Here is a 72,089-nt window from a genome sequence, read left to right on the forward strand (position 1 = left end):
AGTCCAGGTGAGCCCCTGTTCATCACCAGACCCTTGGACGACCTGGTTGATCCCTGGTCGGAACCTCGGGTATGGGAGGCAGCTGAACCTGAGGGAAGGGGAGGAGAACACCCGCGGTTCTCATGTGGCCCAGGTTGGCTGCCGTTGGGATGGGGGGCCATGCCCGGACTTAGCGCAATCTTCGCTGCAGAACGCGAGATGCGATCTCCGCAGGCATGGTACCTTCTACTAATCCTTCATTTTAGCGGTGGTGCGGCTGCACGGTTCCTTAGCATAAGCCGTACGGAAGCTTTTCTATGGTACAAAGTGTGCCGCCACCTATCTCCCTGCGCCCTTGTACGTGTCTAAAAGCAGCATATTTTCGAGCAGTTAACTTTTCATGCCCGCAAAAAATTTTAAATGAGGAATTTTTCGAACGTTTTGAGCTATGTAAAGTTAAATAGCCGCCGCTAAATGCACATTGTTACTTACTTATACACTTGCACACTTTCAACGTTGAATGCGAAGTTCAAGTTCCGGCCGTTCTCATCATGCCTCAGTGTTACCAGCAATTGCATACCACTCTACGCAATGCTTTCAACAATACATTCTGTAAGGCTTGCGGCTAGGCCCACTTACTGCTTGTCTCTTCGTCATCTTCGTCAGTTTTCTTTGGAAGTGTTGTTTCTCTTTTAACTTAGATATTATGCAGGTAGAAATGACAAAATTAGTCATTAGATTACCACGTGAAACTGAACAATAAAGTGACATACTGGAAGCGTATGCTCCCACTCACACTGACGAATTTTTTTTATATTTTGTTTTTGATGTTGTTGCGACTGAGGGAAAGAAAACATAATCTACAGCTGGTATGACGTCACAGCGGAGAACGCCGGAGACCGGCTGCTTGGCTTTAGGCCTAGCTAGGGCTCTCACTGGATGAAGACATAAATGGGCGTAAAAGGCCCAAAAATTGGCCCACCCGGTCGAGAACGATGTCTTCGGGTGCCGGGTAATGTTAACCGTCGAGTACAAGCAAAATTTTCGTGGTCGTACGGAATTTTTCGGTAATCCTGACGAAAATTGCCGGAGCCGAAATGAGGCGCGTCCGCTCGAGACGCGGCCGGCGATCGCTCTTCAGGACTGAAGGGGCCTCTTGCGCAGGGTTGAGGGCCTGATCATCCGGGGTCAGGGAGGAGAGTTCTCGGGCCAGCGCATGAATGCGCTCATTACCGGGGATCGAGGCATGCCCAGGGACCCACAACAGAGTAACCGTTCGGTCGAGAGAGGTGGCCGTGGCAAGAATACGATGGGTTGCAGGCGTCGCCACGCCCTTTAGGTAGTGGCGGTACGCGGCCTGGGAATCTGTGCAAATTTCGGTTACATTTTTGTCAATGGTCGAGTGGGCCAGAGCAAGTGCGATGGCGGCTCCTTCCGCCTGTGCAGGCGAATTACTTCGAATAGTGGCGGCGGCCCCCACTGTGCCGTCTTCATAGGCTGCGACTGCCGTGAAATATCCTGGTTTGGAATTTTCGGCCGCGTCGACATAAAGGATATCGGAGCGGTTGCTGTATGTTTTAGTGCCATAGCTCGCTCGTGCCTGCCGCCTACCCTGATGGAAACTAGCGCTCACATTCCGCGGTAGGGGCTTCTGATACATGTGATCCTGCGTGCGCAGAGAAATCATGTAAGGTGTAGGACTTGTTGGGGTGGGAATGGGTGGATTGAGACGTAGTTGTCGCAGTAGGCGTGTTCATGTTTCCGTGCCACTCAGGCGGACTAATTGGTTGGTGCGTTGAGCCTCTATTAATTCGATCGCTGTATTGTCGGTACCAGTGGCCAGGAGACGTTTCGTGCTAACCGTCTGTGGAAGACGTAGGGCGGAGGTGACAGCCGTGCGTATTAGGATGTCTGCCTGTTGTGTTTGCCGCTGAGTGAGTATGTGGTATGGGAGGTGGTATGTAATGCGGCTAATGATTAGTGCATTTGTCATATTGAGGGTGTCGCGTTCAGACAGCTCATGATTGCGTGCTGCCACCCGTCTGATAAGTGCAGCGACCTGTTTGGTCTGTCTTTGCAAGAGCTGAAGGGTGGCGGTTGCATCGAGTGTGTTGTTAATGAGAAGGCCGAGAATCTTCACCTGAGGCACAATGGGCACTGGATTCCCGTACATGTGCAGTTCAGTCTGGGGGTCACTGGGGAGGGTCTTCAGCTGCAGGAGTTCCGATTTATTTGGAGAGCAACGGAGGTCTGCGTTTGCTAAATGGGTGGTGGTGATGTCTATGGCAGATTGCAGGATATCCTGGGCTGTTCCAAGGGATCCTCCCGTTGTCCAGAGGGTTATATCATCTGTGTATATGGCTGTGTGGAGCCCTGGGATAGCAGAAAGGGCCTTTGCCAGTGGCGCCAGGCAATGTTAAAAATTAAAGGTGAGAAAACCGCCCTTTGTGGGGTACCCAGGTTAGGCAGGGGGAAAGGCTGGGAGGAAATATCCCATCCCCAAGGTGGAGTTCTGCCGTGCGTCCCTGAAGGAAGGCCCGAATATATTGCCATATGCGGGTGCCGCATCCCGTGGTGGCTAATTTCGTGAGGATATGGTCATGGCTTATTGTGTCGAAAGCCTTATGAATATTGAGGGCTAATATGGCTAGCGTAGCGGCTGTACGGCGCTTAGTGCAAAAGAGGGACTCTTTAAGGGCGAGAAGTACGTCTTGCGCCGAGATGTTTGGGCGAAAGCTGAATTGAACGTTGGAGAGAAAGCCTGTTGTTTCTAGGAACGGTTGCAGGTGATTGAGTATGATATGCTCGAAGAGCTTGCCGACACAGCTCGTTAAAGAGATGGGGGGCAAATTTCGAAGGGGAGAGGTTTGCCCGCTTTAGGTATAAATCGCATGCTGGCATGGGTCCAGGCTGATGGCAGCGTCCCAGCTTGCCAGTGGTTATTAAAGAGCTCCGTATGTTTTTGGGGGGAGACTTCGTCCAGATTGAGTAGTGCCTTGTACATTATGCCGTCCGGCCCTGGCGCCGTAGAGCGGCAAATACTGAAGAGTGATCGGTGGACTTCGTTTAAGGTGATGTCGGCATCAAGTTCTGGGTTAGATGGAGGTGGATTAGGTGGATCTGCTGACTGAAGGGATGTGGGTATATAAGTTTCCCGTAGTTGGCCAATTACGTCGGTGCCCTTTTGGAGCTCTAGTTGTATTAGACGTTGTGTGTTTACTTGTGTCTGAGATTTAGTTGTTGGATCCAAGAGAGCGCGTAGGAGGTACCACGTGCGTTTAGTGCTTAGTGTACACTTGAGGTCGTTACAAAAGGTTGCCCAGTTTGCGCGGGCTAGCGTGTTCGCGTATTCTTCTGCCTCGCGAGTGAGAGAAGCTATGCGGAGTCTCAATTTCCGATTGTGTCGCTGGTGACTCCAGCGCTTGAGAAGTCCCTGTCGGGCCTCCCATAGATGAGCCAGATGCGGATCAACCTGCGGTGCCTTAGGGGTATTTTTAATGCTTTTGCTGTTCGCCTGGATGGCCTTCACCAGACGGTCTGTCCAGTCTGTGACAGTACGGGGTTCGGTAGAATTAGCTGCCAAGTATGAGCGCAATTTATCCCAGTCAGTGAGAAGCTGCGAACGAGGGTTGAAAATCTTGGAATCCTAAGCAATAATAGTGGATACTGGAACGTGGTCACTCCCAAGGCTGTCTTGGAGCACCGTGTGAGATTTAATGATTATGCTCGGTGTGGCCCATGTGAGATCGGGTGTGGTGTCGCGGGTGACACTTGTGCCAGTGCGAATGGGTACGGTGGGGTTTGTGATCAGGCAAAGGTTGTAATCAGCCATTGCGGTAGAAATGTCGTTGTTTTCATGGGCGTTGGTGGTGGTGGTGGTGGTGAAAACATTTATTTCGAATGAACTGGAGGTATGTTTGGATCAGCCCGTAAGGGACCGATCCTTACAAACACTAGGTGGAGGTCCCTAGTATGGGACCCCAGTGGCGGTTGCCGCCGCCCGGGCGCGCCCGACTAAGGCTTGTTGGGCCTGTAAGTCGTGGCAGCCGAGCAGGGTCGCCTCCCAGTCCTCCCGGGTTGGGTTGGGGATGGGGGGAATAGCGGGGTTGGAGGGGCAGGCCCACACCATGTGATAAGTGTCAGAAGACACTGCACTACAGTGTGGGCAGCTGCCGCTAAAGGAGGGGTCAAAATGTTTTAGCGCTGCCGGGCACAGCAAAGTATTGGTGAGAAGGCGGAGAAGGAGCCGCTCATCCGCCTTCTTCAGGCCTTTACATGGGCTAGGGTAAAGGCGATGACAATTTTGATAATATGTTGTAATATCTTTGAATGTATAGACCGGATTAAAATCGGGTTCCTGATCGGATGGGGAGGAGAAAACAGCCCGGTGAGAGAGCGCGCGGGCGGCTGCGTCTGCTGCCTCGTTTCCTGCCAACCCCTGATGAGCAGGGGCCCATATGAGGTAACGGTGTGCGGGGTCCGTATCCCGTATGCAATTTTGATATATTCGATAGGCTAGGAAAGGAGTGCAGCCTTGTTCGACGTTCCGACAGGCCCCTCGCGAGTCGGTGATTATGTATTTTGAATTGGAATGTGAGGCCGCGAGAGCAATCGCGACCTCTTCTGCTTGTGTTGCACTGCGAGCTCTAAAAGTTAGGCCGTTAACTGTGTTGCTGTTGTGAACTACCGCTGACAACGTTTTACACTCCGATCATTTTAAGGAAAGGAAGTGCGCATAATGGCTCCCTGGGCCATTGGACGCCTGAATCGTGCTTATAGGTACGTGGGGTGATGAGAGAGAGATGTGGGAGGGAGGCATTGACAAGGTTGTGCCAGAAACGCGGCGCTGAAGCCATAGGCCATCGGCGTTCATTCTGTTCATTGGCGTTGGCGTTGTCAACGTTTTGCACTCCGATCATTTCAAGGAAAGGAAGGCGAGCAAGCGCGGCGAGGCACGCCAGCTGTGTGCCGTGTGACGTCACTGCTCCTCGCGCATGCGGAGCATGGCTCTCCAGGAGCCACGCGAAACTGCTCAACCTCGGCCAAGGTAGCTCACACTATAAAAAAAAATCTCTGCCTCTCCCGTAACCGAGAGTAGAGTAAGCATGAAATGTTTACGGGCCTAATGTCATCTCGGTGGACACCCGAACCGCACCGTACAGGAAGGGAGGAACGCCACCACCCGTTCAGCGCGATGCCTTGCCATTTGGTTTTTTGAGGAAAGGAAATGGCGCAGTAATTCTCTGCCATCTCGGTGGACACCCGAACCGCACCGTAAAGCAAGGGAGGAACGCCACCACCCGTTCGGCGCGATGCCTTGCCCTTTGAACGCAGCGCTTCTCCCCCGGGCCCCTGTGCACCTGCGCAGCTTTGCTTCGATGCGCGAAGCCCCTAAGAGATCACGTACGACAACGAAGTGTACGTGGCATTTATGTGCTTTTTGCAGGCGTTATTAGAAATCGGAAATTATAATTCCGTGCATTATCAAACGCACAGCGCGACTGATATCTTGATAAACATTGAGAAGGCACTGGCAGCAGTTATTTTTTGTGACTCGTTTGGAGACCAACCGTTGCTTGCATGCCGGTCGCGTAGGAGGGATTAGAGAGTCTCGTTAAATCTCGTTAAGTCTCGTACGGTGCCCGGATGTTCTCGTTTCAGAGCCCGGATGACTGGAATTCAGTGCCCGGTTGACTCGATTTCAGTGCCCGGATGACTCCATTTCAGTGCACTGAAATGTTTGAGCATGTCATCCAAAAATGAAATGTTTGAGCATGTCAAAACTGTTTGAGCATGTCATCCTCACCCGTCTCACGCAACACATGGAATCCCATGGACTATATCCACATACTATGGTAGGATTTCGATCCCACCTCTCGGCACAGGACGCCCTACTGCAGATTTCACACGCTATCCTCAATGACATGTTACATCACACCAGAGCAATCCTGGCAGTCGACCTCACCAAAGCATTCGACAAAGTTACGCACAGCGCCATCCTGCAGGGCATCCAAGAGCTGCAGTTGGGGCCTAAGACCTACAACTATATCCGGGCCTTCTTAAACGGTCGCACAGCCTCACTGCATATAGATGATATACAGACCCCCCCCCTTCACGCTTGGTAACATTGGTACCCCGCAAGGGGCGGTGTTATCTCCCTTCCTCTTCAACCTCACCCTCATCCCCCTGGCCAAGGCTCTCAGCCGCATCCCGCACTTAGGACACACACTTTACGCGGATGATATAACGGTTTGGACCACATACGGCTCGGATGGCGACATAGAATCGACCCTTCAGGAAGCCGCTACAACTATCGCTACTCACGCGGCAAACATTGGGCTTGAATGCTCCCCCACAAAGTCAGCACTCCTCATAATCCGCCCGCGGCGCGTCCCTACCTCCCCCATCACTATCTACCTGCATGACACTCCCATACCGCAAACACCTACCCTCCGCATTCTTGGCCTGCATTTACAGGACACGGGGAAAAACAACCTTACACTGAAAGCACTAAAACAGTCCACCTACTCCGTCATCCATCTTCTTAGAAGGGTTTCACATTCACGAGCCGGTCTAGATGAAGCAGATAATCTCAAGGTGCTGCATGCGTTTGTGCTTAGCCGCATTCTTTACGCCACTCCTTACCTAAACCTCTCCTGTTCGGATAAAGACAAGATCAATGCTCTTATCCGCATGGCTACCAAAGCAGCGCTAAACCTACCAAAGAGCACTAGCACGGACAGACTCTTAAAGTTAGGAATGCACAACACTATACAAGAACTTATAGATGCACATCGCTACACACAGTACCTTCGTCTGGCTGGCACGGAAACTGGACGATATATACTGGATTCTCTGGGAATTCGCATACCAGCACATACGACAGACTTCATCTCTCTCCCTCGCGCCATACACTCCGCGCTTATCCTGAAACCCCTTCCTAAGAATGTCCACCCTGAATACCATCAATCCCGCCGAGTCGCGCGAGCCAAAGCTCTCCATAAAGAATATGGCACTTTAGAGGATGTGCGCTGGGTGGACGCCGCGTGTGGTACAGACCGTTCAGTAGCTGTGGCTTATCATCCAGCAGCCCCCCCATTTACCCATTTCATAGACCCACCTTGTACCCCGGAAGAAGCAGAGGAAGCAGCTATAGCAATAGCCATTGCCCAAACCAATGCGGCTTATATACTAAGCGATTCCAAAACAGCCATTCTTAACTTCGCCCGCGGACGCGTCCATCCCCCTGCGTGGCAGATATTGAGAATGTGCACCCTAAATCCCGATAGGCGTATTGAGCTCGTGTGGGTGCCGGCTCACTCTGGCAATCCCGGAAATGAGGCCGCCGATAACATAGCCCGAGGACTTATTTGCCGGGCAAATGGCGACCCCAGCCGGGATTTCTCGAGGGAGCGGGCACACACGTTCTCAGAACTAACTCAACAAGCACGCCTTGCCCGTCGACTCTATCCCCCTCCCCACCCCCGCCTATCCCACTCCCAACAAATCCTCTGGAGGCGACTCCAGACCCGAACTCTTCCTACCCCTCAGCTTCTATCCCACTTCCGCCATGTTTCCCCCGAGTGCACTCTCTGCGGAGAACCGCACGCCACCCTAGACCACATCCTCTTCGGCTGCCCTGCCGATCCTCCCCCGCAGGGACAGCCCGCCATCGGTACATGGGAGGAATGGGAGGCCCTCCTTGCGTCGCAGGACCCGGACGCGCAACTTCGCTGTGTGAACCGGGGTGCCAGTGCCATGGCCCTACGTGGCCTGGACACATGCGCGTAATGTGAGGGCTGTGCGGTGGCCCTGAGACCTTGTACGGTCCAAACTCACTTGCTCAATAAAGTTTTCCATCCATGCCACAACGTTGTCAGTGAGTGAGTGAAGAAACTTTATTTCCGCCAGAAGAAGACCGGTGCCCCTCCGGGTCCGCACGCAGGCGTCCGGGGAGGGGCAGCGTCGCAGCTGGAAGACTAGCAACGGTATAGTCGCGCAGCTTCTGCTGCCAGGCGGGTAGCGTATCGTTGTATGCTAAGGTCGGCACTTCTGAGTATGGTCTCCCATTCCTCTGCATTATTGATTCTGCCATATCCTGGGGCACTGGGGAATCTCCATAGTATGTGTTCGAGTGTAGCGGTATGCCCGCAGAACTCGCACACCTCCGCATCCTCCCTCGTGTCACCTCCTGTCCAGCTCCTCCAGAGCGGGGATGCGAAGTTTCTAGCTTGGAGTCTTCTCCAATCATAGGCCTCAGCCGAGCTAAGCGATCTATCCGGAGGAGGATAGATCCTTTTGTTCTTTTTCTGAATGTCTGTGATGCTATTAAAGGTATTTGTTTCTTCTTTAGTGCTGATTTCGTGTGAGGTGTCCACGGCTCCCCGGGGTAAAGAGGAGCGGGCGAGCCTGTGGGCGGCCTCGTTTCCAACCAGACCCGAGTGGGCTGGGGTCCAGATAATTAGAATATTGTGGGCTGGGATAAAATCTTTTAGATATTTAGCCGCCATTTCGTGGATGCGTCCCTTGCTGTAATTTCTAATTGCGGCTTTGCAATCGCTTACTACGTATTTGGTACCTGGCTGAGTTAGAGCGATCGCTATTGCAACCTCCTCCGCCACAAGGGGTTTTAACTCAAGGTGTCTTACAAAGCGTAACGTTCTGCCTGAGTCCCCGACGGCTACGGAGACGGTGTCTCCTAGCGTGCCTACCGCGGCATCAGTGTAGGCCACGGTTCCCTGTGGCGTCTTGCCTAGCTTAGCAGTCAGCTGTGCGACCCTGCTTTTCCTTCTGCCTTTGTCGTGGATGGGATGCATGTTTCTAGGTATGGGAGCGATAATAAGATGCTCTCTTATTTCTCTTCCCAGATCTGTTCTGGTGTTCACTGTGCTATCTACGGTTGCCCATTTCGCTAGCTCTAGGTATTTCCTTCCTGCGGGTGTGGATGTTAGCCTTTCGATTTGCGATGTTCTAACCGCTTCAGTCAGTTCTCTCCAATTGTTATGCAGGCCCATTATGTGTCGAACGAGCGCTAGGGCTGCCCATTTCCACGTCCAATGATATACTGGAGAAACGTTGTCAGCGCTAACGCATGCAGCCCAAATCTCTCTCTCATCACCCCACGTACCTATAAGCGCGATTCAGCCATCCACTGACCCAGGGAGAGAGAGAAAAAACTTTATTGTACAAGGAATTCGGGGCACGCCCCAGGGTCCCCGCACGACCCCACTACACTCAAGTGTTTATGTTCCTAAGGTCCATAACACTGGCAGCCCGGCCGGTGGCGATGGTCTGCACGGCCGTGTCCTCCGAGCGCAGCAGGGTCTCTCAGTCCTCCCAGGTCTTGAGGTTCTCTAGGTCCCGCGGGGGAGGGTCCGTCGGGCAGAGGGAAGGGATGTGGAGGGAAGAGGCGATCGGTTCTGGGCATAGGGCGCATGCCGGAGTGGGGAAGGAGGGATGATAGTGGGCTAGGGTAAGGGGTGAGGGAAGAGAGTGTGTCTGTAGTCTGCGCCAGAGCGTTGCTTGTTTGTTATCTAGGGAGGGGTGGGGCCGGGGGTAGAGCTGGCGTGAGGCTCTGTAGGCCTGCGTCAGCTCGCTGAATGAGTGCATGCGCTCCTTCGTGAATCCCCGATCCGAGGTCACCTGAGCCCGGTTTAAAGAACCTCGGGCTAAAAGGTTGGCGGCCTCGTTTCCGGGATTCCCGGAGTGCGCGGGCATCCATATCAGCTCCACTTGGCGGGGCGGGGGTGCATCGGGCGAGTCCAGTATGCCAGGCAGTTATGCTTTATGCGCGCTTCCTTTCTTTAAAATCATCCGAGTATAAAACGTTGTCAACGCCAACGCCAATGGTCTGGAGCGCGGCTTCGGCCGCTTATTTGTTTTTTCAGCCAGCGTCCGCTTCGGCGGACGCGGTTGTAGCTGCGATGAGCGTCTTTTCTTTCCTTTCTTCTCTTTCCTCTGACCTTTGAACTCTCCTCTATATGCACGTGGCAGCGGTGGCGGCTCAGCTCGAGCCAGTAGGCAGACCCGTGCAATTTCCTTTTCATCCGTCTCTCAGTCGCAACAACAACAAAAATGCCAATGAACACAATGAACGTCGACGGCCTAAGGCTTCAGTGCCGCGTTTATGCAACAACGTTAATACAAACGCATGCAGCGCGCACGTCACTACCGCCACGCTGCTTAAGACCCGACTGAGGTGTCCAGTGTTCTAAGAAGGCAGTTATGCGCTTTTTTTTTTATTTGCAAGCTCTCGCTCCATTGGTTTCGTAGCCTAAAGCGCGACTAAGGTGCCCACTGCCCACGGGGCCAGCTTTGCGCCTTCGCTTTCGAAGCTCAAGGTCATTGGAAGGTGAAAACTAGGCACCCGGCGATCGGAGGACGAGGTGCCCTATTGAAGCTTTAGCTTCAAAAACGTGACTGTTACTGTGTCATATATTTTCCCCAAAATATCAATTTTTGATTTGTCCAACGGTCAAGGCGTCAGTTCCGTGGACTCCCTGGCAACGCTACAAACGCTGTCAGGTTCGACACTCGAAGGCGGAGCTTAAGCGTCCTCCAAATTTTTTGAAGCAAGAAGCTTCACTACGAGGGTCGGAGCCGAGCTTCGCGTATGCCGTATGCCGCGACGTGCAGTCACGCGCAGCGCAGCTGGCGACGCAGCCGCGCGCTACTGCGCATGTGCGCCGCCTTACCGCCGCTGCTACTGCAGGCGTTCCTCTCCTCCCTGCCGTTTGACCTTTCGTTGCAGCCGCGTGTTGACCGCGTTGCAGCCGGCACACTCCTCTCCGCATTCCTGCGAGCAGTTTCAACCGCGCCTATATTCCCTCTCCTCCCCCGCCTCCGTCAGCTCTGCGTGCCTTCCATGAAAGAGCCCTCCCTTTCCCTACTCGATCGGCCTTAGATGCCGCCCTCTTAGCATTAAGCCCACGACCGGTGACCCTTCGGTGGATCCCTGGTCACATGGGCATACCCGGCAATGAGCTGGCTCACCAGCTTGCCTGCGAAACTATACACCGGGCGCCGGGGATCCCATGGACGAGCCCACCGACGGAGCAGGCGGTCAGGGCTTACAAACGTACTGTCGACGAATACTACGCGCAGCAAAAATTGGATTTAGCTGATTTACCACAACCGCACCCATCCTTATCGATCCCTGAAGCTTGCATTATTCGCCGAATACAGTTTAATCTCCTACATACACCAGCCAAACTTTACCTATACCGGTACACTTCCACACCTCAGTGCCCAAACTGTCCACACACATATGCAGACATAGAACACTGCCTTACACAGTGTCACGCAGCCTTCCAGTCCCCCGCCTACCCTTTCCCCCCCCCCCCCACCGTAGTCCATCTGGCTCGCCTCCCTGGAACTGAGACTTCAACGTGCCCTCGTCGCCTTGGCCCAGGATGTACTGAACGCCTAGCAGAAAGGATGTTCGAATAAAAATGTCACACCACCACCACTACCCCCGCCTCCGTAGTGTGTGGACGGCCGAACACCTCCACCGTTATCGTGGCGCTCCCAGTGCATTGTGCGCGAACTGCGACAGCCATGACGTCAAACCAAGCATAACTGAAGCTTTTCGCTTGCATTTCCAGGCTTAACCAGAGCTAAGCCACTGCGTAATTTTTTTTTACTACTGCGTCTCTCATAGCCTCAGTTGCTTTGGGACGTTAAACCCCATAAACCATAAACCATACAAGCGCCGGTAGCTTCGCGCCGAACGGGTGGTGGCGTTCCTCCCTTCCTTTACGGTGCGGTTCGGGTGTCCACCGAGATGTCAGAGAATTACTGCGCTATTTCCTTTCCTCAAAAAGCCTTGCGTTCAAAGGGCAAGACATGGCGCCGAAGGGGTGGTGGCGTTCCTCCCTTCCTTTACGGTGCGGTTCGGGTGTCCACCGAGATGACAGAGAATTACTGCGCTATTTCCTTTCCTCAAAAAGCCTTGCGTTCAAAGGGCAAGGCATGGCGCCGAAGGGGTGGTGGCGTTCCTCCCTTCCTTTACAGTGCGGTTCGGGTGTCCACCGAGATGACAGAGAATTACTGCGCTATTTCCTTTCCTCAAAAAGCGTTGCGTTCAAAGGGCAAGGCATGGCGCCGAAGGGGTGGTGGCGTTCCTCCCTTCCTTTACGGTGCGGTTCGGGTGTCCACCGAGATGACAGAGAATTACTGCTAATTCCTTTCCTCTAAAAGCCTTGCGTTCAAAGGGCAAGACATGGCGCCGAAGGGGTGGTGGCGTTCCTCCCTTTACGGTGCGGTTCGGGTGTCCACCGAGATGACAGAATTACTGCGCTATTTCCTTTCCTCAAAAAGCGTTGCGTTCAAAGGGCAAGGCATGGCGCCGAAGGGGTGGTGGCGTTCCTCCCTTCCTTTACGGTGCGGTACAGAGAATTACGGTGCGGTTCGGGTGTCGACCGAGATGATAGTAGGATAGGATAGGAAAACTTTTATGCGAAGCATACTAAAATAGCCCTGCCCAGCTCCTCGAGCGCGGCGGTGTCGTTACCATTGACCTTTCGTGACCTCCATGTCATACCACGTGATGCGTGACGTCACAGTAGATGAAAAACAGGGGCCCAACTCGCGCCGTCGCGCGAGGCGTCGATTTGGTTCTAGTAACGTTGGTCGTGACCAAGGATGACCACGTGGTGCGTGACGTCACAGCAGATGAGAAACGGGGGCCCAGCTCGCGCCGTCGCGCGAGGCGTCGCGACCAAGCAGGACCACGTGATGCGTGACGTAACGACATAGGAGAAACGGGGCCCCAGCTCGCGCCGTCGCGCGAGGCGTCGCGACCAATGTGTTTCCTGCTTCTGCCGCTAGGTGCGCTGTAGTGAACACGTGATGCTAGTGAGCACGTGGTGGCGTTCCGTGGACTGCCTGGCAGCGCTACAACACGCTGTCTGTCGCGTTCCACTCCTAAAGGCGAAGCTTAAGCATAATTAATTAACAGATAATTAGTGTTTAGTCACTCATTAGATATTAATCACTAATTAGCAATTTGTCATTACTTCGTCATCAATTATGTGTGATGTAATCCAGTGGTGACGTCACCAGTGTCACAGGCAAAGTGGTACGAATAACCCAGGAATGAAAACAAGGATTACAAAGATGACAGGCAAACAGAAATCGGATACAGCTGACGAGGCAGGGCGGAACAGATTCGACACTCACAGGAAACGATTGCGTCAACATGGACCAGTGCAAAGTATGTGTGGTGTGGTGTGTTGAACACTCGACCCATCTCAAGATTTTGACTAGTACCATCTACAACCAATGTGTTATGCCCGTAAACATTTCATGCTTACTCTACTCTAGGTTACGGGATAGGGAGAGATTTTTTTTACTACAACTACTACATATCACCGTGCGCGTCTTTAGTCAGTACGGCACAATAATTTCAGTTTCAAATCGATATTTTCGAGATGCGACCAACGGAGCTGATGGCATCCACCTGTGTTTATGCCATACATTTGATGCATACTATTAGAACATTCAAGCAGCTCGCCAAAAGATCAATCGTTCCACAGACCACCCCGCTTATTAACGTAAAATCCGCTTAGTGAGAGGCGTTTGGATTCCGGAGCGGTATTCGAGTTGTCTGCCGTGCATTTGCTGAGCTGCTATGTGACTATAAGCCGCACTGCGTTTCGTCACGTTCGTACGGATGTCTGGTCATTTCGTTTCGCTCTTTATTAAGGCGAAAGAATTACCAGCCTGCAGGGTGTGTTGGTGTGTGCACTCGGATGGTATATTCTGCGCCTGCACTGCCTCAGTGTTCAACTTGAGCTTTAGCTGCGGGAGCTGCGGGAGTTTTGTTCTGAAAGTCTTCTTGACTTGCTTATCACAAACAAAACAACGGAGTGCGCCAAATCAAGTGTCGTTGCTACACAGCTAAGTGATCATTTGCGAATTGATCTGATCTGCAAACAAAATGGTGTTTTGAAAAACTGTGCCAATCCCCCAATGTCTTTTCTTGCACGAAATATTAACCTGAAAACTCTCAATCTTTTCCGAAGTCGGGTGGAATGCACAACCTGAACCTCTGTATATGAATGCACAGATGGAAATCTAGCATATGATACGTTTATGACTGTCCTTAAGAATGTTTACGATAGTTGTTTTTATGTGAAAAGAGTAAAGAGTTAAAAAAAAATTCTCAAGCCATGGCTCACACATGAGTGCCTCGAAATGATACGCGAAAAAGATTAAATGTGCTTTCATTTTGTGAAAACTAGAAACCCCGCAGACTTTTCTGCTTTAAAAAACTACAGAAATAAAGTAACGAAGTTCTTGCGGAAATCTAAGAAAGATTACTACGAACATGTTTTTAATGAGGCATCTGGTCGCAGTGACCTCATATGGCGTGAAATAAATCATTTATTGAAACCAGGTACAAAACAGAATGATAGTCTGCAAGTCACAATCAACGATCAGCAATTAACTGGTACGCAATTAGCATCTCATTTCAACGAATACTTCACCACACTTGCAAATAGCAACTATAATGAAAATGCAAAACGCTTTCTCGGTGCACCTAATGCAAACTCTGCTTTTTTTGAACCTATTACACCACAGGAAACTCACTCAGTTTTTATGTCCTGCAAAAACAGCAAAGCACGAGATATAAACGGGCTGGAAATCAGGCTTATTAAGTTTGTTGTCGACCTCCTGGAAGACGTTATTGCCCACATTTTCAATGTTTGTCTAGCCACTGGTGTCTTTCCCGTGAACATGCAGAGGGCTAAAGTGACGGTCCTGTACAAATATGGAAACAAATATGAGCTTTCGAACTACCGCCCAGTTTCGTTGCTGCCAGTTATCTCAAAGGGATTTGAAAAAGTCATCTGTAAAAGAATTATGTCATTTTGTAATGAGTATAATGTTTTGTCGGAGCGCCAGTTTGGTTTCCGCCAAAATGTCTACGGAACTGGCTCTTCTAACCCAAAGAGATATCATTATCAAAGGATTCGAAGAAAGAAAAATAACATTAGGTGTTTACGTTGACTTTTCAAAGGCTTTCGACAGAATTAATCATCAAACTCTTTTCGCTAATTTAGAGCACTACGGTTTTCGTGGCATTGTTCTAGCTCTCCTAAGATCTTATATAGAAAACAGAAAACATTGTGTTTCTATCGGAGAAGAGTAGTCCACGTTACGAAGCATAACATGTGGAGTACCACAGGGCAGTGTCCTCGGACCGGTACTCTTCAATATATACATTAATGATATAACACAGCTATCCCCAGAAGCCTCTTTGGTAATTTATGCAGATGACACGAGCTTTTTCATTCAATGTGACGATACGACGGAACTCGAGAAATTAGGAAATATTACCCTGAATAAATTGTCTGAATGGAGCAAAATTAATTCTTTAGCAACAAACAATAAGAAAACAAAGGCTGTCATTTTCTGGCCATCACAAAAATTTGTTGAACGTTATCTTAATCTCTATTTAGGATCTGAGAAGATAGAAATAACAAAAGAAGTGAAAACGCTCGGTGTCACCTTTCACGAGAACTTGATCTGGGATATCCATGTAGACTGTGTGATTAAATGCCTGGCCAGGGCTTGCGGGATACTTTGCCGATTTAGACAAGTTCTTCCACTCAAAATAAAGCTGCTACTTTATAATGGTATTTTAAATCCTCATCTAAACTATTGTAATCCTGTATGGGGAACTACATCACTAACGAACATCAACAAACTCCTTCTTTTACAAAAAAGAGCTCTCCGTCACATAGCAGATGTTCCATACAACGCTCACACAAGTGACCTGTTCCCCTTACTTGGTGTTGTTCCTGTGACACATATGTACGAGCTGAATGCCCTATTAAAATACAAATATTCCCTGAGATTTAATCGGACGCCTTTTCTACGATTATTACATTTAACAAAACCACCGGAGGTACCGTACAATATAAGAACAAGAGAAGTATGGTTGGTGCCGTTTTCCCGCACGAATCATGGCCAGAACAGACTACAATATATTATGCCTACTTTACTTAACTCTATTATAATTCCAACACGGACATCCACACACTATCGAAACAACACCTAAAGCGTTTTTTCACTTACAATTTAGGGAGGTAACGTCAATGATTTGAAATCTTGTTTTATTATTGCAGCCTTTTGTGCACGTATTTTCAATGATGGCTGCATTACAGCTGTGTGTGGTAAAACTGTGGTCTGTGCTTCTATGCCTGCAAATGTAGTAGAAAATGTTTTTAGTCCTGTATAGCCATATGTCAATTTCGCCGTTAGATGTTCTTCAGTGTGCAAAATATTGGTGATTAAGTATTAGTATTCGTCTTATTGAATCCATGTCTATCAGTTACATTGAACCTGTATTATTACTTTTTACTAATATGCGGCATTTTGTGTTTGCAATTACTATGTACACTATATGTATTTTGTGTTTACTATATATTTTGTGTTTACAATTACTATGTATACTGCAGGCTCTTATCTTCGTACAATTTTAATCGCAGCTATGTTTTCTTTCTGCTGTTATCCGTTGTCAAGAGAAAAAAAGGGTAAGAACCGTTGTCAAGCTGCTCGAGAAGCAGCTTTTTGTTCTTATCCTTGCATTTATTTCTGTATAGAAAGAAATGCTAAATAAATTGATTTGACTTGATCCTGTGCTCAAAATACAATGGGCGGAACTTCTGGCAGGTGCACTCGAGATTTTGTTCCCATCACTGCCCAGATTAAGGGGACAGACATAGGTCCCAATAGGGTCCATGCATTTTCACCCTGTCCATTGGCCGGGCAGCGAGTTTCCATATAAACTAGGCTTAAACAAATTGAACACGTTTGGTCCCCAGAAACACTGTACATAATTCGAGTCGATCCTATTAACGGGGGTCGTTTTAACGCGGCACGGCTGTATACATTTAAATTTTGTCGGGCGGCAAGAAGGGCCCTAAACGGCAATGTCTATCGTTGGAAACGGCAAACGTTTTACATGCGACGCCTGTTTTAAAGCAGAAAGCTGGGCTAGTTGGTGTTTGGATTGAGAGGACATAGTGGAGCGCTAAAAAACAGGGACGAAGGTAGACAAAGACAACACAGGCGCTAGTGTTGTCTTTTTTTAGTGCTTCCACTCATCATCTCATCTAATCATCAGCCTGACTACACCCACTGCAGGGCAAAGGCCTCTCCCATGTCTCTCCAATTAACCCTGTCCTTCGCCAGTTGCCGCCACTGTATCCCCGCAAACTTCTTCATCTCATCCGCCCACCTAATTTTCTGCCGCCCCCTGCTGCGTTTGCCTTCTCTTGGAATCCACTCCGTTACCCTTAAGGACCAGCGGTTATCTTGCCTTCGCATTACATGCCCTGCCCAAGCCCATTGCTTCCTGTTGATTTCAACTAAGATGTCATTAACCCGCATTTGTTCCCTCACCCACTCCGACCTCTTCCGATCTCTTAACGTTACACCTATCATTTTTCTTTCCATAGCTCGCTGCGTTGTCCTTAACTTAAGCTGAACCCTCTTTGTTAGCCTCCACGTTTCTGCCCCATAGGTGAGTACCGGTAGGATAGAGCTGTTGTATACTATGTCCCCTCAATCCAAACACCAATTAGCCCAGCTTACTGCTAGCGCCTGTGTTGTCTTAGTCTACCCTCGTCCCTGTATTTTAGCCCTCCAATATGTCCTCTCAAGCCTGTTTTACACCTATGCAGTAAATCGCCACAACGGTGCTTTTTGATTTTAGCTAGCCTTTCCCGAAACGCGGCTCCCGAGGTTTGGCGCACCCAACCCTTGAACGCCGCGTTAAGAAACCCCGAGAGCTGCCGCCGCTGACTTAAGGCGGTCGCTGATAACAATTCTCAGACAGTGCAACGCATTGTGCGGCTTTCAAAACACTGGGTTCTCATCGCCCTGAAAAAAGGCTTCAGCTGACAACACACGTACACTTCACGGATGTGGAGCCGACATGCAGTCGGCTGACCCTACTGCCATTGCTGGCAAGTAGGTTGCGGCGCCCTCTACGACGGTTAGCTCCAGAAGGAGCACTTGCGGGCGGGATTCATGCGCGCTCCGCGCCTGCACTGGAAGGCCACCGAGAATGCGTGCAAGTTCATGGCAGGCACATTGCAGCGCGCTCGCGCGCTCGCAAAGTTCCCCGTGGGTGTGCGGCTGTCCAGCCTGCAGGTCGTCATGCAGTGACCCACAAAGAAGAGCCGCAATGCGGTTAGGTTGAGGTCCGGCAAGGTCTGGGTCTGCTCGGCGCTGGGCAGCCTCTTGAAAGCTTCCAACGCTGTCGCTGTGCCCACCAGATCTCCCACGTTTTCAGCCAGGTCCTTGGGTTTGCCCTTGAAGTTTGTCAGCCACGTCTGTAGGCAAGGAATCGGGTTAGAAAACGTGGGCTTCAGTAAAACATTCTCCGGGGCATGTTGGTTCATAGAAAAGCGCAACAAGACGACACAGAGAAGGACAGGACAGCGCCTGTCCTGCCGTTTTTCCTTCTTCTTTGTGTCGTCTTGTTGCGCTTTTATTCTTGCCAAAACGTGGGCTATACGGCGTCTATTTCTTCATTTTGTTGGCTGTCCATACAGCATGTGTACACCCTTATGAAATGCTCTACAGACTGTCTATAGTTTTCTGGTAGACTCTATTGCCTGCATATAGATATTTCCTTTGGGGTTTTCGTAGTCTCTAGGCTGCCCATAGAGAAAAGTGTCCTAAAATGGTTGGGTTATGTTTGGTTTAATGGCGCATAAGAGTAGGTGGCTATCATGCGCCCAGCTCAAGGTATAGAAAATTTTTTTATATAGGATGTTGTACAAAAGTGAAAATCAACGGTGGAGTAATGAGACTAGAAAGTTATTTCGTACTAACTAGTAAACACAAAAGGCAAAAATTTAGAAATGGCTTATGGTAAAAGTTTAAACAAGGTTAGGTAGCCTCAGCAGCCATGCTTGAAAGGGCAAGGATCTCGAGGTTCCTATGCATGGCCATAAATAAATAGATTATCTATAGACTGTCCTATAGGATTTTTCTATAGAAAGTCCACAGATTTAGATCGGACCATTACCCATTTCCATGACAGGATCTTACAATTCTCCAATTTTCACAATTTCTCTCCGAGAATCTTGGACATGATTTTCAGCCCTGTTTGCCTGCTTGCATGGGTGGTAATGAATAGTAACTCCAGTATTTCTATCCGGCGGACTTAATTTTTAATGCCCGTAGAGTCTACCGGAACATAGCTGACATGCATGGCTGCTAGAATATACGTATCAGCGCTCATCGTCTGCACTAAATGCGCTTCCAGGTGAAGCAAGCAGAATCATCATCCTCATCATCAGCCTAAATACATCAACACAGGAGATCGGCTTCTCCGATATCCCTCCTATTAATCCTGTCCTACGTCAGCCGCTACCCCTTCTTCATGCGAACTTTCTAATCTTGTCCACTTGGCCCTTTGCCTCCACCTGTTACGCTTGCATTCTTCTGGAACCCAGAGGTACACCCTTAAGGTGGTCCCGGGTTCGAACCCCGGAGCAGGCAGAATTTTTCTTTAACTACGAAGTTTCTGAGAAAGCCGTATAGCTTTCCTTTGTAGCCGTATGGCTGCGCTCCGGTGGACGTCAATGAGTAATTACTCCCTTACTATACTTAAGGACTAACGGTTATCTTGCGTTCCAACTACACGGCCTGCCAACGTGCCCTTCTTTACTTTAGCTATCACTAAATGTCTCCTTTCTTCGATGTCCCGCTTTGGTCTCTTCCTTTTCCGTATTTTACACCCACTCAATGCCATCTGCATAGCTTGTTGCGCTGTACTCAACCTAATTTCAAACCTTGTCGTGAGCCTACAAGTTTCTGGCCCGCTTAGGCCCACTCAACTGTCAGAGTGGTCTTGTCTTTCCGGAGCTCAACTTCAACCCGCAGCATGCAGGGGGGGTTGATGTAAAAGGTAGCGAGCTAAGTTGCGGAGGACTACGGAATTAAGGCATCCGCTATACGGGACGAATGTGGCCCACAAGCTGGTTATCGAAACCGTGGCACCCACCACCTGACCAGACCCCTGCGCCACGTCTTGCCTCATAGCTTCATTTGTCGTGATTCTGTCGTGATTAGGCAAGATAACCGCTGGTCTTTAAGGGTAACGGAGTGGATTCCAAGAGAAGGCAAACCTAGCAGGGGGCGGCAGAAAGTTAGGTGGGCGGATGAGATTAAGAAGTTTGTGGGGATACAGTGGCCGCAACTGGCAAATGACAGGGTCAATTGGAGATACATGGGAGAGGCCTTTGCCCTGCAGTGGGTGTAGTCAGGCTGATGATGATGATGATGTCCTGAATCGCGGGCTTCGAGGTTTTCGCGAAAGCTTAATTTTATACACACAACGCCTTTCTTCAACAAGCGTCGGTGAATACAGTTGTCGTACAGAATGTTTTTCCAGCGTGAAATCCGGACAGATTTCTTGCTAGACTCTGAGCAATAACCTGGCGCGCCAGCTATACCTGTGCGTGCGAGGTGCGTAGACACTGCACCCTCTGGTTGAAGGCGGTCCTTGTAGTCTCGTGGAAACAGTAAATGGTTGGGCCATAGATGTCGTACCCGGTCATAATCTGGTGGGCCAAGGCCTGCAGTAAGACACACGCAGGCATTACGAGGACGGGTCAGTGCGGACTAGGTTTAAGTACAGACTGTTCGTCTTCACACACCTTCTTTGTGTCTCGCAATGCAAGTCGGGATAAGGTTACTACCAGTCCCCCGTTAACCAACATAAACGAGCGTATAAACGGCCTACCCTGAAATGGATGCTGCTTGTTCGCTTACTCATTTTTTTTTTTTTCAAAAGCAGTTCGCTGGACACGACTGCAGCCTAGAGTCCGCTGACGCACTTCGAATAATTTTTCACAATACATTTCACACGCTAGCAGATCATTTTAGCACAGAGTTAGAGAAGTGCATTGAGGAAAGCACACGACAACAGTGCCGCAAAGTTTACTCGAAGACAATTTAATTTTTATTTTCTGCACCATAGTTACGGCCCAGTCGTTTCAGCATTTGCCAGGTATGTGGAACATGCGGAGTTCGATCCTCTATGCCGCCGGCGACCTGTCGGCTGTCTAATAGGTACAAGCTTTCCCCTGCCTCGGGCCTCGCCTTTCGTTTGTTTCGTTTACCGTTCGTGTATCTTCTTTTTCATTATTTGAACAAGCCGACCACCTCGAATCGCTTCTACTTACAGTGGAAGTGTATCAGACCATCACAATGTCCTAACTGGGCCACCTCTTCGGTATTTAAGCAATGTATACTTCGTCCGCTATGATACAGTTGCATGCGCGTTCAGTGTATTCCCTTTTCTGACTTAGACCGCTAGGTTTCGTGCTTTGGCGAGTTTTTTTTTTTTTTTAATTACGGAAACTCAAGAAGTAGATACATGTGTAGAAAAAAAATATATAGGCAACGTACAGCGTGAAAAAAACAATTTCGTCACTGCTTTGCCTTAAAGGCTAAAATGATATCAACGGCCTCGAGCCTCTAAGCACCGGGACGAAAAATGTCTTTTTTTTTCGGCTTTTCTTATCCAAACCGCGAAGGAAATTTCTGAGGTACATCACATCGCAGATAAGTTATGGAGGGCACTTAAGGTCCTTACCTGCTGTTAATGCGAATGCATCTTTTGATCTAAATGCCTTTACATAAAGGCCTTAACCATAATGGCCTCTGATCTAAAGGCATTTGACCTAGAGGACTTTACCTTGAAGGCATTTAACCTGAACGCCTTCACCTAAACGCTGTTGACCTGAATGCTTTTAACCTAAAGGCCTTCAACCTAAAGGCTTTATCATTGTCATTTTCATTATTGGCCCTCATCATTATTTACTAATGCCACTTATCATTCCAAAACTACGAGTACCACTAACCACCCCCATCAATAACTACTGCTCTCTCATCTAATGTTTTTTTTCTCCATTGCCTATGATTGTCCATTACTATCTTGTGGTCTACCGCTGACGGCTTGCGAGACCATGGTGACGTCAGAGGTTTTGGTACCACTTTTCTTGATGAACGTCGCCGGGTTTCGTTGCTGATGAGCCACATATTATTGCTTTCGCATTAATATTTTCACGGTGCCAGCTGTTAAAGGCATGTGCGCATATAGAATCGTTCGCATGAAATGACGTCGTTATAACCTGATGAGCGCCACCCGGGGCGATTGTCGTGGTCGTGGCACCACCCAGGCGCGCGCACAGTCGTTCTTGACGAGACCAAACGGCCGCGGCAACGGCAAGGGAAGAAAGCCCCCCCCCCCCCCCCTCCCGTTTGTACAGCTGCAACAGATCTATTCGTCTCGAACAAAACAATACACGCAGGACTCCGGCGACACCCGACCGGCTCTTGCCAATAGTGTCATAACATCTGCATGAAGCACAGCTCCCAGCGCAGTGTTCACATCAGTTAGTCACTCAACCACATGATGTGCTGACGTCGCACAACCCATCATGTGATCGCGTGACGCAAGTACAAAGATTGCATAATCTGGCGCCAGGGAAAGCGCGCATCCCTCTTCACGTAATGCCTCTCTATAACTCTCTACTGAGAAGATAGCGACATTGCCCCTTTCAAGGGGCTTTTAGGCGCGAACCTCCTTGCCCATCCTTGCTTTCCAGCGTCCTCATCAGGCTTAAATCTGGAGGCCCGCTATAAATAACGCGAAACTCATTTCTCCTGCCTCGATTATCACCACTTTTATGCGAAGCATACTAAAATAGCCCAACCCAGCTCCTCGAGCGCGGCGGTGTCGTTACCATTGACCTTTCGTCACCTCCATGTCATACCACGTGATGCGTGACGTCACAGCAGATGAAAAACGGGGGCCCAACTCGCGCCGTCGCGCGAGGCGTCGTGACCAAGGATGACCACGTGGTGCGTGACGTCACAGCAGATGAGAAACGGGGGCCCAGCTCGCGCCGTCGCGCGAGGCGTCGTGACCAAGGATGACCACGTGGTGCGTGACGTCACAACAGATGAGAAACGGGGGCCCAGCTCGCGCCGTCGCGCGAGGCGTCGCGACCAAGGAGGACCACGTGATGCGTGACGTAACGACATAGGAGAAACGGGGCCCCAGCTAGCGCCGTCGCGCGAGGTGTCGCGACCAAGGAGGACGCCTCCTTGGTCGCTTCGCATCTGACTAGCTTCGCATCTGACTAGGCTTAACCTAAGCTAAGCCTCAGCCATTTTTTTGACGCAGAATACTATTCGTCCCTTTGGATAATTATTTACGCTCTAGATCGGGCCGTAGTCTACGATGCGGTAATCTGTTTCGCATGTGCTGAAACTCTGAGCATTTCGCGAAGCGAAATAATCACCACCACCAGCTACGAGGTGCGCCAGGGGGACGAACTTCCGCTATCGCAGACACCGGAAATAAAGACGGAGAGGAAGTGTAAAAGTGAGGAAGAACGCGGCAAGAACAAAGAGTGGCGCTACAATATACATGAAGCCTATCACCAGGCTTCAACTTTTTAAAACAACGGAGTTACAGTTGCTAAGCTAGGGGCAGACCAAAAGGCAGATGAATGCCTGCCGAACAGTATTCCCCTTCTTGCTCCAATTCAGGAGCACAAGATATTCAGCGTAGAAAGCACAAACGAAATAGAAATGCACACTGCGTGGCTTCATTGCCAAGCGTTGTTTTATATTGAACACCTATATGCCGTTTAACGAATTCACAAAAACGAGAGACAAAAATGGAAGGAATGGTTACACCTGGTGTGAAAACAGTTAAACTTTCAATGACTTGGTATCTTTAATAAGTTTCTGAGCAGAATGACGATCATTTAAAAAGCTGGAAAGTTTATAAGTTAGCGTTTGGGTGACGCAGTTTTCGCGTATGTTCGGTTTATATAATTTGTGTGCCCTGTCTTGTAGTTGTGTACTTTCTCAAGACACCTGTGGCAAAATGCGACAGGATCAGAATGCATTTGTAAGTAAATCGCTAACTCTATCTTTTTGCTTATAACATTCCATTCAGTAATCGGATCCTGTTTTCAAAGCAATCTAAACAATACGATTTCTAAACTGATCGCGCAGGCCGAGGCGCCTAGAGAGGATGAGTCGTCTAATATCCCCCTAAAGCGCGGTAAAATAAAGTTCAAAATAAAGTGCACTTACGAAGAGGGTCACTTTTTAAAAGTGCACTCTTGCACAGCTAAACGGCGCAACGTAATTGCACTCAAAGTGTACTCCCATAATTGCACTCACAGGAGTGCGTTCACAGAACACAACTTGAGGGTTGAGTGCGGAGCCTCGCCACCAGCGACTTCAAAGGCACAATATGTATAGTGCATAAAAAAGTACTTACAAGTTCATTTTACATGCTGTAACACTGTTTTTAGAAAAATTCGTTATAGCTACAAGCGAAGCAACAAAACAAAGGAACGAGACAGATGCAACATCGCTGCCCGCCGCCATCTTGTTTGTTGCCGCAAAAATGGACAGCCTTGGCTGGTCTTGCCTTTTCTTCTATTTCTATTTTTTATGGTTAAAAACTGTTTAACCTGGATTTATCTGCGCTATCACGTTAAGCAATCAATTAATAAAGTCCCTTTTGTTTTCCATCGACCTCTTCAGAAATTCCGCTCATTTCGTGCTGCCATTTCTTCTTACTACGAGTACACTTTGCTTTCCCGTTTAGCCCCGCGTAGCCCAAATTGTCACTCAGTATGCCGAAGCGCACTCCCCGTAAGTGCACTTAACTTGTGCGCTTGACAGGGATATAAAACTTGACGCGCTCGGCGGACTTGTCCGAATGGTTGTATCGCACTTGCGATGCGTTTTATGCGAAGCATATTAACGTAGGTTTCGGGCCTTCGCGCGACGCCCGGTGGTGGCCACCATTGACCCTGAAGTGGGGTCACGTGACATGACGTCACGTGATGACGTCACACCGGCTGCAGATGGGGCCTCATATCGCGCCGTCGGTCGCCTCCCGGCGGTGGCCACCATTGACCTTCAAGTGACCTTCAAGTAGGTCACGTGACATGACGTCACGTGATGACGTCACACCGGCTGCAGATGGGGCCTCATATCGCGCCGTCGGACGTCGCCCGGCGGAGGCCTCAACTATAGTGCCTAGAATATACTAGTATTCTAGTATACCAGTATTCTAGGCACTATACCTCAACGCTTCGGTTCGCGCCGTCGCGCGCGACGCGGCGGTGGCGCCACCATCGCTGCATCACGTGATATGTGACGTCACGCCAGGGATGAAGCAGCGCGCGCCCGCCGTCGCGTCAGTCTCTGTGCTTCGCATCCACTGGGCTTAACCTTGATAAGCCTCCAATTTTTTTTTGTTACTTCAGTTCAATATTCGCTTTTGCGTATAGACTCACGCTGCCTAGGCTCCCGTAGTTCAGAGCAGGGTTGCCTACAGGGTGGAAGAAAGCGGGCAGCATTGCGCCCGTCGGCGCGATCACGGCGTGGCTGCCTTCTACGTAGTAGGGGCTCGCTCGGCTCAGGTTGACGTGTATGCGCCTCTGGTCACCCCATTTCTCCTGTGCCCTCGCCGATCGGGCTTTGAGCCATTCGACGAGGAACACGCCGGTCGGTGCCATGTCCGGGTAAAAATCTGCGTGCGATGAGAGTGGCGGCCAGGCTGTGATTTAGCGGATGTTCCAAGTGACACAGGAAATGTGCTAATGAATAATCGGCGAAACATTCAATAAAACGGAGAGTTGAGCTAGTTGGTACATACTGCTGGAAAAAAACAGCGCTGAGACGAGGGACAAAAAGAGGAGGACAACAGGACCTGTTGTCCTCCTCTGTCCTCTGTCCTGTTGTCCTCCTCTTTCTTTGTCCCTCGTCTCAGCGCTGTTTTTTCCCAGAAACATATTCAGGAACCCAGTAGAAGCCGATGAAGGGCAGGTAGCAAAGGCTCAAATCGTTTCGTGCAATCACTCTTCGTCGCATGTTCACCACCGCCACCTGGTGTCGGATGGTTGTGGTGTCGCATGGTGGTGTCGCATTAGGGAGTGACTCCAATCAACACCTATGAGGGAGGACACTTAAAAAATTTTGCCCATTTAGGTGCAGCGGCTTTTTCTGTGCAACCTATCGACGCCATCCGTTATGTGCGCGAAACTCTGCAAACTCTCTTATGCAGCTACGTACTGGAAGATGACGTTTCATTGGCTTCCTTTCAAGTTCTGCCAAGATCTAAATGAGCGATTTGCAAAGGCAGGCAATTTTGTTTTCAGTCGCCAACTTTTTGACCAAGTTAGGGATCTCGAATCGTGCGTTACATGTCTGGAAGCTGGATGTAACCTGGGACTTCCAAGACTACCCGTTATGAAAGATAATCTTCGGGTTACGAACAAAATCAGCGATCCCCACTGTATGAAACTAGGCTTCTCCTCTAAAGCCCGAACGGTTAAGCTTCCGAACAGAATTCCCAGTGCTTTTGCGACGTCACCTTCCGTCGAAAATATAGATGCACGAGGGTGAATGCTGTGCCTCAGCAAGCCACTTTTTCAGTCAGCCCATATTTTACCTTTACATCCTACTCATAAGTTAAGAACAGCACAGGAAATTCATGAAATACTGCAATGCAATGACCCGTTTCACCATAGTATCGGTATAACTCTTATAAGGTACAACGCTAGAGCTGCAAGTGCGAACCATTTTAACTTGCCACTATGCCGCAATACTTACGGTACAAGGCTGATTGAGTTGAACGGTGCACTAATATGGAATGGAATTCCTAATTATGTTAAAATAAAAATTAACTTTTTAAAACCCTGAAAATGTTCTTGCTGAGTCTGTGAATTTCAGGACGGATGATTGCGTAAACTTCGCGCCCAAAGGATTTTGTAAAAATGTTATCACCTTTTGGTTATTATCTACAAAGAATGTCAGTATGTTCAACAAATGTATATACGGACATATTAATTAAAAGGGTGCGTAAACATTATGTTGTGATTTTATTATTTCGGACTTATTTATGTGAGAATTACATTTTCAACGCATGTTTGTGATGGACTCTACGCTAGCCTTGGCTCTGGGCCCAGTACCATTTTACATAGTTTCATTCTACTTATTCCAGTTTTGAAATAACAATAAAAAATGAAAGCCCCAAGTATCGGCTGGCAGCGTGAAAGGCCGCCTCAGCTGCCCCAGGGTTCTTTGAGAGTAGCAGCGCCCCTTGGAAGTATTAAGCGCCTCTTGTTTTTCAATCCCATATGCGTGCGACTTGTAGAGAATCGCGTTTCGGCTGTTGAGCATTTGAGCAGTTAGAGCGCACTCCACGCGGCAAAAGGTTTCGAGGTGCCGAACAGTCACGCTAGTGTCACAGTCCAGTTGCGTGGCTTTGACTGTGTCTGCACTCTCCGCCGAGCGTACAAGCATTTGAGCTGCCCATTTTCTGGTTCCCATTATCAAAGGCGATGCGTGCACGCTTATTGTAACTTTATAGTGCAGTATGCTTTACGCCATGCAATAACCACAGTGACAGCGCCATTCTGAAATCAGATTATGCTGTTTACTGCAGGAACTGATGTGACCAGTAAGTGTACACCGTGACCTCTGTTCTTCCCTGCAGGGCCTTCCGTTGATGATAGACGAAAGCAAACTGTCATTTACGGCCCCATAAAACAGCTACACGCTTGCTCGAGAGAACTCTATAGTCAGGAGGTGCCTGTGCTCCGTTAGGAGAGACATCAAAACACCCCATGCGGCTAGAGTTGCCTTTGCAGCAATCCTATAGGGGGCAGCTGCTTATGGCGAAATTCGTTCCGACCAGAAGACGGAGCACGGCCAAGTGTGAGGCACCCGCGCACAGCAGGTGGTTGTCGCGAATCTTCCGCTGCAATTGTATCTTGTGAAGTAGCAATGTTGCCGGCGATTTCATGAACGCGCGTTTGGATGCCAGCAATTACGGCGCGTGTCCCGTTGGAAAGCGCCAGTTTACTTAAGTTCAGCTACTCGACGAAGCTGAGCTGGCATGTTGAATTTTCTCTACCGGCCCAAACCCCTCTGAAGCAGCGGCAGTCGGTAAATTAAGGCTGATCGGCATCTGTTGTTGGTGTGGCAAAGACTCTCCAATAGCCCCCTCCCCCCCACCTCCACCTTCCCACCCAAATGCTCGGAAGTTGTGGAACCCACCTTTTATGACTAGGTTGACTAGGTTTTATGACTTTTTTCGTAGGTTTTGCGGTGTGGACCGGACACAAATGCTCAGGCAAACTGCGTTCTTATAGGCCTAATAAAACTACAGAACTTGTACTTTATAACGGAGCGCGCCTCTAACGCTAGAATGCAAGGCGCATGGACTTGCTCATTAGAGGGCAAACTGCCTAGCACTGTGCATGTTTGGCGGAACACTGCAAAGGGCTTCTTTCGTGCTCGTCAATAGCCATTTAGATATTTCATTAATAGGTTCAACACCCAGAGATCTTCAAACACTAAGGTTGCCAAAAGGCATTGGTAGTGAGTAAACGGAAAGCTTCATTCCTCTAAATATAGAATCCAACTTGGCTAAAGTGGCACAGAGCAGTACTCTTCACGCTTAGTGTAAAGAATTTCCGGTGAACCACTGACCATAATGCCGGTTCACGGCGGCTTCTTCGATAGTCTCGTCGAGACTACCAAAGTGGCTCTTCATCCTGTCCAAGGTTCTGTGGGCAAATTCGAGCACGGTGCCCTTCAGCCAGCTGGAGCTCTCCAAGGTTGCTTTGAAGGCTTTGTGGATATCGTAAAACATCCCGTCCGCTACCGCCACCGCAAACCAGCTCACGCCTGCAGGGTATGAAATTAGAATTACACCATGAATTACAAAACACAGTGGATGAAACATATTCGCGTCGCGTCGCGTCAAAACAAAGGAATTTTAGATGAAAGAGAGTTTTTGTTGCTGCAGTGCAGGTAGCAGTATTTTGTGAGGGTCTGGAACAATTTGGTTACAGGATTTCCTGCTAATAAATCTTACACTGTACTAGTAGTAGTAGTAAAATACCTTTATTCGACCATAATTTGTAGGCTGAGCCATGCCTGAGCATGTCGACCGCCTGGGCGACCAGAAGTCGCTGTTCATCCTCCCCTTCAGCGCCAAGCCAGTCGAGCCAGGTGGTAATGGATAGAGAACGTGGAGGGTAGGAACCCGACTGCTGAGCAGCCGGGCAATAGAAGAGGCAATGGGCCAGGTCCGCATAGATACAGGGGCAGTTGGGACAGGAAGGATCCGATCGATAGCGATAGAGAAAGAGGCGGGACGGGGTGATGACTAAAATCATATCCTTCAAAACATGTTTATAGCTTTTGGCGCTCCACGCTGAATGTTTGAAATGTAACACACCACGCAAAGGTATGCGTGCAAGAACACTACCCCCCCCCCCCCCCCCCACACACACACACGACGCAGGCAGACAGAAAGACAGGCAATTCTACATACCGACTGATGTAGGACAGACAAACTGACGGACACGATAAGACATGTTAGCAAGCCTACAGACCGGCACAAGCACGGGGAGGCAGACAGTTACAAAAGCAAGATGACAAAGGTGACCGAAGGATGAACAGACAGATGGGCGGTCGGACGAACAGGGAATACACACATATAGATAAATAGTTGTATAGATAGACTAGCATTTATCGCTAAAGATTAGGGTTGAGCTATTGTCACGTTGAAATAAAGTATTTCATACATTTTCTTTAAAAACTATATTGATGAAATTGTTCGATCCATGACAGATGCATCATCACGTTTACCTCTGGCAAATTGGTATCCCATTTAATCCTTACTTTAACTCTTGACCTATAAGCAGTGACTGCATGGGGAAGGTTCAGCTCTACGTCCACCTATACTCGGCCATTCCGAGAATTATCTTGGAATCGCAGCGGTGTCGAGAGTCATGCAATAATGCATTCGACAAAAATATCACTTAGCGATGTTATATATGACACGAAGTATTACGATTTCATACACGACTACCAGTTCTGTCTCTAATTCGGCACAACGCCGGTGTTGCTGTGAAGCTCACACTTCTCAAACGGTCTCCCAAAGCGTCCTCCTTGATAAAAGCGCCGCTCATTTGAAAACATACGTCACATCAAATTTTCCCTGTCTCCTTCCGTTTTCTAACGCCAGCGTCGTTTGTACAGCGTGTTTGCACTATGAGAATCAAAGGTTTAAGTTACCCCCAAACAAGTCCGTGTCTTCAAATACGTAGCGGAAAAAAAAAACAAATGTATGTGTCTCACCCTAGCCCGAAGATATTGCTCACGCCGTGGCCCACTAAGTATATTTCACCTGGGCGGACACTGATAGGGCGCATTGCCGACAGTGTTCAACAGCAAGCTCACCTTCCACCGAATTTCAGCTGGCTAGCGAGGGCACACAGTTGTTTCAGCCGCGAAATACCACGCCGATGGAGACGAGCGCTTTTTACGCGTTAGGAATATGCCTCGGAAAGCTATTGGGCTTCCACACGTTTGATGAGCACGCCATAAGAGCTGAACGATGACTGCGAATAGCCGACTGGAGAAAGGGATGGTCGCTTTATTGTTACTAGTTTATACGGTTAAAATTAACCGGTGAACTTTTGCACCTGCTAAAAACTTCTTGAGCCCTGAATTGAAAGACTCTGTAAAGTATTCATATACTCTAGCACCCCTGTATCCTTCGCCACGAGCATGCTCGCCTAACGCGTGCTAATTCGATTTTCTCCGTGCTGTTGAGTGCTCTTTCTGCAATAGAAAAACCGGTCACAATAAAGCTCTTGATAAGAAACTCAGCCCTGAATAAATTCTCTTCGCAGCGCTAACATTTCCCGCAGAAGCATATGAGGTATCTAGCAGTTCGAAAATTAGTACGTCATAAGTAATAATGCATTATATTCATATGAAGACAAATATTCTCGTGTATCATATCTTTGCCAAAAGTAAGAGGTCAGCATTATTTGCTTCTCGGTTGCATAGCGGACTACTTATATCACCCATCTCTAGATCTCCGTAACTTAAGAGAAACCCTAGGCCTCGTATTTCAAGCGCTTTTGGCCTCTATATACAAGCCGCTGTGGTCCACTGCACAGCGAGAAGAAAACCATGCTGCCTGGTTGCTTTTGGCAAAGACTGTACGCACTGGCCGACCAAGAAACTTCTTTTACACTCATTTCAGCACCACCCACTATGCTTTTAAGCTTTTCACTCAATAGTGTCGCCACCTCGTGCAGCGGAGACGACGTACTTCGCTGCCTATTCTATTAAAAAGTGCGGCAATAGAGCTTCCAGGAAACACCGCGGTGACTCACGAGCTCTCAGGTAGCGGCTGGCCATAGCGAACTGCATCAACTCTTGGACGTGGTTGAAGCACACCTCTTTCTTGTCCTTCCCGCCGACCAGCTTCGCAGGCTGCACGTAATCGCTGAGGACATCGAAGAGGCGCCAAGCTGTTACGGCAGTGAATGTCCGCTCCCCCCAGTCGGCGGCCTCCAGCAGTTCCTTGAGCGCATCGAGCAGCTCCTTCTGGTAGTGGATCATGGCGCCGCCTCCGTAGATGTCCCGGGTGTATTTGGCAACCGTGCGAGCCCATTTCTCTGCAAGCAGAAACGGGGGCGGTGGTTTATTTTTTTACACACACTGCAGGCCCTGTTTGAGCTAGTGCAGGAGCGACGCTAAAAATACATACAAAAACGGCAGGGTACAAGAAACAAACACACAAAAAAAGTTGGCAGTGGCTTAGCTCTGCTGTGCCAGAATATACGCAGCGTGAGCAGTGACGTCACGTGGCTCTGCGCCGGCGGCAGCAGCGGCAGCGGCGAGGCGACGGCGAACGCGCGCGCCGAAGCGCGCCATCTGTGCGCAGTGACGTCACTCGCTCCTCGCGCATGCGCAGTATGGTCGACGGAGGGAGCACGCGAAACGGCGAGACTGTGGCCAATGTAGCTCACGCTACAAAACTTAACCAAAATGTTTGCGCGAACAAGGTGATAGAGACGCTGTAACTAATAAATTGAAGCAATACACAATGAACAAAACAAAAACACAATGCGGCGTCGATAACTGTTAAGAATCAGGTTATTGGAAGAGACCACGTTATGTCAGAAATTAAGTTCCAATGTTGAATTGTCCTAGGAAAAAAAAACGTGTTTGAAATTATTACAACGAGCAAAGTATGCTTAACACTAGGGCTATGATGACTCCTGGTTAATAGAGGAGTATCGGGGGTAAGATAGACATTAGGTGTGACGTGATAAAGTGAATTGGAGGTACAGTGCAGAAATTTCAGTTCCAGCACCTCCGTGTCACGGCCACCAGAAGCTTTTAGACGGTAGGTGAGACGGAAGAACACCTTAGCGCTCTGCTCCCGCACAGTACTAAACTAATGCGCTCGTCGTCTTTTGGAACTATGCGCTGTTCTTGACAGGGACGAAAAAGTTATGCTGAATGGATCCAGTGCTGGCCTCTATTAGCAGCCTGAGATATTAAATTATAAAATTCAGAATGTATCAGGGGTTCATGAGCTGACTTTGTGCCGGTGGAGAAGTCTACTGGAAGCACAATTAGAGGATGTAGAATCGAGCAAGCTGAATGTGTGGATCTTTCTCAGCGTGCAAGATATGAAGCTCCCGCGGTGGAATCCCGCATATGCCGGAGTCGCATAAAGAACAACACTAACTAGCAATAAATGCGAGGAGTCCGTACAGCAGTGATATTGAGGGTGACATTTTATATACCCTATCTTCCCTATCGAAAAATTTCATATATATGTGTCATATGTGCCTGGTTCATACGAGATTATGGGATATGTGTCATATGTGTCGACGTATGCCGTATGTGCCCACGTATGTCATACGTGTCATATGTGTCTCGTTTACAATTAATGAGAAAGGAAAGGGAAGGGCTGGGCTGGAATTAAAAGGCCGTTAGCAATAAAATAGCTTCCAAAGAAGTTAGTGGACTAAAGGAAGCGAAAAAAAAATGTGAGGACCGGATTCGCACCACTGTGCTACAGATATACAGCTCGCTACACTAACCACTACACCACTGCTGAGACGGAAAATGTTTGCATTATTTTGGCATGACAAGACTTACGCTATCCTTCCCACTACTTTGGAAGTTGCCGGTTAGGTGTGAGGTGAAATGTTTATTTGCCTGGTTTAAGGAGCTGAACTATAGCTGACTGCACTTCCACTGATATTATGAATCTTGATGTGCTCTGTGGTAAGCACTAAAAGATCTGATATTTGCACATATTTTAATTTTCACAGCGCCTGCACCTTTCATGTTGGTACTCTCATTGCGCACCTATTGTTAACTACAGTCGAAGCTCAGCAACGAGAATACCTGGCGTTATTCGCTATGTAGCTTTACGACAGCTCAACTAAGCACAGAAGGCAATATTTGCCTTCTAGCTCAACTTTTGTTCAAGCACATTGGAAACGCCGAACATCAGACTGTTTGGGTAGCCGCTGTTTACAAGAAATAGGGCACAAGCAGAGAATCAAGGAGAAAATATGTGAAACAGGCAAAGGGTTTTTTTATGCGTTGGTTGTGCAGTTGTTAATCGCTTGTTCATCCCTTCTTTTCCGCGTGTTTCAAACAGCAGGGCCCGCTCTATAAGAGGCACTCATGAGGGGCTATCTGTTTCGCACGAGATTGATGTAAGCTGATACGATGCATATCGGAGCTCTTGTGTACGCAAGAGTGTCGCGCGTCACTTGACGTATGCCACGTACGTAATAAGTCCATACAACGCACATTTTCTTAGTGCGTGAACTACTATATATGCAGCACACGTGTTCATCCGAGACATTTGTAACGCGTATGACCTCGTATGCAGCCCATATGCGTTCATACGAGACACATTTGTGACATGTATGAGAGAGAAAGGAATTTTAATGAGGGAAAGGTGGAGAGGTCGGCCGGTGGTAACATGGCCCTGGCCTGCTACTCCACACAGGGGAAAGGGAAGAGGAGTAAAAGGAAAGTGCGAATGAAGGCTGATGATGGCATAATACAATGAGTGACATGTATGAACTCGTATGAAGCTTATGTGCTGATACGAGGCGCATTTGTCGACACATATGGCTCACATGCTGCCCATATGAATCCATACGTGACACATTTGCGACACATATGAACTCGCATGAAGCATATATGTGTTCATATGAGGCACATCAAGTTCATACGAGACATTTCTGACACATGTGGCTCGTATGTAACACATGAAATGATACGAGACACATATGAACTCATATGAGATTTTTCGATAAGGTTGCATAAAAGTAAAGTGCTGCAGAGCAGTAAAATTAACTTAATACAATCCTACTTTATATAAGTTGACTTAAAAACCTTCATTAGATACCCAAGGTCCTGTTTTTATGCAAACAAGCATCAATTTTCGGGCAGCACCACGTGTAAGCCCTCTCGCATTCAGCGCTGACTTACGTGACCGATGAAGGGGCTTCACATTCGGGCAGCGCTCATGGCTATAGATGCACGGTGCAACTAAGCCAAAAAACCCTTGCCGCAAAAGTGTATACTTAAGCACATGAATGCGCAGTTGCATTCACACCTCCCCTGACGCGAAAACCGACCCTAGCAAATGCCGAAACACATTTATAGTTCTACGCATAGGGAAATTTCGTGCTCCTTAAACGGCATAGATAAACGCATTCTTTGCAACGAGGAAGACAGCGGCGGCTTCAATTGCATATCTTATCTCCGTCAGGTGATCGTATACTCACCTGGCGTGACTTTTGGCGCCGTCTGTTTTCCCATATCTTCGATAATTCGAATGACGAACACAGAATTCGGCTTCACGTGCTTGTTTATAACGCTGACCACTGCACAAACCCAAGAGGCAAAATCAATGATGCATTTAACCATACACTGAAATCTTTAAAAATGCCTACCTGGATACTATAGTAAGATTTCTGGTTTTTTGCGCCGAATTTTGTTCCTGGGGATATGCAAGAAATTCCTACCTTCTCAAAATGCTGCGGTTTTGTGTCAGCTACGATCTCCTTGTCTTCCAGGAGGCCTTCCATATTAAAATAGATGGGAGAAATTTTAGTGAATTTATTACGACGCACGAGTTTGCTTGTTCTGGCAGCGCGTACCATTAGAAAACTGACAACTCCAGCAAACCTTTCGCTCCGGTGGTGATATGTGTTCTGTAGTTGTTGGAAGGCTCCGCAAGGCATATGCAGTTGCTTACTTGTGCACTTTTAATAACCCTGTCACCCGGGCGCAGCAAAGGATTTTGGGAATCAGGGCCTTATGTTCCAAGGAGCATGGTGCACAGATGCGTGGCACAAAGATCGCGCTTTTGATGCTAACGGCCTTGGAGGCCAAGGCGTCCGTGCGATACATTTGAAGCCCAAAGGAGCGGCTATGCGAGAACCTGTGATCGCGGCGTCATCCGAAATAGAAAACTGAAAGAAAAGAAGCGGAGATCCAGGCAGCTAACAGTGCTTGAAAATACCTTATGAATATAGAAACTATGCCTAGTTTTACTTTTTTGAGAGGGTTTATTTCTTATAACCCTCGTAAATTTCTTGATATTCTTTTTTTTTTTTTTGAAATGGTGGGTGACTGAAGCTTCTCCCTTGCGCTAATCCCTTCTGTAGGTAGGGCTTTGTCAATAGATCTCTCCCGGTCTACATCATTAGTGCACGTAAGTGTTTCTGGTCCAATGGCAAAGCATGCCACGTACCGAGGGGGCTATAAGTGGGAGAAGAAAGGCTGCGCGGCGTCTCTAATCGGGAGAATAAAGACGACGAGGGAGCGCTGGTCACAAGATAGCATAGCGGGTTCAAAAGCTACAGTGGACGACACGTAGTTTACACCAGGCACAAGTCTAAGGAGAGGTCTGCTTCGCCTGAAAAGGAGTCAACATGGACGCGTTTATTGTAGGTGCAGCTCTACCCGACGTGCAATAATGCCGTCCTGCACCGAGTGTATCTGCCGCCTCAAAGATTCGGAGGTTGGGCTGAGAATCTTGGAAGGCCACACGAGCGTTACTGAAAACCTCACGCCGTTCATACTTGAATTCGATTACAGGAAGCTAGACCCACGGCGCGTTTCCACGGTCTGAGACCTGAACGCATAAGATATGTGAATGAAAATATTTTAAAAGGAAGACAGCACGTACTTTTGATTATACGCTCTACAAATTGCTTAATCGATTGACAGATAAACTGCCTACCGGCAGTTTGCGTGGTGGGCGTATTGTCGACTGGGGTCCGGCAACCCGTCGTTCTGCCCAGCTGTGTGGTTGAAAAGGTTAGAAAAACTTTTCCGCCCCTGCAGTACGCGGGTTTAAAAGTGGTTCCAGATAAATAGAGTAATGAACGTAGCGCATAAGCCTTTGTTCATTTGTAACCGGTACGTATTTTGCATCTCGCAGTCGCTTGCCCGACCGAGGCGCGCAAAGATGAACCAGCCTATCATCAGCCCCGCATTAATGACGCGGTCCACGAAGAGCAAAATATAGCGGGTGTTTCAGCGAACACTTTCAAAAACTTTCAAAAATAGGCTTTTTAGGATAGAATTATGGCTTTTGCGGCATGGCATTGCCAGGCCTGGCGGGCACCAGAACACAGGTGGATCATCTTAGGTAGTAAGCTGGTTAACTAATTTCTATTAATTAACTTTTTAACTATTAGAGTTAGGCGCCTGGTTGCAATCAGAGATCTGTAGTTGGTCGTTAGTAATAGCCGTATCAGTTTTTATAATTTCAAAAAGGCGATTACCCTTGGCGCTGTGGCTCCACAAAATTTGGCTTTTTCGACTAGTTACGAGCACTGGAGGAGTTGCTTTCCTGCATGGAGCCAAACCTTGTCGAGTCACAGCAGTGAGGGTAATTGCGTCTTCGACATTCTAAAAACTGATATGGCTATTACTAACGACCGGCTACAAATCTCTAATTACAGATAGGCGCCTAACTGTACTAGTTAAAAAGTTATTTATTAAAATTAGTTAACCAGCTTACTACTTCAGACGATTCGCCGGTTTCCTGGTGTCCGCCTGTAATACTATGCCGCAAAAGCCACATTTTTAGGCCAAAAAGCTTATTTCTGAAAATTTTTGGAAGAGTTCGCTGAAACGCACTGCATATTTATTTTGTAACTCAAATTCTTTCATATTCGTTCCCTTTACACAGCGCTTAATTCTCTAAGCTCCCTTTTTTGACATCAGGCTGTTTTTATTGATGTACTTCGTGTTCACGGCACCTGTTCCAAATTCCTATGCGCAGCTAGGAATACCTTTCCACGGGGGAGAAAAATGATAAGGGGAAAGAGAAGGCACGCCATTTTTTTTTTTTCAAGACAACAACCATATTGCACGCTCAGCAGCGTGCACATGCGCTGTTGGCACGCCCGTACCCGCTCAAAAAAGGCGACTTGATAATACAAGTACTTTTCCTACTTGGCCTCCATTTGAATATGCCTCCTTCCTTCGAGATGGCCAACCTTGGACAAGCTGTAATAGAATACTGCCAGGCAAACTACGCTCACTGGTATTGTGGCGCGATCATCTTCGCTGATGTTGAGCGGGGAGTATTCTACTAAATAAAACACAGCTATAACTTTTTGTGGGACGTTCCGTCCGTTTTAAGATGTGTGTTATGGGGTTTAACATGTTTTTTTTTTCACATAAATCCAGTATTTATTGAGCAAAGTGCTTTACGCGGAATTCGTACGTGCGCTTTGCACGAGCCGTAACGAGCAGACGCTCCGAACCTGTCCGGACTGCTGTCTCAAACATGCGTCACTTCCGGCGGGTGGTTACAGAACCGCTTTTTTCAGTATCAGTATTTAAAACTGATTTTTGCGTGCCGTTGGCACCTTAACTGCTTCAAAAGTGGAAAGTAATCTTTAGTGGGTAAAATAATCGGGGGGTGTACTATAGAAAAACAACGTTTTTACGTTTTGCGACATTTCGGACAAGAACGTCTTTAAGCTCCTGGCTGTTTCGGCCATAGTTTCCCGTGGTACCATCTGAATACATACATTGTGTGGATTTATCCAATAAAAAATTATTTGTTATTTCAAGGCTGTATTCTGTTTTGGGTTTAGTTTGTGCTAGCGACTTACAGTGCAACTTAACGTAAAGCTGGGACCTGCTAACGTCCTTTCACGACACTCGGATGATGTCACAGCTAGCACTATGACATATCGGAAACTGGGACGTTCAGTGCAAAGGTAAGTGGGAATGTACGCTTACAAGTGTCTTCGGAAGTGCGTAAATCCGTAGCAAAGTGGTCAGGTGTCGACACTTTGTAGCCAGGATACAGGCGCAGTTGATCGGAGTAGTATTCAGTGAGTTTGTCGGGCGACTGCTTATTCAATTCTTCTCGTTTCTTGTGCCACGCTTCCTGGAAGTCGCTGATCTTGAACTACACACAGAATCAGAAACAGATTAGAAAAAAATTTGTGCCATGCACTCAGGTCTCTTTACGTGCGGAAATGTAAAAAACGGTGCACTGTCCGCCACCTGCGCCATCTGCTGGGCCAGCGCTGTACATTACGAGGGAGGTTTCAGTGGGTGCCGCATGATGGCGCTACAACTGCACGCCTGGCATGGAGAAAATTTAGCGGAAACGGAGGAAATTTGGTACTCGCTTGATTGCGGCTTCTGTAATTGACGTGCTCTTAATTACTCATGTAGGCCTCAGTACATATCTAGGATACCTTTTTAAGAACTGTGCATTTACTATACGCCCCTTCAATCAGCTCGAAGTGTCGTGGTGGAGTGGCAGCGTCCCTGTCTCGCACGCAGGTGGCCCGGGTTCGATCCCTACCCAGACACTAATTTTCTTTCCTTATTATGTTCTTTTCATATGATTGGCAGTTCGTGCGAACACTTTTGCGGACATCCTCTGTCTACAACTACCGTCCATGACTCTCATGAGCCAAGAAAGGCTTTGGCTTTAAAAAACGCAGTGTACTTTTTCTTCGCATTCACCATCATCAGCAGCAGCCTGACTACGCCCAGTGCATGGTAAAGACCTCTCCCATGTCCCTCCAATTAACCCTGTCCTTTGCCGGCTGCGCCCACATAACTTTCATCTCATTTTATCCACCCACCTACCTTTCTGCCGCCCCCTCCCACGCTTGCCTTCTCTTGGAATCCACTCCGTTACCCTTAGGAACCAGCCGTTAACTTGCCTTCGCAATTAGATGCCCTGCCCAAGCCCATTTCTTCCTCTTGATTTCGACTAGGATGCCTATAACCCGCGTTTATTCCCTCACCCACTCCGCCCGCTTCCGGTCCCTTAACGTTACACTTACAATTTTCCTTTCCATAGCTCGCTGCTTTGGCCTTAGCTTAAGCTGAACCCTTTCCGTTAGCCTCCATATTTCTGCCCCTTAGATGAGTGTCGGTAAGATACAAGTGTTGTATACTTTTTTCAGGAGGGATATTGGGAAATATCCATTCATGATCTGAGGAAACCTGCCATATGCGCTCCCCTCCATTCCTATTCTTCTAGTTATTTCTCTCTCATGATCCGGATCTGCGGTCACTACCTGCCTTAAGTAGACGTATTCCCTTACCACCGTTCTTTCGTTTCCGGAAAAAGGTCCTCATGATCCTTAAATTATTTCTCTCTGCGAACTTTGCGAATTGCCGATTACACGTCTACATAGAAACTTTCAATGATTTGTTCATCATGGCTGGATGCAGGCGCGTAGGCCTGCACTACCTTAAGCTTGTACCTCATATTAAGCCTAATTACGATAGCTGCCACCCTTTCGTTAATACTGTAGGAATGCTCTACGTGCATAAATATAAAGTACGTTGATCGTACCACCCATTAAAAAGAGGTCTCGAGTACAAGTTCCTTCGGCGTAGAGCCTGGGCCTCTTTCTCAACGCAAAGCGACCCATATCATCAGCGATCTAAGCTTTACTGCGGTTAGCACGCTTTAGCGAGGCTTGAATAATACCATACGGCATCACTGCGAGGAAGCACACGAAGAAAACCAAGATGGCTACAAAGGAACGCATGTCGCGCCTTGGTAATGCAGAAAAAAATGTGATGTAGTAGAAGTTCCTGATCTGAAAAATTTGCGAAGATTCTGCTGAGGACTTCGCTAAAATCATTTCTCCAAAGTATTGGCATTGCTCAGGCAGCGAAGACTTTAAATGTCTCGAGCTTTCGCAAGACTTCTGCAGCGTACTGCACCGCTTTGGGCCTTTCCACACAGTAGATCAAGACAGGCACCTCTCCGAAGGGTTACAGGAATCTTTTTCTACCGTTACCACTTCATGAGGCAGTCTGACAGTCCGAAGAGTCATGTTTGCTCTCTACCTGAAACACTGCTCAAAGAGCATGCTTTGGGGAAGAAGTTCAATTTTTTTTCCGTACATTCTTACGCCTAGCCGCCTCATCTGACCCGAGCACTTGACTCCTCGGGCCACTGCCTTGCCAGGGGAAATCATCCACAGCATCTGCGGCAGTTCCTTCTTCCTTAGGCAGCGTAAGAGCTGAAGAACCTTTTCTCCGAAGTGAAGTACTAGCGCTTTGTTCGACTGCGTCATTAATATACAATTAGCATCATAATAAGATCAAGGAGTTCGATTAAAAGTTTACTCTATACGAGTTCAAATATTCGACGTTAATTCGACTGCGTGCATCTGCTCTCCTTGATGCGCGTAACTTTGGTTAAGAACCTATCGCAGTGGGAAGGGAGCAGTCTAAGCAGAGTGGACCCCACAGACCCTCGAGTAGGTTACTCTCCCTTGTCTGTATGGCCACTTGGCGAGGTGCTCCACAAACCGGTGCATAGCACTGAATGAAAACCATGGCCACACGCTCACCTTCACTGCCCGTTTTCCTTCGTGGAATGTGTCGTCGAAGAACCAGAAGTCAAAGACGGGGGCAACGCCGATCTCGATAGCCAGGCGCACCGTCATGTCCACAGGGTCGACCAACGGAGTGGTGTGCAAATTCAGGAGGTTGAGGTTCAGCGACATCATCCATGACTTCAAATCTTCAAGCTGCGAAGATTACGCTTGTGTGATGGTTTGTAAAGCAGAAAGTTGGGCTAGTTGGTAAGGATCCATCAAAGAACGGCACAGAAAAACACGGAGAACACAGGCAGAACGGACAGGTCAGGAGCGCACTAGCAACTGATGCATGGTCGAAGGAACACCTCTCACTCTGTGAGCATGCGCCAGGAAATTCAGCACGTGTAAACAAGATAAAAACCCAAATAAAAACGTGACGTAGCTGTACGATAGACATACAGACTAAACCCAGAGGAAAAAAACACATATATATATATATATATATATATATATATATATATATATATATATATATATATATATAAGACAAGAATTAGGACAAAGAAACCTATACCCCTGGGGTGACCGAAGCACACAATCAGCACATGCGAAAGGCGAAAACTGCATGAAAGCGCTACCACTTCTGCCATCAGATACCAAGGAACTTACGTTATTTTTCCAGCAAGAACACCGAAGTGAAACTGACACACAAGTCGTTAGCTGCGGCGACTACGTTCGAGGCCTCCAACACCTCTCTATCCACGCTTTTTCTTCCGCGCCCGATGATGCTTGTCGCATCCAAGTTGGGCAGACAGCCTCCCTCTCAGTCGTTACATTTTTTCAGTGCAGAGGAAGGTTCGAACCATGACCTGTCCTTAGCGACGCAGCGTGTTCGCGCAATCTTTCGTTCACACATTTCCCCATCTGGCCCATATAAATACGGCCCGCAGCTAAGGGGAATGCGATACACGACACCTGTCGCACAAGGAACAAACTTAGTCTGGTGGTTGATCCCACAGGAAGTTCTCTTCGGGGCCCCTTCGGCAACAAGCCTGCACAGCTTGGAAAGCTTATGCGGAGCGGTAAACACGAGACGAACACCAGCCTCCTGGGCTAACTTCTTAAGATTGTGTGACACCCTGTGCAAACACACCCAAACAGGTTAAAAAACAGGTCGGCATGCGGCGCCATCTGGCACCATCAGGGCGATCTATGCATGAGTACTGACGGTGTGCTGTACACAGTAAGCGATAGCGGAGGTGGTACACGCTATGCTAAAAGTCTGTGATTAGATCGGCCCTGATCCTGTAGTTGTCCGATACCTGCGGACGTGTCTTAAAAGAGCGGCAACGGCAACAGCGGCAGCAAGCACGCCGATAGCGGGAAAACAATTCATGGCTTCGTTTGCCCGCTAAGTTTCATGCTCTGTTTACAAATAAGCAGATAATTGAAATATACACGGGGGCACTTAAACAAATTACGTACGACTAATGCGAAAGCATTCAAATCACATTTATATTCCATTGTATAATGCTATTCAAATTCCATTATAATTATAATTTAAATGTGTTTAAAACCCCTTCAGGCTCCAATTAAATCTGCTGAGAGGAAACAATTTTTTGCATAAGTCACAATCATTGCATCAAACAGAAGTGATGTTTAAAAAATACGCAAGAATTTTGATATTTCAGGACATTTTATCAAGGTTAACATTTGTAGACGCTGCTACATGAACGTAGTAGTGCAATATTTTCTTGCCTTTTATAACTGAACGTTAGACATGAATAAATGTATTGTTGTGAGAATATACGCTTCAGAGAAGTATTCTGTAGTTTTTGACTTAAGAAACTTAAAAACAGTCGCCAGAAGAAAATTCCGAATCACCAGCACCGAACGCGGCTCTTCGATGTGCAGCCTTCGTGTCTACACTGTTGTACATCCGGCAGGTCCAGAGCTTGGGAGCAATGGTTGCTTCCTGCAAAGCCAGTGCTTAAAGTTTGACTCCATCGAAGTGGCTCTGTAGTCATTCGAGCACAGGTGCTGAGGTAGAGAGAAAGCGGCTTGCGGTCAGTTTTACACATGTCTAAGACCAAACGAGATCCCTGCGACTTCAGGCACTGATCACAGCGCTCTGTGTTTGATTGCAACGGCTCTACGTTGTGAGGCTTCTTTGCGACCATCATTGGGCCTTCATTGCTAGGTCGGCAGCCCTTCTTTGAAGGTACTTCTACATCGGCTATTTTCATGAAAAAAGCTTCAGCGCTGGACTTGTCCAACTTTTTCCTTGTAGAAGCATGGTTTTCAGCAGTAAGACCATTTCATATCACACTTGCCCGCTAAAAAACGGCAAAGTAAGGCCTGAAAACGCCACTTCGATATTTTCGGCATTAAGACGCCATGTCCACGTTTGTGGATGCGCCACTGTGGACGCCCACAGTTTTCACATGTTTCCGCTTGCATTCCATCTTCCTCATCTGCGTTACACATACACGTCCAACTGAAACTCGTATCAGATGGCGTCACGTCTATTCAGTTTTTACCACCCCAAATGCTTATGGATACGGCTTCTGGCCACAGCACTGCGCAGTAGTCAGTAACCATACTGATGCATTTCTTACAGGGACTGTCATATCGAATCTACAGGTGTGCAATAAAGGACGCTATGACAGGGGACTTCGGAGAAGTTTTCCAGTAGTTACAGCGGTGCTGAGTGCAAGGACGGCGGTGTTTATCCCGGCCGCAGCAGCCGTACAGGTGCACCAACTTTGCCAGCTCAACTGCGTTGCGATACGTAGTGGTGCGGAGGGCCGGGGGGGGGGGGGGGGGGGATGAGCTCTTTTCCTTTTGCTTCGTCCTCCTACCTACCCTGCCATGTGCTAGCTGCAGGCACTTTAGCTTCGAAAACTTTTTAACCCCCTACGTGCACCTGACTCCCTGTAGCCCCCTGTTGCATCTCCCTCGCTTTGGAACATTAGTAACAGTCCATTATCTGTCCTCCTTGTTACATCAGCATTTTCCTGCTCGTAGCTCGCAGCGGCGTCCTTGTGTTAACGCGGTAACATTAGGTGCACCGAGTAGAAGAAAAGCCGGCGTCGTCATCGAAGTCTTTGGCAGTAAGCGACAAACCTACGAAAAATAAAAAGATGCCACCTGTCAGGTGCCACCTGCCAGGTGGCACCTGACAGGTGGCAGGTGCCACCTGCCAGGTTGGCAGGCGGGAACTTGGGGACTGTGGCAGGTTGCCGCCATTTAAATCGACTGAAAGCGAGCCTTACGAGAGCGCGGCCAGAGCAACCTGGGTCGCACAAGGCCCAACGGTGGCTCTGTTTGACACAGCCACCTCCCGGGGCATTGGAACGTCTCCTCGCCGCTATACCACTGCGCCAGGAGTGCTCAATAAGTAGCCGCGAACGGGACGCAATAACGCTATCACTTTCTGCTCGTAAAGGCGAATACATCGACCCCCCCCCCGTTTTAGAAGTTCCCGCCTCATAGTCGAGTACTACATCTCCGCATTTTGTGGCATTTAATGCAACTTTAGTGGCAGCGAAAAGCAAAGCTTCCCTCGTCTTGCTGATGCCTGTGCGCGTTGAAAACCCCAGGTGGTCGAATGGATGGCTGCGAAGCGTAGAACTAGTGAGGGGTCGGAAGTTGCAAGCAGGCTGTTCTGGGAAAGAAGACCTCTGAGGGAAAACCAGATTGTTAATGTACTCTTTTCTATCAAGAAGCGCTTCGCCTATATACCCCTGCTCATTGCCGTCATTCGCGGGACGCCGAATATACCCGTCAAGGTCGACGACCTTCTTATATTTGTCGCCACCTACCTTGTCGCTGGATGAATCAGCCATCAAAAGGCAGGCCTTGAAGAGTCCCGCGGCTTTCTGCCAGGCACTTTGCCTGTCGGCCGGCACATTTTCAGCGGCGAGGGCAGAAAGTGTGTCGCTTCGTAGGTCATTTTCGGCCTGCGTGGATGGGTAATGCACAGGCTTGCAACGTAAGTAGCAAGATGGCTAAAGAATGAAGCCGTCTGTAATGTATCACTTTTTAAAGCTGCTTTTTTTTTTTAAATGAGGCCTTAGTTAAGTACATGATTTAGTGTTGTCTATGAAGTACAGGGTTGGTCAAATGTTCCCAGGCTACAGGGTCTGCCTTTCTTCGGTACATCCTATATGCCGATAAAGCTATCCAGGTAGTAAGAGGTTAGAACGATGCTTTTTTTACCTTCTACAGATATGAGCACCGCGGGTGTCGTAACTGCCTGATTATACTGCTCAAAAGGAGACCCTGTGGCCTGAGGACTTTTGGCCAACCCTGCAAGCATACGCGTTTAACTGGCGAATATGTCGGAAGCTGTTTTATACAGGAAGCATGCATGCACCACATATCGTAGGAGTCTGTAAGGCCGTTGTGAGGCACAAAACATGCATGGCCGAAAAGGCTCAGCACATTCCAGGAGAGCTCACACTTTGTGGCAGCCACACTCGCGTAAGCCAGAACAACAAGAGCTTTCACCTACTGATCAGTGCCTGCTTCTGTTATTGGAGTTTGGCAGTGTGAATTGTCTCTCTCATTTCTTTCGCGGCTTGTAGAGCCTCCGCCATCAGCCTCCTCTGTAAGGTGGGGAGTGTACTCGGCTTCTTTTGCAACTTTGGGGCTTGAGATGCCGCCTCGTTAAGCAGTGTCGGCGTTTTGTGATGGACAGCGCACTCAGTGTCCCTCGCTGATTTTGCGGTTTTACGCGCCTCAGCAGTAACCTGACCTTCATTAGCCTTATCAACGTGTTTGGCCGCCTTCGCACCTTCATGTTCGGCTACGTAAAGCGGTCATTGGCGACACAGTGGAGCCTATACCTTGCCTAAACAGACTCAATTCCACGGCCATGGTGGGAAAAATTATGGCCTTGCACATTTGAAAGCGTGGAAAGAATTAATGAAGGATGACGAGGATGACAGTTTATAGCAAATAGCTCGAGAGGCTTCGGGTTAGATGCGGAGCGCTGAATGATAAAGCGGTCTAAGGCATCGGTAATATCCCTAGTAGCACAGATTGCTGCTGGAACATTGCAGCAATGTTACCTATTTAGGTTGCATTAACGTGGCTAGTGTCCTCCTTTGGCAATATCAAGACAACATATGTGAAAAACATTGCTGCTACATTTCCCACGATGTTGTGTCCACATATGTACAACATTGCTGCAACGTTGCCACAATGTTTCATAACATCATATGTAACATTCTTGAAAATTTTAGCAACCCTGCACAAGCATGCAGGCCTGCCAATTGGTAAGCTTCACAACATATCTGTTGTGTCCCCTTATTGCTTTTGTATGTGTGCGCCCCCGCGTCCTCCTCCTAACGACAGTTCGCATCCTCCTCCTAACGACCACTCAATCCTCCTCCTAACGACCACTCAATCCTCCTCCTAACGACCACTTGCCTTTCGTCGCACGCTGTCACCAGATGCCCCCCCACGGTGCGCCCCCGCACCCTCCTCCTGTTCTGGGAAGCCACTCCCTCCCGTGGACGCTTCTCAGCTCCCTCCTTTCTTCGGGCGGCCAGTTCGGCTGCTGCCTCGGTCGACGCTGGTCGCACCCTCATCGGCTTTAAATAAACGAAGTCTTAAAGTACCGTGTGCGTCTTTCGCTGCATTCAACACAGCGACCGGACACGACAGTGGCGACGAGAAAGTGGATTCGACCCGCGCTACGCAACGCTATTGACAAGCCATGGCTACGCGAGGGTTTCCCAATCAGATACCAGAGTTCAACGGCTCATCGTGGTCATCGTGGGTTGGACGCCTTCAGTTCTACTTTGAAGCTAACAACATCACAGACCCAGCCTTGAAGAGGGCCAACCTGCTGACGCTGTGCGGGGAGCAGACCTACGATACTGTCTGCGCCCTTATTCAGCCAAGCACACCAGCGGCAGTGTCTTACGACGACATCGTAAAAGCGCTGCAAAAGCACTACGACCCAAGGCCATCCGAGGTCTACAGCCGGGCTCGCTTCCAACGACGAGATCAACTGGGAGGAGAAACTGTGAGCGCCTACGTAGCCGCGCTCAAGAAGCTCGCTGCCGACTGCAATTTTGGAACGCTGTCGACAACAGCTACCGGGCAGGAGGGAGACGCAGCTTCTTCTGCTAACACCACCATGCTTCCCTTGGACGTGATGTTACGCGACAGATTTGTGTGCGGACTGAGTGACGAGTCACTGCAGCAGCGCCTGTTCGCTGAGAAGGACCTCACATTCAGCAAAGCTTACGACATCGCCGTTCGAGCGGAGAGCGCCGGTCACCAGCAGAGAGGGATTCGCCGGAACACCGAGCCGGTACACCAGACAAGCAACCAGGTGCGCAAGCCTTCTGTTGTTGTAAAATCGGTCAAAAAGGCACAACACTGCTGGCGGTGTGACGACCAACACAACCCCCAGGGATGTCGATTCCAGTCAGCCACGTGTAATTTTTGCCACAAGCGAGGGCATATCGAAAGAGCATGCATTACGAAACGGAGACTTGCCAAGATAAAGTCACCTTCCCAGCCTAATCACAGCGTCAACGCCTCAGAGAATACGCCGCTATCTGATCTCCATGGAACAACATCAGCAACACCATCTGCGTTGTACGACCTGAACACCATGAATCTCGGCACGCGACCGAAGATTTTTACAGAAGTAAGCGTACATCACCAGCTGATTAAGTTCGAGGTGGACTCCGGCGCAGCCTGTACTCTGATCAGTGAGGACACGTTCCGAACTTCATGGCCATCTGACGCACCCGCCCTGCAACAAGACGACACGCACCTGCGAACGTGGTCAGGACAGAATCTGCCACTATTGGGCTCTGCCAACGTGCAGGTTAACTACAACGGCCAGACCCATACGCTACCTCTGCTTGTTGTGAAGGGCACAGGATCAAGCCTTCTAGGGAGAAACTGGTTTTCTCCACTAGGCGTGATGATATGCGGCATACACCAGACGCCGAGCCAGAACATGGTTGGTAAACATCAAAACGCCGATGCGCTAAGCCGTCTGCCACTAGACGCAACTGTTGACGAACCATTTCCACCAGGAGACGTTCTGATGTTCGAAGCACTGCCAGAACCTCCGCTTACAGCAGGCACAGTTGCAGCATCTACGCAGAAGTGCGCAGCTCTCCGGCTAGTTTACACAGCTGTTCAACAAGGCAACGTGCATAAACTCAAAGGGGGCAACTTCGACGCTTACCGCAGGCGAGCTACAGAGTTGAGCACCCATTGCGGCTGCATCATATTTGGGTCCCGAGTTGTGATGCCGAGAGAACTACGCGCACAAGCTATGTCTCTCATCCACGCCGGACATCGGGGCATCGTTGCAATGAAAAAGTGTGCCAGAAGCTACATGTGGTGGCCTGGCATTGACAACGACATCGAAACAGTGGTGCGAGAATGCAAGCCTTGCCAGAGCAGCCGGAGCGCCCCGCCGAAAGCTCCTGTCCCAGAATGGGAAAAGCCAGACACACCATGGCACACACTGCACATTGATTTTGCAGGACCAATTGAGGGCTGCACTTTCCTTGTGGTCGTAGATGCCTACACAAAGTGGCTTGAGATAAGGCAAATGGGACAGACGACTTCGGCAGCAGTCATTGACAACCTCCGATCACTATTTGCAACGTTCGGCCTGCCGCGCAAGGTAGTGTCGGACAACGGAACACCGTTTGTGTCTGCGGAGATCCTCAAGTTTTATCGCGACAACGGGATCTCATCAGTTACATCGGCCCCCTACCACCCAGCGACAAACGGACAAGCCGAGCGCTACGTAGCCGAGCTAAAACGCGCCCTTGAAAGAGATCAGACAGGCTCGCTGCAGCGCCGCCTTGCGCGCTTTCTCTTCAAGCAGCACACGACGGTTCAGAGCACAACAGGCGAGACCCCCTCGAAAATGATGTTCGAGCGTGAAATGCGAACCCAGCTCACAGCCATCCTCCCCGAGCCAAAGGCAGAGACGTTCCGGGAAGAAAAAGCAATTCCGCGCTGCGGCACGCTTAATGAGGGGCAGCGCGTCCTCGCCCGACAGTTTCTGAAAAAGCCACGCTGGGAGGAAGCTACAATTGTCAGACGCATAGGCCTGCGCTCTTGGCTCGTCAACATACATGGCACAGTAGCACGCCGACATCTCAACCAGCTGCGTAGATTTACGACGCCGTCTGAGAGCTGTCCGCCAGCGGAGAGAACACGTGCACCATTTTCCCACATAGCCTGGCACCTCTTCCCGGAAGAAGAGACTTCGCCCAGGACAGACCCAGGAGACACAGCGAACAACAGCCAGCCTACAAGTGTTTCTCCCCCGAGCGCACAAAGCCAGCGCGCCTCCACGCGTGAGCGCCGACCCCCTGCACGATACCAGGCAACTTTCTAAGGGGGAAGGAAGTGTTGTGTCCCCTTATTGCTTTTGTGTGTGTGCGCCCCCGCGTCCTCCTCCTAACGACAGTTCGCATCCTCCTCCTAACGACCACTCAATCCTCCTCCTAACGACCACTCAATCCTCCTCCTAACGACCACTTGCCTTTCGTCGCACGCTGTCACCAGATGCCCCCCCACGGTGCGCCCCCGCACCCTCCTCCTGTTCTGGGAAGCCACTCCCTCCCGTGGACGCTTCTCAGCTCCCTCCTTTCTTCGGGCGGCCAGTTCGGCTGCTGCCTCGGTCGACGCTGGTCGCACCCTCATCGGCTTTAAATAAACGAAGTCTTAAAGTACCGTGTGCGTCTTTCGCTGCATTCAACACAGCGACCGGACACGACAATATCATAACGCTTTTCGAGGACCAACGAGAGCGACCGGCACTTGAGCTCCACAATACAGTACAACATGTAACTCATACACTCACCTCCGAGCGGATAACGTAGAGTCAAGCTTATATAGCCGTTCCTGAAGGGTGTCCCAAGGGTGACAGTGGCGAATAGGTAATAAACAAAGCTTTGCGACATATTAATCGAGCTGTGCATGCAATTTATAGCAGGCGCAACAGAAGAGGTTCAGTTGCAAAGTACTGCTAGTTGAAAAAAATGTTTACTGTAGCAACAGTCGGAAAACTTCTGGAACTCTGTGCTCGAAATATATATGTAATGTTGCTTTATTGTTATGATTCAAGCATTATAATAACGTTCATCAGGCTGTATTGCCTCAACGTTGCTTCTCGATGTTGTTCCAAAGATGGCAGATGGTATGTTATCCTAACGAATTTCTGAACATTTGGCTGCAATGTTAGCAGAGAGTGTCATCCTGACCAACTTATGGGCATGTTGCTGTAACGTTGGAGTATGTTGCACAACATTATAAAATATTGGCGACATTGTCATAACGTTCTGGCGACATTTTGTGCTACTAGGGATGAAGCTGCAATGTTTGTGCCGGGATGGTTCTGAGCGCCGCTTTGAATTCGATGATGGTAAATTCTATGGTAAGCTCGGAAGTGCTTGGATAATAACAGCTTTATGTTCGGTTTCTGATTCACCAAGGTTTACTGACCACTCTTGCTTGAATTTCTGGAACATGGGTGCTAAAAGCACTTAATGATTGAAAGAAAATTTTGGTTCAAGAAGATTTTAAGTGAATGATTCATGAATGGCGGAAGATCCAGAAGGAGTGACCCGGTCACCCAGGCAAGCGACGTCGTTCACTTGGCGCCTGGCGCACGTGTCCTAGAGATAACACTGATTTTACCAACTCGGCTAGCCAACATATTTACTTTTCAAAAATCCAATACGAATCTACGTATGTATCCAGCAATTCAACCAATTAAAGCGGGAAATGCTCGGATATATGTTCACAAAATTATTTTTGTGCATAGAAAATGAACTCTGCGGGTCTTCTCTGCGTTGGTTTTCGACCCGTAGTTGAGGAACTGTAATGTAGTCAGTTGGATAAGCACTGTGAATGCGGAAATGTACACCAGAATAAGTGCTTTTAGTGAACTGCATAAACTCCTTCCGGTTTACGTGTAGCTTTTGCCTGCAGGTGAAGAACTCTTAGCAGTCCTGTAGCAATCCTCCTGTATCTGAGCACCTTGGAAGTGCACTGAGTTGACTGTTACACTGGGCTCAAATTTAAGTAGGGCAGACTAATTGCTGGCATGCGTTAAAGAGCACTCTGCTTAGTGGGGCCCGGCCGTGATGAAAAATAGGGGCCTTTGGGTCGAAAAATATTGAAGTGACAGATGTTCCCCTTATCCGACCCACATCCAACCTTCCGGTGCTGAATATGAGACCACCGTTAGCCAGCGACACCGCATTCAATACGTCGAACGTGTGATGGATGTCTTTCGCATACATACATTTTGTAGCCAGGAGTCTGCATCGTAGGCTGCAGTGTACGCGTACGAGAATATGAGGTCCTCACTCGCTTAGTTTTAGCTTGTTCGGACGTGCATGCCTGTGGATGTGCTGTTTTTTTTTTTTACCTGGAACAATTTTGAGGCCGTGCAGAGCCGTGTTTCTCCTGGTTTTCCGCCGGAATTTGTCCCGACGCGGTGGATTTCGATCGCGCTTGAATCCAAATGCCCATGTGTAGACGCGCCACTAGCCTGCTTTTTCAACAGAACGTCGGCCGCGGCGGGGGCTTTCGCTTGCTCTTTGTGCCGCAATGGTGCGTTATAAATAGGAACAACTGGGCGTGGAATAGAGAATTAGAGGAACCGGCATTCTCGCTTTATATAGCGTAGCACCTGATCCACAAAATGTGCGCCCAACTCTGGTGCAACGATAGCTTTTCAGGCGAAGCACTAAGTGATCGTGAATTAACTGCGAACGGTGTACATGAATTGCGACCTGCGTCTAGGCGGCTGTCGCTTTCGAAATGAACGGCTAAGTTTCATAGCGTAAGACATCTTATTTGTGTGCTGTAATGACCAAAGTGAAAACACTAAGTAGGATGATGAACAGATATCAGATGCAAGAGTGAACAACACAGGTTAATACAACGCCATCGGAAACAAGAGCAGACATTGGGAAGGAACAAAATAGCAGCAAGAAACAGGTAGCATGCCCTGTTCCCCTGGATGCACCAATGACATGCTTCAAGATAGGTAATTATAATTCACCTGTGCGTAAGGCCCGTCCGGGTGACCCTGGTATTTGCCACACACGTAGTCGTAGAAGTCATGGCACGGGTTAGCGGAGAGGTTCAGCAGACTCTTCAAATAATCGCTCTGGTTCTGACAGCTGGCTGTCGTACATGGCTGGACGTTCATAGCGGAGGCTGCCCCGACTCTTGAGCGCTTCAACCGCCTGGCCCTCGGAGGCACCCTCCTCGCTGTCTGGAGTGTTGTTGCTGGACCTATTAGCGACGAAGCATTCTTCGCGGACGCATTGGTCAGCTCTTGATTGCTAGTCGGTGCAGCCGCTTCCAGTGGAAGAGGGACCTTCAAGCCGCCGACACCGGGGGCACCCGCGAAGAACCCAAGCTCGCCAAAGTCACCGAAACCGCCTTTATCCCGAACGCCAAGGTCGATTTTTGTGGACATGGTCTGCGCAGAAAAACGTTTACAATGGAAATAAGCTTAGGGAAATATTTACGCCATCTCTATCATGATCCTCGCAATCGGCAAGCCTGTGTTCTAATAGGTCGGGAAGGAATAAGCGAGAAAACTAAAACAGTGACCGATGAAAAGACACAAAGCATTTCGCGCTATCTTGCTCACAACATGCAGCACCGACTAGCCCGGCAGAATGCTCGCTTAAAGGAGTGTAGACCCCTAACTTTTGGGTGCGTGTTTTCTTCTTTGTAATCATGCGTGAGGTATTATCATGCATAGATTACCACGCCGTACGTGTGCTCCTACGATCACTAAGTAATTTATAATAGATTGGTTTCTCGTGCTCTTTCGGTTTCGGTCTCAACACCTGAACGATGACTGCGACGTCGAAGTGTAGATACAGGTCATGTGAGGCATGAAAATACTGAAATATAATCGCTGCTTATGCATTCATTGTCATTCCAGATCTTGAGAAAGGTTTTCTTCAGCACTGTAGTGAAATAAAACGATGAAGCAGCGATTATATCCCAATTTTTCTATGTCTCTCATCGACTATAACTACACTTTGACGTCACAGGCATCTTTCAGTCTTTGAAACCGAAAACGAAAAGCGTGAGAGAGTGATTCGGTAATCAATTGTTTAGTGGTCGTAGGCGAATACCGTATGGTAATTATGCAGAATAGTGTCTTCCGCATCATTGTAGAGAAGAAAGCTTGCCACCAAAACTAGGTGTCTATTCTTCTTTAAACTGTATTCTAAAAAATTCCCAAAGACTTCCAGCCTCAACCATTGTTGTGGGATCGTCTCCAGCGCTAGTTGAAGAAAACGTTCGTTGTTCACGGCGGCAGTATAGTACAGTCGCAACGGAAAAAGATTAGCACACTGAAGTGGCACCGGAGCGCCAGATAGCAACGCTTGGCGCTGCGGTTACGAGCACGCCGATAACAAAAGTGTCAAGGGGTGTTAGCGAAGCAGGGCGCTGCGCTAGTCGCACAGTGCGACTTTCGTCACTCCGGCGACGTCATGGTGCCAATCCTTTTTCGTCGCCACTGTACCCTTCTCGTCCTTACTTAAAACAAAAACTTGCACTTCGTTCTTTTCTCAAGAGAGGTACAGAAAACACGAGCTGCACCTGGGCGTATGGAATGAGCCACATTTTATTAACATGCTGCATTATTTCTCTTTTACACAACAAAAAGTGTTGCTCATCAACCTGGGTCTCACAATGAGCTCCACAGATGGCAGCACCTGCCATCGCAGGGCAGTGTTGCATCGCTTTATCCACTGCACCATACCTCACAAATGGTAACAGAACTCGAAGTGATACGTGAAATATAAAGTAGAGAACGACCGTTTTTACACATATGGGAATTATTAACCCGTTATCGATATCCGAACAACTTCCATTCGTGAACAACGGATCAGAACGCCGAAATCGAAGTGGTAGCGCACGTAATTCGCATTAGACTTAACTATACAACTCGACTAACAATTTTTTTTCTTTGATCTTACAAGGACCGCTCCATAATCGCCGAAGAACACGCGACGGTCACCGTAAGCAAGTACCACCATCTCCTCAAAACTGAGATCACAGATACCAGGGAAATACTTCTATCGAAATCTGCGAAACTGGATTTTTCAAGCCTTTCGCAATCCCACTTTGCCTCCAACAAAGGGTGAAATTTTTTTTTCCGCGGTCACCTGGACCTTCCGCCGCTAAGGCCTGCCTGTGGGTCGCTTTTTTTTCGCGGTACTGCTGCGTTCGAAGACTTCAGAAGGATTAAGTAAACCTTACACCTACATAATAGGTTTAAATGCGGAACAGCAGCTGTCTGCATTTTAGGGTCTTTGTATCTGTCCCTCCTTCCGGTCCTTGACATAGCTGCGTTACAACCATTGCTGAAGACAGAATTAGGGGCGTGGTGTCGTTTACGAGCCAGTCATAAAGAGGAACGAACAAAAAACGTCATATATTTAAAATTGCATCGCCATATTCGTTTGAAAAGTCAATAACAACTTGCTCTTTTTTTTCTACCTGATATTCACGAAAGCGTGCAATCCTCCCACCCACTCCCTGGCTGACGCCGTATTGGAACGGACAAACTTACCTTTCGAACAGACCATGTGAAGAGGACGACCAAAGAGCCTATGAGGATAATGGCGACTACTCCGAAGAGTAGGATGGACATGGTGAAACGACCGAGGAAATTCTTCTGGTTGTATGGGGGACTTTTGTCCCTGGACCATTCGTTGGTTCGTCGGCTTGGCGGAGGATACTCCTTGCGAAAAAATAAAGAAATATGCTGGCTTTAAAATTATATTCTTTTTTATAAAGATGAACTGCCCTGTGGGATGTTTTTTTGGGGCTCGCTACTCTTCACGGAACGGTAATCATATGCATCTGTTGAGACGACTGTTTATACTAACATAACGCGTCAAGCACGAATAATTGAGAGGGCACGCCGAGAAAGTGCACATTTGCTACTAGTTGCGTGGTCACCTTTACTGTTAAAAGCCTACTAGTCGTCATACGCGTTGTTATTGACTCAATATATCCGCATAACTCGTTCCTGGGCTAGATGTTTAAGTATGAGTGATGAAGTATAGGTACACTCTGTATATTCAGAAAATATTTCTTTTTGGAGAATCGTGCAATCATTCAACAAGCCCAACGCGTGCACACCGCCAGATTACCAACTAACAACTGACTCTGGGATCTCCATTAAAAACAAAAGACACTAAACGCGACGCTATACGTGGATTACTCTTAACGTTGTGGCTATGGTCTCCTCCCATGCACCCTAATGCAGCGTGCCCTCGTCGGACATAAGCCGCTCATGAATTCGTGCAGTGTACAGAACCGAAAAGAAGCCGTGTGGAGTTGTTCTCAACAAAAGTTTCCCTGGCATGTCTTTAAAAACCCATCCTTTCCAGACGCGTATGCTCTCCCGTCATTAATGGAAAATCTGCTGCCAAGGTGCTTGCTAAGTCGGCTGTACAGGCGGTGTGCTGAAGGATTTGCTATGCAGACCTTTCAACTCGTGTTTTTTTGTACACTCACCTAGAGGGGCACTTGCTGACGCGGCAGGTCACCCTCCGCGGGAATACGGATAGTGGAACCTTGGTAGTTGTCAAAGCTACAAACGTTAATGTAATCTTAACAATACGACTTTTTACGAGCCAATGTTAAAAAAAATGCTTTGCTCTTTTTCATCGAAGCCGTAAATGAAGTGCTTCAATAGAATTTATTGCGCACCGAGCGGAGAGCATCGTAGGACTTCTATAGTTAAGCGAAGGAATCCAGGTTTTCGACCCTGCATTAGCGAAGGCAAACATACAGTTCTCACTTTTCGCCAGTGCCGCTGTGCGAGTTGTGCTCTTGCAGGAACACGCATAAACGGCGGCACCTCTTTTGAGCAGAGGTAGCTTGAACCATGGTTCAGCTAACTGGTTCGTGTGCATTGCATATCACTGCTTGCAAATGTCAAGTTCGTGTCACATACCGAATTTAAATGAATTATCAATAAATTTCGTCTCAGCTTTTAAGTTTTTAACAATCTGTATTGCTCACAAACATTGAATGCAAATAAAAGTGGCATATTCATTTTCCCCGGAGTTGGATCTCTGTTCAATGCAGTTGGGAATAACAGTGACGTGCTTCCGCCCCCTGAGGCATCATAGGAGAGTACATTCTTGTAGGAGGACTGGGGAAGCATTTCTACTTTAAGAAAAATTTATATCCCGTCATTGAGTTTGTTTTCAATGAGGAAGGAAAATATGATGTTGCTCAGTTTGCATTTCACTGTACAGTTCAGAATCCTATGTGCAGTTGTCATCGCCCTTTGCGGCTGCAATTATTCCACGACAGGCGCAGTGCGCTGGCAGCAGACGCCCACCAATCAACTACTCGGAACTTTAGCAAAATGTGATGCGCTGGCGCTAAAAAAACAATTTCTAAACTTTCATCATTTTTCGGCCAAGCCGGTTCCAAAATACAACAAACTTTTCTTGTCCTGCCGTTACGACAAGTAGTGTTGCGAAATTATCTGTTGTTGCGACAGAAGTGGCTGTCTCGTTAAGACAGGAGACTGCTCAATACCACTCAAAATCCTATTGTTACTCCACGAATTTCTGTTGTCAGGTCCCAGAATACTACAGGAAAACGTGTTGTGACAACAGAAAATATTGTGCTGTGTTTTTCATTAGGAATATAACAAAAAGCTGCCTATATGAGGGGTGGCTTTTTGAATATTCCTCGTGACAGGGTGTAAACAATCGCCCGACAATGCCGACTGGCATAGTAGCGCATCCAAGCTTACGAAGCATAAGGGTGTGGAGGCAAGTCATATACGCCGAGAAAAATCTGCTTATAGGCCACAGAGGAAAAGAAACACGTCATTGCGCTTTGAGCAGAAAAGCTTGTTTGAGGGGGCAAACCGATATTTCGGTAAAGCAGGATGCCGCTTATTTTCAGTTCGACTGGGCTGTACCGTAAATAGACGCTGAAACTAATTGTAGCGGGACGGGATGGTCCACCGCTGACTAACACTATCCTTAAGGTCACAGTGAGATAAGCTGGCATCTTTGCACAAACCGGCGTGCTTAAGTTTACTATATGGAGAGTCTCTAATCATCGGCTGCAATGGAACATCTTACATGAAAATAATCAAACGGCGTCTTTTATTGAAGGTATGTGGAAGCAGCGTAGCTGGTATTAACGCAATAGCGATGCTTTCAAACATCGAAAGAGGGAAACTATCAGCTGCATTATATGCGAGTGCTCAGAGTTGAAATATTATTGAAAACTACAAATACAGTCTTGCTCTGAAGAATATTTTATCGGTGTTTTAAAACAGCTTACCTCGTTCACCACAATTTTACCTCGCAGACTGCGCATACTTTCAAAATTCTCAGCAGGGTGGAAATTTCAGGGAATGTATAGTTGTCGTTTTCACGCTGGCATGCTCCGCTACCTTGCGACCACCTCCGTTACCGTGCAGTTTCTGAAGGAGATTACATATTTTTACTCTTACCGCGTAATAGGCCGCCAAAAGTTGTGTATTCGACCTCATAATCGCTCTTCTTTCAGATCGCTTAGTTCAGATCCTGGAAAAGTTGGGAAATCATGGATTAGCAAAGGTAGCGCAAGGGACACAAGATCACGCTTGTTCAGTCGATTATTGCTACACGGTTCGCGTAGGGGGTGAATCATGCAAAACAAAACGAAACCCAGCGCCCACCAGCTCTCCCCTCTGAAGCACTGACCCTGTCGGTGAACGAAAAGGACGTGAGGATCTATTCGCTAGATGTTGTTGTGCCGCTGCGATCAAAATACAACGCATCGCAACGAGAATTGTAGCCGCTATCGTAGCCGTGGCCAATATTCGCAATGAGTGCACGAGAACAGAAGTAATGAGAGCCGAGCATAATCTGCCGCTGACAGCCGAAGAAGACGCAGTACGCCTCAAGAGGACTGCCACAACAGGGGCGGTATTCCAAATTGCGCGTTGAATCACAGGTAAAAATTTCTATATGCCTGAAGACACTAGGTCGAAGCAGTATAAATGCGACAAAAAAACTACTTGAGTCAAAAATTATTTTCACCCGCGAAATCGAGAAAATATTTACGTTGGGAAAACACTACGACATAAAATTGGTTGGTTTATTGCTTTACTGGGGTTTAACATCCCAAAGCGACTCAGGCTATGAGGGACCCAGTAGTGGAGGGCTCCGAAAATTTCTACCACCTGGGGCTATTTAACGTGCACTGACATCGCACAGTACACGGGCCTCAAGAATTTTGCCTCCATCGAAATACAACCGCCGCGGCCGGGATCGAACCCGCGTCTTTCGGGTCAGCAGCCGAGAACCATAACTGAGCCACCGCGGCGGCCGGCTACGAGAGAAAATCCAGCTACAGTAAGGTAACACATGAAGCGCCATGAGCACGTGCCACTCACTCTGGACTGGAGTGCTCTGTTCCTGGAACCCAAAGCCCAAAGTGCTTGCGGCGACGTCGATCCTGGAAGCAGCAATGGACCCTTGAGCTCTTTCTACGAGGCCTGCGCTCGCTGTGCGCTTCTGCTTCCTCTCCTCGTGACCTGTGCTGCGTTTGCAGCCTGCCTCTTCTTCCGTCACACGATGATGATGAATCAACATTTATTGGGACCGAAATAAATCGGCGGAGCACGCAGGCACCAGACGGGGTGGTTCCCTAGTTACGGGACACATATGTTCCACGAAAACCAAGCGAGGATTCATTCATTTATTTTTCGATCAAAAACTAAGGAGACGAAAATTGTAACATATAGATAAACACATGGTTCTGTTACGACTTGGTTGATTAGTGGTAGTAGAGAGGATTCGGTTTGGTTTATAGAGTTTAATGTCCCAAAACGACTAAGGCTATGAGAGGCGCCGTAGTGGAGGGCTCCGGAAATTTCGACCACCTGGGGCTATTTAACGTGCACTGACATCACACAGTACACGGGTCTCTAGAATTTCTCCTCCAAAGAAATTCGACTGCCGCGGTCGAGATCGAACCCGCGTCTTTCGGGTCAGCAGCCGAGCACCATAACCACTGAGCCACCGCGGCGGCTAGAGAGGATTCGTTATAGAAAACTCAGACTGGGCATATCGCCTCGGTTTGTTGCACCAGGCAAAAAAACTGGTTGGTTTACGGGGTTTAACGTCCCAAAGCGACTCAGGCTATGAGGGACACCGTAGTGAAGGGCTCCGGAAATTTTGACCACCTGGGGTTCTTTAACGTGCACTGACATCGCACAGTACACGAGCCTCTAGAATTTCGCCTCCATCGAAATTCGACCGCCGCGGCCTGGATCGAACCCGCGTCTTTCGGGTCAGCAGCCGAGCACCATAACGACTGAGCCACCACGGCGGCGTTTCAGGTGAATAGAAGATGGTGGTGGTACACAGGAGAAGAAGTCAATGCAGATTCAGGAAACTGTGGCGTCAGCAGCTTGACTCACATAACTGATCACACTACTCTGAACATGGAAAAGAAACGATCACTTATCGCGTGAATGATGCTAAATCAATTTCTTTTTCCTTATATTGTTCTCTTTTTCCGCTCCCGTTATCACCTTCATGTAGGAGGGAGGCCTGCCGATCTGATTGTTTTTTTTTATTTTATGATAATCGATGCGCGACTAAAAAATTTGACGCCTTTTCTCTCGGGGAAGGTCTTCGAAGTCTTTTGTTTACTTTTGTCACGACGTGAGAGTGATGTGAATAAACTTTCATTGTCCAACATAAAAGGCTTCCCGGCACTAAGGCCAAAGAGGCAGGGGGCGCCACCTTTACCACCACCATCAAAGCTGGACTTTGGCCAGGAGGTCTTTTTCCCTGGCGGCGTCTTCCGTCAGTCAGACAAGGATATTATAACTGTACAGGTGTTCTCTCATAATCAGATGATATTTCTGCAAAAATGTACTCTATAATAGCTAATATTCCATATTTGGCATCGACGAAAACTTTCTTCTGCAAAATATTTCTCTGAACATCTTGTTTAGTTGTGGTCGTCAAGACTATACTGCAGTAATTAATATATGCTGCAAACAATTCATAGTAAACTTGTAAACTTCCTGCAATGCGCGGGAAGAAAGCTTCGCTATCGCGACAATGCCCCTGGGATGGAAGAAAGTTTATTGTATAAGTGAAATATGTGCGCGTCCTAGGTAAGGTGCGAGGAAAATGTCACGACCACGGTGTCACGACTAGTATCTTATGATCTTCGACATTATCAATAAATTTTCTTTCAAATGTTATAGCACTAGCTAGGTTGAGTGGCATATTTCTGGATCTGTTTGGTTTATGGGGGTTTAACATTCCAAAGCGGCTCAGGCTATGAGGGACGCCTTAGTGATGGGCTCCGGAAATTTCGACCACCTGGGGTTCTTTAACGTGCACTGACATCGCACAGTATATGGACATCTTGAATTTCGCCTCCATCGAAATTCGACCATCGCGGCCGGGATTGAACCCGTGTCTTTCAGATCAGCAGCCGAGTGCCATAACCACTGAGCCACGGGCTCAGTGCAAGTAAAAAAGCTCCAGGTGGTTGAAATTTCCGGAGCCCTTCGCTACGACGTCCTTCATAACCTGAGTCACTTTGGGACGCCCAGTAAACCGTAAACCATATTGCTGTATCAAAAAAATATTAAGTTTGTCTTTTTTAGGTAAAAGTAAGTTGATTAGATTGAGACTGAGATGAGATGATAAATATAGACAGATAATGAGGACGTTGAAGCACGATGCTTACAGATATTGTAATATCAGTACTCACGGAGAAGTCTGGCTCCAGTAGGTAGTTATCTATAACCGACGCGAAAAAAAATGGCTGGCGGTTTAACATTGCTAAGCACGAAATATTGTGCGAAAGCACGTTGTTGCAGGTAAACACCGTCGACACGTAATTCAAAGCGTGATTGAGGTGTCCACTGACTCAGGGAGCCAGTTGTGCGCATTTCTGTTCCTTAAAATACCTGGATTGTAAACCTTCCGCTGGTTTTGAGAAAGCGCATAAATGCTTCAAGTGTAACTGCTTTGTAGGTGGACGCTACTGCCCACTCAAAGCGCGACTGAGATGTCCACTGTCCCAGTGAGACAGTTACACCTGCCCGTCAGAGGCTTCACACACACATACACACACCGGTGAAACTGGAGGAGTGCGGCTAGAAGTGCTTTGAAGAGAAGTTTATTGGACTCATTATTCATACAAAGCACGGTGTTCACAGCACAGAATGTTCAAAGGGTCCATGATGTCCAGGCATCGCGGGGGGAAGCACGCTCACTAAATACGATGAACGCGCACCGACACCGCGCACCACACACTCAATACGGCAGGGGCCGCACCGTCACGCGGCCCCCGCTGGCGGCGATGAAGCGGGTGCTCCACCGCCGCAGGAACTCGTTTTTTTGGGAGGGTCACATCATCTTTCCTACTGAAGATAACAATAAGCAAGCAAAACGACGCATATTGTAAACTGAACGCATTCCCGTTTATTTCGCAAAACACGCATATTCGGCCTGTAGGCGGCTTGGACGCGAAGGAATGAGAACAGTGAGACGTAACAAGGCCACCACCGAACTCACGTACCATACGGCGTCAAGTGCCACAGCCCGGCGTCGTCTTCGTTCGCCCCCTCTGCGTGCGGTCTCGCTTTGGCAGCGGTTTTGGTGCAGACTCACCGTGGTGGCTAAGCGGTTAGCGGGTTCGCCTACTGAGGCGGAGTATCCGGGTTTGAACCCGGCGGTGGCGGCCACTTTTCGATGGAGGTGAAACGAAAAAAATTGGCAGTGGCTTAGCTCAGCTACAGTTCCCCCCTGGTTACGCATGTTGTCGAGTTTGTTGTTGTTAGGTTTATGGGGTTTAACGTCCCAAAGCGACTCAGGCTATGAGAGACGCCGTAGTGGAGGGCTGCGGAAATTTCGACCACCTAGGGTTCTTTACCGTGCACTGGCATCGCACAGTACACGGGCCTCTAGAATTTCTCCTCCAAAGAAATTCAACCGCCGCGGCCGGGATCGAACCCGCGTCTTTCGGGTCAGCAGCCGAGCACCATAACCACTGAGCCACCGCGGCGGCAGTTTGTTGTTGTGTCTATAATGTTACGAAGCACTGAAGAAGTATTCGATGAATCATCACCCCACGTACTTACTACCTATAAGCGCCATTCAGGCGTCCACTGACACAGGGAGCCAGCTATGCGCACTTCCTTTCCTTAAAACGATCGGAGTGTAAAACGTTGTCATCGCCACAGCAATAACACAATGAACGCCGACGGCCTATGGATTCAGCGCCGCGGTTGTGCTGCCCATCTCTGGTTGCGGCGCATGCGCATTCACGCGCGGCGCCGGCGCGGCTTCTCGCGCGGCGGCGGCGAATGCGGCGGCGGCGAACTTTGACGTCATGCGCCTCCCCCCTGCTGCACCTCTCCGGTTTCGCCCATGCGCACGATCGGCTGTCGTCAAGTTGGCTTTCACTTTCCTTAAAGCATTGCTGAGGTACTGTTCCAAGAGGGCAGTCATGCGCCTTCCCTCTGGTTCAGGTGTCCACCGAGATGTGGACACCTCGCCCTTACCTCATGCTACCTATATCCTGCATAGCAGAGCTGAGGCACTGCCAATTTTAAGGCGAAAGCCTTTAATGTCTCATCGTTGTAAGCAGCAGTTGTCGACAGAAATGTCGCGCTTTTCAATTGGTCGAAACGGTCGTGACGTCACAGTGCGCGAATTTCAAACGGGGCCAATTGTATTTTGGCTAGTAACCATGCAACCAATTGAAGGTATCGTATAGTGATGCTCCAAGTAAGTGGAACTGAGCTTAGTTAATTGCTTAATTACCCAATTAGCCTAAATAACTTTTCTAGTCAGGCCACATAAACAAATAAAACCGAGTAGGAAATTCGTCGAGCTCGGGAATCGAACCCCGGTCTTCAGCGTGAGAGACGAGCATGCTATCCACTCCGCCAGCCAGCTCGAAGGTTTGGAATGAACAAAGGCGCGTCTAGTGAATACGGTGTCTTCGCTCACTCCCATACTCCTCCCTTCCTTTCCGGCGAGGTTTAGGCGTCCACCGAGATATGAGAGACAGATACATTTCCTTTCCTCAAAAACCAATTTACCGATGAGCGAGGCGTAGAACCGAATGGGCGATGGCGTTCTAAGGACTCCCTGGCAGCGTTGCAAGGCGCTGTCGCGTTCCACTCTAATGCTGAATTCCAATGGCAGATCAAGACCGCTCCGTCGGATCGCGTACGGATCGCGTCGGAGCGCGTAGATTTGCCACCTCCCAGTTTGCGATTGGAATGCCAGTGCTCCCTCGGGAGCGCGACGCCAGCGCCGCAGCGGCGAGCCGCGGAAACTAGGCGCGCCGCCGGAGCGGACGCCCTACTAGCTTCGTGTTCGAGTGCAACAGGAGTTGCGCGAGGCGCGATCTCCGCGTTGGCAGACGCCGTCTCGGCGAAACAAAAAGGAGGTAGTACGAAGGCCGTAATGTAAAACCAAAACCAAAGCGTATGTACAGGATGGTCCACTCTCCGTGAACACGCGAGTATGCGGCCGCGGTCTTCGGAGAGCCAGTGACCCTGTCCCTACCGTTCACGAAAGAAGTGGCGGACGACGCGCAGGCAAGTTGCTCGCTGCTCGATTTTCCAGCCTTGCGACTGCGAGACGCATGCCGCTGAACCAATCAGCGAGACAGTCGAGCTTTAGGCAACGACGCCGCCCGCGGACACGCCGAGCGACGAACTGTGCTGCCCCCCGGCCAACGTTTCTCCCTGGCTGCCGTAGTCGTCGCTAAGCCTAACTGTTTTTCATCGATGCCGCAGCTGAGGGCGCTTCGGAATTGGCCAGCGCTGTAGTAAAGGTGCTACTCGCGTCACCGTTTTACTGTGTTCCTCGTCTCATAATAAATCAAAGACATGATCGATTTCTGCGACGCCTCCAACAGCGGAGCAAAGCAGACAGCAGGCCAGCCGCACTGGGCATCAGGAAGAAATTTGCTTGTATCGCAGTTATCACTTCTACCAGCAACTCGGTATTGGCCAACGATCCTCAAAAATGATTCATTTTTTACATTCCTCTACTCCAGGGCTTGTTATGAACGCGAACAAAGAATATTAGCGCATTTTTCTGACGCCGGCGGCAGGCATATACAGGCCGGCAGCTTCACACTCGCTGTCCGTTTCAGACGAATCTTCACTGCTGGACTCTGAGCTTTCAGTGCCCGAGTCGGAACTGTCACTTCCATGAAGCAAAATTAGTGCCGCACGGCTCGAAGCAAGATCATTGCCGTCCACTGTTGACTGGAAAGTGCCCGTCTGTCCCGGCTCGCCCGGCTCACCACGTAGCGACGACAGCTTGGAGGAAGGAAAATTTTCCTTCCTCCATGGAGGACAGGAACAAAGCGGCTGCTGCCGGTCGCGACAGGAAGCAGACGCGGCGGAAAAGAAAACGTCACGCGAGGTTCCGGTCAAATCCGCCGATTTCGGCAGATCAAGAAGGTTTGAAGGTTTGAAGGTTTATTTCCGCAACTAGGTGTTGCGAGGACAGCCAGGGAAAAAGCTGTATAGACAGCTTGAGAGGTCCTGGCTGCCTCTTACAGTGCAGCATTAACGGCGGCGGAATAGGACATCAAACAAATTGTAAGAAATAACTCGTATGTTCTGTACATAGAATGACACATGTACTTTCAGTAAGCAGTACATTCTGCTTGTAAAAGAAAAAAGAACTATATTAGGTCAAAGAGACTATAAAGGCAAACACAGGGACGAGAAAATAAAGGACAGCAGAACTGACAGGTGCACTCAAAATGGTAATAGCAAGAAAAAAAAAGAACTACACGAATATTTGGGGCAATTCTTTCAGAGAAATATTGGAGACATCAAGATTCTTGTGGCAGTACAACTGGTTCAGAAGTGTCGGTAAGGTATGCTGCAACATTTGTTTGCCATAGTTTGTACGGCATTTCTTAACATTCCAAGGCTCTGCTGCGCGGGTATCATACACAGTTCTGCTTTGCTCTAACCTAGCAAGTGTAAGTAAGAAGTCATCATTTTTCATTATGGCGAGTTTATATTTATAGCACAGCCTATAGTTATACATGGATTTCATTGGAATAACGTTGTGTCGGTGGAAAAGGCTCGCAGTGTGGAAGAAATACGGCACTTTACATGCAATGCGTATAATACGTTTTTATTAATTAACGTATAATAATTAACAGAATCGCTGCTCCACGGAGCGATCCGGGATTTACGCCTGATCCCGATCTGCCATTGGAACATACAACACGCGCTCCCATTTTACCATTGGAATACGACTGATCCAAACCGAGCAGAAAAACTTGATCCCGATCTGCCATTGGAATTCAACATTAGAGGCGAAGCTTAACATCTTAACCACACATCAGTGACCACACTTTAGGTCAAAAAGTGTCCCCCCCCCCCCCCGAATTTGGATGGGTGTCCACCGAGATATGTGAGACATTTACTGCGTAATTTCATTTCCTCAAATACAATTTTCATTTTCGTCATTACGGGCCCTCTTTGTCTTCTTTCACTCCCACTTCCTCCCTTCCACTACGCTGCGGTTCAGGTGTCCACCGAGATGACAGAGAATTACTGCGCCATTTCCTTTCCTCAAAAAGCGTTGCGTTCAAAGGGCAAGGCATCGCGCCGAACGGGTGGTGGCATTCCGTGGACTCCCTGGCAGCGCTACAACACGCTGTCGCGTTCCACTCCTAAAGGCGAAGCTTATGCGTCATTAATTAACAGTTAATTAGTATTCAGGAATTAATCAGTAATTAACTATGAATTAGTGATTTGTCATCACTTAGAAATTAGTACTCAATTATATGTGACGCCAGCAGTGCCACAGAAGCAGCGAAAGTGGTGTGGAGAACGCTTTCGCCTCTACGCACTTTAGGCAGTCAAAGTGCTCCTGAATTTTTCATATGCACCACAAACCATGCAGATGGCGATGCGCAATCGCTACTGCACATCAGAGAGGGAGACTGTCGGCGAGGCGACGGAGAGCGCGCAGCGGCTAAAGCCCAGTTTATTTAGGGGCTTTAGCAGCGGCGGCCCCGGAGCTCCAGCTGTGCGCTGTGTGACGTCACCCGCTCCTCGCGCATGCGCAGCTTGGCCATTCCAGTGTTCCGCGAAATGGCTCGGCGACTAGCGTAGTGTTACTTTCGCAACAAAAGAGTGCCGTAGTGGAGGTGTAGTGAAGGTGAAGCCCGTGGGCTCCACTAAACTAGGCGTCGTCCTTAGTCAGGGAAGTCGTGGATCGAAGCCGCTGCTCGAGCCCGTTCTACCAGAGCTCGTTGTTCCTCTTGTCCGGAGTTGCTGATCAGGGTCGCCTCCCAGTCCTTTCGAGTGGAGTGGGGAATATGGGAATGGGGGCTCCGAAATAATTTCGACCACTTGCGGATCTTTAACTTGCACTGACATTGCACAGCACATGGGGCGCCATGCGTTTCGCCTCCATCTAAACGCAGCCGCCGTGCCAAGGTTCGTACCCGGCGGCTCCGGCTCAGTAGCCGAGCGACCGAACCACTGAGCCACCATAGCGGGCATCAAATGTGGCCTATTTTTGTAGATTCTGCCACTCTCTTTTATAGAAACAACGTTGATAATTTTATTGATATGCCTCAATGATACAGCATTCCTTTTTGTTAGAATAAGAATTACATGCGAAGCATTGTGCGGAACCCTGGAATTGAATGCAGAGGAGGGGGCAAAATGTTTTCGCAAAGGCGGAACATAAATTTGCTGTCTTACCTTGAGCTCTTTTTCGCCCTGCTAGTGAACACTTGCCAGTGGAGGCTAACGGCTACGGCTCCATGTGCAGTGCGCGGCAGGCGAATGTTGTGTCTTTTCAATTGATGAAAGTAGTGCTCAATTGTTTCGAAAAAAAAATTCAGGGGGCACTTTGTTGACATAAAGAGCTGTGCTGCTGTTTGTGTCACTGATGAGTGGAACGCGACAGCGTCTTGCAACGCTGCCAGGGAGCCCATAAAACGCCATCGCCCATTCGGCTCTACGCATTGCTCGACGGTAAATTGTTTTTTGAGGAAAAGAAATGTAACTCTCTCGCATATCTCGGTGGACACCCGTCATCCGTTTGCAGAGGAAGGGAGGAAGTGGGAGTGAAAGAAGAAAAAGAGGGTACCCGTAATGAAGAAAATGAATTCGAGGAAAGGAAATTACGTAGGAGGTTGCGCCGCTGCGCGGAGGAGAGGCCATAGTTGGCACGATTCCAGCGCACGGACGGACACCGAGAGCACGGACGGACACCGCGAGCATGAGCCATTAAAGGCTTTCGCCTTAAAATTGGTTGTGGTTTGACCAATGAACTGCGTAATTTTTATGCGAAGCATATTGCTAGAGCTACCACTCACGCCGTCGCCGTGGGACCCCTAGCCGTGAAACCACGTGACATCGGATGAGAGCATAGAGTTTCTTACTATTACCTAGAGGGAAAGCTGGCAGTCCGTCTATGGGAGTTTGCATGGCGACCTCTCGAGACCACTTCAGCCACCATGGGCGCTCAAAGCATCATGGGGCGGTGAGCTACTTGTTGCGGAACTGCAACTTTTGGCCAAAAAATAATAGAAAAATTAAGCTGTTTGATAACTACAAACGTCCTAATATTCAATATCTTGTCTAATGATTGCAACAAACGAGCAGAAAAGCATTTAAGTGCAAAGTTTGCCCAAAATAAGAGACGACTCGCTCTCCTATTGGCCAAGTAAAGAACACTGTAAAAACTAATATTTCGTAATTAACGGGCGCACTTTTAAAAGTAAATATGTTTTTAAAAAAATGTTGTTGCTTAAACACTATAAGAGGTTTTTAATGGCATTTCAGAAAAGTGAAACCTTTTATTGGCGTCGTGTGCTGTTGCGTTTTCACTACTATGGATTTTGCACACTGCGTTCGCGCGAAAGTCGTCTGCGCACACACGAACAGCGCTTTCGGAGTGAAACATCTTAGTAATGACACTCCGTGTTCCCGAAAAATTACGACTGTGCCGCAACAAGTAGCTCACCGCCCCATGATGCTTTGAGCGTCCATGGTGGCTGAAGTGCAGCGCCGCCAGCTTTCCCTCTAGGTAATAGTAAGAAACTCTATGGATGAGAGAGCCGGCCTCCACCTCGCGCCGTCGCCGTGGGACCCCTAGCCGTCACACCACGTGACACCGTGACGTCACACCACGTGACATCGGATGAGAGAACCGGCCTCCACCTCGCGCCGTCGCCGTGGGACCCCTAGCCGTCACGCCACGTGACACCGTGACGTCACACCACGTGACATCGGATGAGAGAGCCGGCCTCCACCTCGCGCCGTCGTCGTGGGATGCTTCGCATTCCCAAGGCTTAGCCAAGCTGAGCCTCAGCAATTTTCTTTCCTCAATTAAAATTTTTATTTTCTTAACTACGGCCCCTATTTGTCTTCTTTCACTGTCACTTCCTCCCTTCCTGTACGGTGTGATTCGGGTGTCCACCGCGACGGTTGCTAGGCAACGGCTCGCACGGCCGCATCAACAACAGCGCGATTCAGGCATCCACTGACCCAGGGAGCCAGTTTGCGCACTTCCTTTCCTTAAAATGATCGCAGTGTAAAATATCAACGCCAATGCCAATGAACACAATGAACGCCGAACGGGCAACGGCGATGGCGACGCCGCGAAACGGGCGCCAAAGAGCTGCGCTCACAAACGCTACAATAATGAAAAAAAAAATCAGGGGCCACTTTGGCTCTCTAAAGCGCTGCAAGGCGAAAGCTTTTCCTGGCGCTTTTTTTGGTTTTATTTGTCATTTTATTCTTTTTTTATTTTTGTTTCTTTTCTTATGTTTATTTCATTTTTATTTTGTTTCTTTTGTTATCTTTATTTTTCTATTTTATTTATGAAACCCATGTGTTCACTAGATGCGCCTTTATTCATGCTCAAACCATGAGCCTTCGTGGCGGGCATTGGCAAGTCCGCCACGAAGGCTCGAGGGTTTCAGCATGTATAAAGGCGCGTCTATAGTGAATGCATGGGTTTCGCGAGTTGCGGCCGTTGAGCGTTATGCTCAGACGTTTGTACCGCATAGGCTTTCAATTTTTGGTCGAGCCCAGGCTTGCAACACCTTTCTAGCAACAAGAATTTATTATGTACTCCAGGTCCATGTCAAGAAGCCATGGACAAACTTAAGGAATGTTTGATCAGAGCACCCATACTAGCTACCTTCGACCCATCGCTTCCAACCGAAGTGCATGTCGACGCTTCATACACGGCATTTGGTGCAGTCTTGTCCCAAAAACACGGAAACGAAACACGCATAATCGAATATGCAAGAAAGTGCCGGAATCGGATAAGCACAAGCACTCAACAGAGCTTGAAGCAATTGCAGTGCATTGGGCCGTTACCGACAAGTTTCACCATTACTTACAAGGACTCGAGCACTTCGACATCTACACTGACAACTGGGCTGTCTCGCACATTATGTCAAAGAAAAATCCGAACAGACGTTTTGCACGCATTGTGCTTGACCTGAAACTTCAGCATCCGCCATTCATCAGGAAGACAAACGTAGTGGCCGACGCCTTATCAAGAACGCCTGAAGACACGCACGGAGTTTTCATTCTCATAGCTGAGGATGATCGACTAAACAAAGCGCAACGAACCGATCCGAAACTTGCATCACTCATTCAGCAAACGCAGCAGTCGCAGGAAAGCAAGTCACAGTACAAGCTTGTCAACGATAGACTAGTACACGTGACGAATAACGGAGAAAAGGAGATTCATGGCATTATAATACCCGAATCGCTGAAACAAGATGTACTCCAATTGTACCACGACAACGATGGTCATGGCGATGTTACTTGGACACTGTCTAAAATACGAGGGGGTACCCAAAAGAAACCGGAATAATTTTTTGAATCGGCACGGCCATGGCCGGGCTAGAGGGGTGACGCGCGCTCTCGTCACCCCTCTAGCCCGGCCATGGCACAGCTTCTGTGGTACCGCGTTTTGCCGCTAGGAGTGCATAGAACGAGCATTCCAGAGTCAGTGAGCCGAGTGCCGTCGCTGAAGGAGGCCAGACTAGTTTAGGCAGAGTTTTAGAGTGACGTCTGTTTTGTGTGAGTGTCGTTTTTGCAATGGCTGATTTTCGTGAACAGCGTGCGCCGGTGAAATTCTGATTTTTTTCTCGAAAAAAGTGCAACGGAAATTCTTGAAATATTCAGAAAGACGTTCAAGGACGATGCTATGGGGACAACTCAAGTGTTCCTGAATTAAATCCTGAATCAAAGCAACAGTCATGCCAATGGAAAACTTCAAATTCACCTCGCCTCAAGAAAGCTCGTCAGGTAAAACCAAACCTCAAAACAATGCTGATTTGTTTTTTTCGACGTGAGAGGAGTCGTCCATTCAGAATTTTTTCCGCAGGGTCAGACAGTTAACCAGGCTTCTTTCTGCTTGGATGTTTTGAAAAGATTGGGCAACAGTGTTCGGTGGAAGCGGCCTGATTTGTGGCAGACGGGTGACTGGTTTTTCCACCATGGCAGTGCCCCTGCTCACACAGCCTGTCTCTACGACAAATTCAGACCAAAAATGGCATGACCTCTGTTCCTCAACCCTCATACTCACCCGACCTTGCCACGTGCTACTTTCTTTGTTTCGTAGAAGGAAAAAACAGGTGAATGGAAAGCGCTTCGCTGATGTTGCTGAGGTGAAGAAAAAAACGACGGAGGGACTGTCAAGCATAACAAAAGATGAATTTAAACAATGTTTTGAAAAATGGAATGAAAGATTCGACAAACGTATCATTGTAAGTGGAGAGTACTTTGAAGGATATTGAAGGTCTGTGCTGAAAATGTGAACAAATGAGTTCAAACAAAAATAAGTCCGGTTTCTTTTGGGTACCCCCTCGTACAACGACGCTACTTCTGGGAAAACATGAAGAACGAAGTTGAAAACTACGTGAGAGGATGCGAAACCTGCCAAAGATTCAACTCGCTGACGGGAGTGCAAGCTGGTTCACTATAAACCCCCGTATGCCATCCTACAACCCATTCGAAACCATCGCAATGGACCACGTTGGACCCATCAATTCCCAGGACTCCAACAAATATTTTATAACCGCTGTTGACGTGACAACGCGATTCATCGTAACACGTGCCGCACCTGATAAATCAACGGAACATGTACTACGTTTTGTCGAGGAAGACATCGTTCTCACGTTTGGAACACCGAAGACCGTGATAACGGACAACGACAAAGTTTTCACGTCGAGAGCAGCAAAGAGATACTTTGCCGAGAAGAGCATCACGCACGGCCTGACATTACCTTACGCTCCGGAAACAAACGGCCTTGTCGAAAGAGCAAACGGCAAAACCTTGTCCGCACTGCAAAAAAACGTGAACGGCGAAATCGACCACTGGAGCGAATACATGAGAGAAACAACATTTCAAGTGAACAACCAACGTCACTTAGGAATAAAATTCTCTCCATTCGAACTACTTTTCAACTACGTCCCACGCAAGCAACTGGACAACGAAATGAACATCCCGCAGGACCCAACTGACGACATCGAAGCAAAACGTGCGCAAGCCAATGCCACATTAACGGCCTATCTACGCAAAATGAAACGGACGCACGACGCTATAAACACCGCCTATCCAATTTCGAAATAGGTGACGAAGTATATGGTACCAAAAAGGAGCAAGAGATGCCAAGCTGGGACCTCTCTACGACGGGCCATACAGAATTCTTGATGTAAACAAAGACACGTTTACAACCGCTAAGGAAGAAAACGGCTACATACCCGACTTGCCACAGCTAGACAACTGAAGCTCTACCATGCGCAAGACAGCGCGGTGACACCATAACCTGAACTACCGGAAGCACAAGAATCGTTCACGCAAGACTCGCCGCGCTCAAGAAAACTCGAAGAGGCACCGGAAGACTGTTCAGATCGCCGAACGCGCCTAAGGAAACCGCCTAAGTGGCTCGAAGATTATATTACCGAATAATACGCAGCAGCGACGCAATGTTTGGGGGCCCGGTCGTGTAAGCATTCGAGTCTCCCACTATCTCCGGACGCCTAGCGCCAGCTAGGCGATATCACGAGAGCTAGAAGGTGAGAACCACGGCCACCTGGATCGGTGCGCGCGCGTGATCAAGCGATCAGAGCGGCCGTGTGAAAACGGAGACGGGACTGGAGAGAGGGCGGCAGAGAAAGAGGGGAGCAGGAGGAGAGCGACGCCGACCGTCATGTGATGGAGATCATGTATCCGAGAAATGGGAGAAATGCCTTCAATAAATG

The 72,089-nt window shown here is 48.6% G+C and overlaps 1 protein-coding gene across 1 annotated transcript; it reads right to left on the reverse strand.

The window, feature by feature from the left end:
• Positions 1-17,640: 17,640 nt before the first annotated feature.
• On the reverse strand, positions 17,641-54,441 carry LOC149327881 (neprilysin-1-like). The gene is made up of 11 exons (XM_089564986.1): positions 54,361-54,441; positions 51,817-52,242; positions 44,567-44,704; positions 40,773-40,952; positions 38,176-38,347; positions 34,692-34,790; positions 31,254-31,538; positions 28,546-28,743; positions 25,344-25,579; positions 20,460-20,582; positions 17,641-18,326 (listed from the first exon to the last, which is right to left on the reverse strand). The coding sequence occupies exons 1-11, from the start codon at positions 54,439-54,441 to the stop codon at positions 17,988-17,990; spliced, it is 2,277 nt and encodes a 758-aa protein (XP_089421112.1). The 3' UTR covers positions 17,641-17,987.
• Positions 54,442-72,089: the final 17,648 nt, after the last annotated feature.

Source organism: Amblyomma mixtum, chromosome 10 (assembly GCF_055824585.1).
Source record: "Amblyomma mixtum isolate Tamu chromosome 10, ASM5582458v1, whole genome shotgun sequence".
Classification (NCBI taxonomy): Eukaryota; Metazoa; Arthropoda; class Arachnida; order Ixodida; family Ixodidae; genus Amblyomma; species Amblyomma mixtum.

Coding starts and splice junctions, on each gene's coding strand:
- LOC149327881 (XM_089564986.1), bottom strand. CDS start 54,441: ATGTCCATCCTACTCTTCGGAGTAGTCGCCATTATCCTCATAGGCTCT. Junction 44,705..51,816: donor CGGACGGGCCTTACGCACAG/GTGAATTATAAT, acceptor CCATCCACGCAG/GCCGAAAATGACCTACGAAG. Junction 25,580..28,545: donor CGCCGTGAACCGGCATTATG/GTCAGTGGTTCA, acceptor CATCGCACGCAG/ATTTTTACCCGGACATGGCA.